The following is a 72089-nucleotide window of genomic DNA, read 5'->3' as shown; positions in this document are numbered from 1 at the left end:
TCACACCTCACCACCTGTGCACTTGACTCCATCCCTTCACACCTGCTCCCCAACCTCACTAACATGACCATTCCAGCCCTAACCCATCTCTTCAACTTATCCCTATCTTCTGGTACCTTCCCCTCTGCCTTTAAACATGCCACCATAACACCCATCCTCAAAAAATCAAACCTTGACCCAACTGCTATGCCCAGCTATCGCCCCATATCACTGCTCCCGTTTGCTTCCAAACTCCTTGAACAGCATGTCCATTCTCAACTTTCCTCCCACCTCTCATCTAACTCCCTCCTTGACATCCTGCAATCTGGCTTCTGCCTCCACCACTCCACTGAAACTGCCCTGACCAAAATTAATAACGACTTACTCACAGCCAAAGCTAACAGACAGTTCTGCATCCTCCTCCTTCACGATCTGTCCTCTGCATTCGACACAGTCGACCACTGCCTACTGCTACAGATTCTTTCTTCCCTTGGCATCAAAGACCTTGCCCTGTCCTGGATTGCCTCATACCTTTCTGACCGCACATTCAGCGTTTCCCACTCCCACAGTACCTCCTCATCCTGCCCTCTCTCTGTTGGAGTCCCCCAAGGCTCTGTCCTGGGGCCCCTTCTTTTTTCCATCTATACTCTTGGCCTACGACAGCTCAAAGTCCCATGGCTTCCAGTACCACCTGTATGCAGACGACACTCAGTTCTACCTCTCTGGCCCAGATGTCACCTCTCTACTGTCCAGAACCCCTGAGTGTCTATCAGCCATATCCTCCTTTTTCACCTCTCGCTTCCTAAAGCTCAATGTACACAAAACTGAGCTCATCATCTTTCCTCCATCTCACATATCTTCCCTACCCGATCTATCTATTATGGTAAACGGCATCACGCTCTCTCCCGTACTTGAAATCCGGTGCCTCGGAGAAACTCTCGACTCTGCCCTGTCCTTCAAACCACACGTCCAAACTCTTGCCACCTCCTGTCGCCTCCAACTCAAAAATATTTCCAGAATCTGTCCCTTCTTCAGCCCTCAATTTACTAAAACTCTTGTACATGCCCTCATCATCTCCCGCCTTGACTACTGAAACACTCTGCTCTGTGACCTCCCTGCTAGCTCTCTTGCGCCACTCCAGTCTGTCCTCAACTCTGCTGCCCGACTAATCCACCTCTCTCCTCGCTACTCCCCTGTGTCTCCCCTCTGCAAATCCCTCCACTGGCTCCCAATTCACCAACGAATCCAGTTCAAACTATTAACACTGACCTACAAAGCTATCCACAACCTTTCCCCTCCCTATATCTCTGAACTAATCTCCCAATATCTTCCCTCATGTAATCTTCGATCCTCCCAAGACCTCCTACTCTCCTCCACACTTATTCGGTCCTCACACAACCGCCTCCAAGATTTCTCCCGAATATCCCCTATCCTCTGGAATTCCATGCCTCAACACGTCCGATTATCCACCACCCTCAGATCCTTCAAACAGAACCTGAAAACCCATCTTTTCAGGAAAACTTACAGCCTGCAATGACCATTCTGCCGCCTCACCACCGCCTGAGCCGCCGCCTCAAAACCACCAGAGAGGCTGCACCCCCGACCTTCTGTCTCTTCCCCACTATCCCATAGAATGTAAGTCCACAAGGACAGGGTCCCCTCCCCTCTGTACCAGTCTGTCATTGTAAATTTGTTTACTGTTAGCGATATCTATAACTTTGCATGTAACCCCCCCTTCTCATGTACAGCACCATGGAACTAATGGCGCTATATAAATAAATAATAATAATAATAATTTGGGAAACCCATAGAGTGGAATAGGATAGGGCATTACTGACTGATTGCTGGTGCTCCAACCTTTGGAAAGATCAGAGAAAGGTGCTGGATAGGGGAATAACATACTGATCGCTGATTGTCCTGGACAGAGCGAGCGGTGAAATAGTGACAACACGAATGAATGCGAATTATGCAAATTGTATCTTCAGAGAGGAAGAGGACTAGAACTATGGTGCCACCTATTGGAACTACAGTTGTGGCCAAAAGTATTGACACCCCTGCAATTCTGTCAGATAATACTCAGTTTCTTCCTGAAAATGATTGCAAACACAAATTCTTTGGTATTATTATCTTCATTTAATTTGTCTTAAATGAAAAAACACAAAAGAGAATGAAGCAAAAAGCAAAACATTGATCATTTCACACAAAACTCCAAAAATGGGCCAGACAAAAGTATTGGCACCCTCAGCCTAATACTTGGTTGCACAACCTTTAGCCAAAATAACTGCGACCAACCGCTTCCGGTAACCATCAATGAGTTTCTTACAATGCTCTGCTGGAATTTTAGACCATTCTTCTCTGGCAAACTGCTCCAGGTCCCTGATATTTGAAGGGTGCCTTCTCCAAACTGCCATTTTTAGATCTCTCCACAGGTGTTCTATGGGATTCAGGTCTGGACTCATTGCTGGCCACCTTAGAAGTCTCCAGTGCTTTCTCTCAAACCATTTTCTAGTGCTTTTAGAATTTTTTTGTTTCATTGTCCTGCTGGAAGACCCATGACCTCTGAGGGAGACCCAGCTTTCTCACACTGGGCCCTACATTATGCTGCAAAATTTGTTGGTAGTCTTCAGACTTCATAATGCCATGCACACGGTCAAGCAGTCCAGTGCCAGAGGCAGCAAAGCAACCTCAAAGCATCAGGGAACCTCCGCCATGTTTGACTGTAGGGACCGTGTTCTTTTCTTTGAATGACTCTTTTTTTCTCCTGTAAACTCTATGTTGATGCCTTTGCCCAAAAAGCTCTACTTTTGTCTCATCTGACCAGAGAACATTCTTCCAAAGCGTTTTAGGCTTTTTCAGGTAAGTTTTGGCAAACTCCAGCCTGGCTTTTTTATGTCTCGGGGTAAGAAGTGCTATCTTCCTGGGTCTCCTACCATACAGTCCCTTTTCATTCAGACGCCGACAGATAGTACGGGCTGACACTGTTGTACCCTCGGACTGCAGGGCAGCTTGAACTTGTTTGGATGTTAGTCGAGGTTCTTTATCCAACATCCGCACAATCTTGCATTGAAATCTCTTGTCAATTTTTCTTTTCTGTCCACATCTAGGGAGGTTAGCCACAGTGCCATGGGCTTTACACTTCTTGATGACACTGTGCACGGTAGACACAGGAACATTCTGGTCTTTGGAGATGGACTTGTAGCCTTGAGATTGCTCATGCTTCCTCACAATTTGGTTTCTCAAGTCCTCAGACAGTTCTTTGGTCTTCTTTCTTTTCTCCATGCTCAATGTGGTACACACAAGGACACAGGACAGAGGATGAGTCAACTTTAATCCATGTCAACTGGCTGCAAGTGTGATTTAGTTATTGCCAACACCTGTTAGGTGCCACAGGTAAGTTACAGGTGCTGTTAATTACACAAATTACAGAAGCATCACATGATTTTTCGAACAGTGCCAATACTTTTGTCCACCCTCTTTTTTATGTTTGGTGTGGAATTATATCCAATTTGGCTTTAGGACAATTCTTTTTGTGTTTTTTCATTTAAGACAAATTAAATGAAGATAATAATACCAAAGAATTTGTGTTTGCAATCATTTTCAGGAAGAAACTGAGCATTATCTGACAGAATTGCAGGGGTGTCAATACTTTTGGCCACAACTGTAGCAATCCTAAAAGTCAATGTCAACCCTTTAACGAGCCTTGTTACATGACTTTTTATCCTAAGTAACAAGGCTTGTTAAAGGGTCGACATTAACTTTTAGGATCACTACTTCCAATAGGTGGTATTAGAGTTCTAGTCCTCTTCCTCTCTGAAGAGACAATTTCCATAATTAGCATATTTCCCAGAGGAGCATTGTGGCTTTAAGTCTCCTCATCTCGACATGCTTAGCATGTCATTCTCCGCAAGGAGAAATGATACTTCTTGGATAACAGGAATGAAGTCACACTATTGTCCCATTACTGCAATGAAACACAGCCTATAAATAAATACAGTGCTGTGACGTCATCACTACAGAGCGCAGCTTAGAAAAAAAATATTAACCAATTGTGACATTATAACAAAAAAAAACACAGCTTGTAAATAGTTTCAACCCCTTATTTAATGGAATCGCCTCTATCTATTTTAAAATATGACCAGCAGCACATTTTCCCAACAGTGTCCTCTACAGGGGAAATGCAGTATCACATAGTGACTATAGATTAGCAAAGCATGTTAGAAGTGATCAAATTAATTACAAATTTCCCAAATTTTCAAATTCTGGAAAATCAAAAAATTGTTTGAGATTTGATTTGAAAAATGCCAGCCAGCTTGGATACCATTTTTTAATTCAACATTTTCTGTCCTCTCTTGAGGGTCAGAGAGGTGTTAAATAATGCCAACCATTACATTGTCACCCGTCATAGGTTTTGCCATTTACCTACTGCAGCTCCTGTCGGTCTTTGTGTCTTCCGGTTTCTCGGGGGACCGAGAGATGCGGTGGTGTAAGGACAGGTGAGAATACAATGGTTATTATTTTTTTAATCCTGACCTTTGTTCATTTGATTCCGCCCTGACGAGTGTCCTCGGAAGACCATAGACATCATTTCAGGACACTTTTTATTTGGACCAATTTTATTAGGATCAAACAAAATCTGCCGGCTGAATCAGAATCAGCCAAAATTGCCCTAAAATAATTTGTGGAAATTTTCACATCTCCACTGAACACACTACCATGTAATGCAAGGCCCGGATGAGTTCATTAATCGGGAGCTGCTTTTATACCCGTCCAATAGAAGAGGGTTCCGGAGTATCTGACCCCTCATTTATAGGTTGTGATGGTGATAAAGCCCCTTTAAATCTTCTTTTTGTGTCAATTTCGCTCCCGCTTTCCCTTCGTCCTTCGGAACACTTATCTGCCAGGTTTGGATTTTAGACTTAAAGGATTAGACAAAGTGCGATGAATATTTTATAAGAATCCTGCTTATTCTCAGAAGAGTTTTAAGCGACGGCTCCAATAGACGACGTAGAAGGCAATGCTTAAAGAACAAGTTAAGGAGCCATAATTCTCTAGGCTCCATGTACTGCCGCGACAGCGTTGCTTCCATCTTTTATGTCAGCTCAAATGATTAACATTTTGTATAGGAAAACAGCATTAATTCCATGTTGCGGCACATGTGAAGAGGGTTTGCATATGTATGTAAACGCTCGGACTGCGCCCATAGGGGAAAAGGGGAATCCCCCGGAGGGCCCCTCAAGGTCAATGTTAGTGGTGGGCCCTTGGCACCCCAGTCCGACACTGAGTACGAGAACCAAACTAATGGTGACAGGTACAAAGGGAGAGAGGACCCTGCCATCATAGGCTTATGAGCAACAGGATTTTAGAAAAATAGAAGGTTAGGCGGTTGGAACAGCTCCAGTGGTAGTGAGGCGGCAGCGCAGGAGGTTTTCCTGAAAATAAAGGTTTTCACGTTGTATCTGAAGGTTTCAATTGTGGAGGACAATCTCATGTGCTGATATTTTATGGAGGACATTCGAGAGAAATCTTGGAGACAGTTGATTGCAAAACATTAAAGGGTAGACGAGAGAAGAACGTCTTGTGAAGACCAGAGATTACGTGTCAGGACGTATCGGGATATTTGTTTGGAGATGTATCGAGGAGACAGATTATGGACTGCTCTGTGGGCCAATATTAAGATTCTAAACTGAATTTTCTGGGGAATTGGAAGTCGGTAAAGGGATTTGAAGAGAGGTGCAGCTGAGGTTGGACTAGAGAGGTACAAGAGTGTTAGATGCAAGGCCAAAAAGGAGGATGTTATAGACGTGGAAAAGATGAGAACGTGAACTAACATTTTGTTGACTCAAGTATTATAGTAGTTATATTATATTGTACATAGGGGCAGTATTATAGTAGTTATATTCTTGTACATAGGGGCAGTATTATAGTAGTTATATTCTTGTACATAGGGGGCAGTATTATAGTAGTTATATTCTTGTACATAGGGGCAATATTATAGTAGTTATATTCTTGTACATAGTGGGCAGTATTATAGTAGTTATATTCTTGTACATAGGAGCAGTATTATAGTAGTTATATTGTTGTACATAGGGGCAGTATTATAGTAGTTATATTCTTGTACATAGGAGCAGTATTATAGTAGTTATATTCTTGTACATAGGGGCAGTATTATAGTAGTTATATTCTTGTACATAGTGGGCAGTATTATAGTAGTTACAGTGGGGAAAAAAAGTATTTAGTCAGTCAGCAATAGTGCAAGTTCCACCACTTAAAAAGATGAGAGGCGTCTGTAATTTACATCATAGGTAGACCTCAACTATGGGAGACAAACTGAGAAAAAAAAATCCAGAAAATCACATTGTCTGTTTTTTTTTCATTTTATTTGCATATTATGGTGGAAAATAAGTATTTGGTCAGAAACAAAATTTCATCTCAATACTTTGTGATATATCCTTTGTTGGCAATGACAGAGGTCAAACGTTTTCTGTAAGTCTTCACAAGGTTGCCACACACTGTTGTTGGTATGTTGGCCCATTCCTCCATGCAGATCTCCTCTAGAGCAGTGATATTTTTGGCTTTTCGCTTGGCAACACGGACTTTCAACTCCCTCCAAAGGTTTTCTATAGGGTTGAGATCTGGAGACTGGCTAGGCCACTCCAGGACCTTGAAATGCTTCTTACGAAGCCACTCCTTCGTTGCCCTTGCGGTGTGCTTTGGATCATTGTCATGTTGAAAGACCCAGCCACGTTTCATCTTCAATACCCTTGCTGATGGAAGGAGGTTTGCACTCAAAATCTCACGATACATGGCCCCATTCATTCTTTCATGTACCCGGATCAGTCGTCCTGGCCCCTTTGCAGAGAAACAGCCCCAAAGCATGATGTTTCCACCACCATGCTTTACAGTAGGTATGGTGTTTGATGGATGCAACTCAGTATTCTTTTTCCTCCAAACACGACAAGTTGTGTTTCTACCAAACAGTTCCAGTTTGGTTTCATCAGACCATAGGACATTCTCCCAAAACTCCTCTGGATCATCCAAATGCTCTCTAGCAAACTTCAGATGGGCCCGGACATGTACAGGCTTAAGCAGTGGGACACGTCTGGCACTGCAGGATCTGAGTTCATGGTGGCGTAGTGTGTTACTTATGGTAGGCCTTGTTACATTGGTCCCAGCTCTCTGCAGTTCATTCACTAGGTCCCCCCGCGTGGTTCTGGGATTTTTGCTCACCGTTCTTGTGATCATTCTGACCCCACGGGGTGGGATTTTGCGTGGAGCACCAGATCGAGGGAGATTATCAGTGGTCTTGTATGTCTTCCATTTTCTAATTATTGCTCCCACAGTTGATTTCTTCACTCCAAGCTGGTTGGCTATTGCAGATTCAGTCTTCCCAGCCTGGTGCAGGGCTACAATTTTGTTTCTGGTGTCCTTTGACAGCTCTTTGGTCTTCACCATAGTGGAGTTTGGAGTCAGACTGTTTGAGGGTTTACACAGGTGTCTTTTTATACTGATAACAAGTTTAAACAGGTGCCATTACTACAGGTAATGAGTGGAGGAAAGAGGAGACTCTTAAAGAAGAAGTTACAGGTCTGTGAGAGCCAGAAATCTTGATTGCTTGTTTCTGACCAAATACTTATTTTCCACCATAATATGCAAATAAAATGAAAAAAAAACAGACAATGTGATTTTCTGGATTTTTTTTTCTCAGTTTGTCTCCCATAGTTGAGGTCTACCTATGATGTAAATTACAGACGCCTCTCATCTTTTTAAGTGGTGGAACTTGCACTATTGCTGACTGACTAAATACTTTTTTTCCCCACTGTATATTCTTGTACATAGGGGCAGTATTATAGTAGTTATATTCTTGTACATAGGGGGCAGTATTATAGTAGTTATATTCTTGTACATAGGGGCAATATTATAGTAGTTATATTCTTGTACATAGTGGGCAGTATTATAGTAGTTATATTCTTGTACATAGGAGCAGTATTATAGTAGTTATATTGTTGTACATAGGGGCAGTATTATAGTAGTTATATTCTTGTACATAGGAGCAGTATTATAGTAGTTATATTCTTGTACATAGGGGCAGTATTATAGTAGTTATATTCTTGTACATAGTGGGCAGTATTATAGTAGTTATATTCTTGTACATAGGGGGCAGTATTATAGTAGTTATATTCTTGTATATAGGGGCAGTATTATAGTAGTTATATTCTTGTACATAGGAGCAGTATTATAGTAGTTATATTCTTGTACATAGGAGCAGTATTATAGTAGTTATATTGTTGTACATAGGGGCAGTATTATAGTAGTTATATTCTTGTACATAGGGGGCAGTATTATAGTAGTTATATTCTTGTACATAGGAGCAGTATTATAGTAGTTATATTCTTGTACATAGGGGCAGTATTATAGTAGTTATATTCTTGTACATAGGAGCAGTATTATAGTAGTTATATTCTTGTACATAGGGGCAGTATTATAGTAGTTATATTCTTGTACATAGGGGGCAGTATTATAGTAGTTATATTCTTGTACATAGGGGCAGTATTATAGTAGTTATATTCTTGTACATAGGAGCAGTATTATAGTAGTTATATTGTTGTATATAGGGGCAGTATTATAGTAGTTATATTCTTGTACATAGGGGCAGTATTATAGTAGTTATATTCTTGTACATAGGGGGCAGTATTATAGTAGTTATATTCTTGTATATAGGGGCAGTATTATAGTAGTTATATTCTTGTACATAGGGGCAGTATTATAGTAGTTATATTCTTGTACATAGGAGCAGTATTATAGTAGTTATATTCTTGTACATAGGGGCAGTATTATAGTAGTTATATTCTTGTACATAGGAGCAGTATTATAGTAGCTATATTCTTGTACATAGGGGCAGTATTATAGTAGATGAAAGGAAGGAACATCCAGCAAGGGAGCCTCATAAAAATCCCTTCTTAACCCAAATACATAAAAACTCCAGATGCAGAGGCATTTCAGACTAACCGTCCTTCGACACTGCATATGTATATATAGGGGCAGTATTGTAGTAGTTATAGTCTTGCACATAGAAAGCTATTTTAGAGTACTTATTTTTTTGTGCATAGGGATGAATGTGATAAAATATTTTTTTTTCACTCCATGGTTAATTTCCCATATTTTTTATGTTTAGGAATAAAAATTTCGTTTACATTGACTCTGACGAAGGCTCCGCCAAAACGCCGAGCCAGGAGATCCACAGCCCCCTTTGACCATATGACTTGAGGGGGGTTGTGAGATTTTCTTCTGAGGAATGTTAGTGTTCTTGCTATGCCTCAGATGACTCCTATAGAGCTATAGATTCTTTTTGTAATATTGCCTGACCTGTGGTGTTACAAAAACATAGATACCGTCATACATTTACATGGTTGACCACCCCCCACTCAAAAATCCCTCCATAAAGCACCAAAAATGACATTATACAGTGTCAGTGTAGATTGCTATAGTGCCAGTGTGATGACAGCATGGCCAAGGATTGTGGTGACATGGTTGGGAGAAATGTAACCCTATTATATTTCCAAAATAAGTGCCCCTGGAGGGGATGAGATCTGTCGGTGATTCACTATTGTTTTAGGCAGTTTCTCCGGGTGAGTGCCTCTCTATAAAGTCCATGAGCTGAATACAGGAGAGATCGGCGGCTGATCTGACAGAAATGTCACTAAACTGGTCATTCTTCATAGCTACATAAAGTGCGGACAGATATGATCAGAAATATTTTCTTCGGATCCATTAGACCAGAACCGCCATGTCCTGACCCAGAGCTTATGTCATTTTATGGAGTAAGGGTAAGTTAAAAAAAAAAATGCGGATCTACGTCTCACGCCCCCAAATTGTCAGAGCGATAGCTGATATTTCGCGATACCCCTGCTGTCCAATACAGCCGGGGGCCTTTAGGTGGCGGCTGCTGCCATATTGTTAGGCTATGTGCACACGCTGCAGTTTTTGCTGCGGTTCAGCTGCGGTTTTGGCCCTGCGGAATCGCAGCAGTTCCGCAGACATGGTACTTTACTATGTTAGCCTATGGGTTTTCAAAACCGCAGTGCTCACTCTGCATTTTTTTCTGCGCGGTTTTGCTGCGTTTTTTTTTCCGCAGCATGTCAATTGTTTCTGCAGATTCCGCTGCGTTTTCACACCTCATCCATTATGAGGTGTGAAACCGCAGGGCAAATCCGCAGGCCAAACCGCAGCAAAACCGCAGGTCACTTTACCTGCGGTTCCACGGGAAAAAACCCGCAGGTGAATCTGCAGTGTGTGCACATAGCCTTACAGTAAAATATTGGGCGAGTGGAATTAACCGCTCTCCAGAAACGATCAGCACAGGGTGTGGTCACATGTGCCTGTCCCTTTTCACCCTAGCGGGTCCTTTGCCCCTCACCTTCAGTTCTACTGATCCATTGCCCGTCACCTTCAATGCTATTGTCCTTTGTCTAATGTGCCCAACCTGATAAACGTCAGCATTCAGGAGTATTTGGCACAAAGAGAAGTCCAGACAAGAAGGAGAGATGGCACGGTCGCGTTCAGTGTCTGCCTGGCAGCAGAAACCCAAGAGTCAAGAGCGAAGATGGCCGCAGGACACTGACTGTGCTGCACCTTTCACCTGTGTGTATTTATATGTGACAGCTTTCTGCCAAAATACCTTTTTATTGGTGGGGATATATTATACCCGATGAGTCTGGTGTACTTACTTTAAAAATTCATGCCGGAACCAGTGTAGACTTCTCTTCTAAAGTTTAAACACTGCCTCTGCCACCTAACCTGATTGACAGCTCCTCTGTGTCCGTAGTTTCCGCTGCTGAATTTATGCCCATCAAACCTAATTGACATCTTCTCAGTGTTCCTCCTCACCTGCTGTTGCTGAATCTCCACCCACCAATTCTGATTAACAACTCCTCAGTGTCCCTCCTCTCAGCTGCTGCTGATTTCACACCCGTCTAGCGTAAATGACAGCTCCTCAGTGTCCCTCCTCCCTGCTGCTACTGAATCTCCAGTCACATTTCCTGATAGACAGCTCCTCAGTGTCCCTCCTCCCTGCTGCTGCTGAATCTCCAGTCACATTTCCTGATAGACAGCTTCTCAGTGTCCCTCCTCCCTGCTGCTGCTGAATCTCCAGTCACATTTCCTGATAGACAGCTTCTCCGTGTCCCTCCTCCCTGCTGCTGCTGAATCTCCAGTCACATTTCCTGATAGCTTCTCAGTGTCCCTCCTCCCTGCTGCTCCTGATCCTCCAGTCACATTTCCTGATAGACAGCTTCTCAGTGTCACTCCTCCCTGCTGCTGCTGCTGAATCTCCAGTCACATTTACTGATAGACAGCTTCTCAGTGTCCCTCCTCCCTGCTGCTGCTGAATCTCCAGTCACATTTCCTGATAGACAGCTCCTCAGTGTCCCTCCTCCCTGCTGCTGCTGAATCTCCAGTCACATTTCCTGATAAACAGCTCCTCAGTGTCCCTCCTCCCTGCTGCTGAATCTGTCTCCATTGTGGGTGAATATTAGCAAGACTTGGTCACACTGTAGAGCCGGTGATGCGCTGATGTAGAAATCTGAAGAATAAGGATTTGTTGCCAGCAGGTCTTCTATGTATGAAGAAAAGGAAACTTTGTGGATTCTCATTTCATTAAATGTCAGGGATGCTCCAGATATGATCAGCAATTTCACTTTTGCAGGGTTTGCTGGTACACGATGTGACTAGAGATTCTGGCATCCGTATAGACCACAAATTGAACTCCAGTAAATGCAAATAATCTATTGGAAATAAATCAGATTGCAAAAAGTCTAAACACACGGCCGACCTTTACATATCCCAATATGAGGAAACATATGCGGAAGGTCTGTATGTTGTGTTTCATGCTGTAGAATAAGCAGCAATTCCTGACCCTACACCGTGCCCATGTTTATAATACATGTGCCCATTTCTGCCATTTTAATCACAAGGACAATGAATAAAAATCACAAAATATTGGACAATTTTTTGGCTTCCTGCGATGAGCCTTTGGTAAGTTTTAGATGTTGCAGAGTTTCTGCATCATTTCTGCACCCATTATGTAAATTAAGTTATTTGCATTTTTTTTTAAAAATACACAGAGTGAAAAACTTGCCAAAAACTCATCGTGGGAACGTGGCCTTAGAAATTCACTGAACCTGTTAAATTTGTGATTCGCTTTTTTCTTAATCGCCTAAATTGCTTGCAGCGATTTTGCACATTGTGTTATTCAGATAAGGATCTCATGACATCAGGAGGCAGTGGCGTCCCGGCAATGGTGGCAGGCATCGCAACCGCTATAGGGTCTATAAGTCTGAGGGGCACGGTCTCCGCCTCGGCACCACCGCCCCGCCTTTCAATACACATTCAACTGGATGCCGATACAGTTGAAAGTAATGATGAGAGAGGGAGCGTCAGCTTATGCTCCCTTTCCCATCATTCCCTCTGCATCTGACATCTCAGAGCATTAGGCGCAATGATGTCACTACATGGAGCCCGCTGCCCTGAAATGTAAGATACGATAAGATAATCCTTTAATCGTCCCACCATGGGGAAATTCAGAGCATTACAGCAGCAAGGCAGGAACAAGTACAGATACAGATGCATAAAGGCATTACATTGACGGTAGGTAGGTACATATACGGAAAAAAAAAAAAATGTGTGGCGTTTCAGAACGTTGCGACAGAGACCGGAGTAGCAGGGGAATGAGAAGTAAAGGTGAGCATTGTATTTATTGTGGTAGCCATAATACTGTATGGAGGACTATGGGATGCATTATACTATTTGGAGGATTATCGGGAGCATTATACTGTATGGAGGACTATGGGGAGTGCATTATACTGTACTATATGAAGGACTATGGGGAGTGCATTATACTATATGGAGGACTATGGGGAATGCATTATACTATATGGAGGACTATGGGGAGTGCATTATACTTTATGGAGGACTATGGGGAGTGTATTATACAATATGGAGGAATATGGGGAATGCATTATACTATATGCAGGACTATGAGGAGTGCATTAAACTGTATGGAGGACTGTGGGGAGTGCATTAAACTGTATGGAGGACTGAGCAGTGCATTATACTGTTTGGATGACTATGAGGTGTGGAGGACTATGGGAACTGAATTGTGCTATATGGAGGACTATGGAGTACATTGTACTGTATGCAGCACTATGGGCTGCATGATAGAGGACTATGGGGAGTGCATTACACTGTACGGAGGACTATTAGGTGAATTATACTATATGGAGGACTATGGGGTGCATTATGCTTTATGGAGGAATAATGGGATTACATTATACTATGTGGAGGACTATGGGGTGCATTATGCTATATGTAGACCTATGCAGAAGTGCATTACACTTTATGGAGTACTATGGGGTGCATTATACTGTATGGAGGACTATCTATATGGAGGTCTATAGGGCCCATTATACTATATGGAGGGCTATGCTGAGGCTAATATATATTTGGAGGACTATGTGGGGCTATTATAATATTTGAAGGGTTATGTGGGGTCATTATAATATTTGGAGGGCTATGTAGAAACCTTTATACTTTATGGAGGGCTATGTGAGAGCCATTATACTGTATGCAAGCAATGATACAGTGTGAATATTTGTGTGGGGTCCATCATACTGTGGGGAGCCATTATAGTGCTTTTTTTTTGTAGTAGTAATAATACTGTATGGAGGACTATGGGATGCATTATACTATTTGGAGGATTATCGGGAGCATTATACTGTATGGAGGACTATGGGGAGTGCATTATACTGTACTATATGAAGGACTATGGGGAGTGCATTATACTATATGAAGGACTATGGGGAATGCATTATACTATATGGAGGACTATGGGGAATGCATTATACTATATGGAGGACTATGGGGAGTGCATTATACTATATGGAGGACTATGGGGAGTGTATTATACTATATGCAGGACTATGGGGCATGCATTAAACTGTATGGAGGACTGTGGGGAGTGCATTAAACTGGAGGACTGAGCAGTGCATTATACTATTTGGATGACTATGAGGTGTGGAGGACTATGGGAAGTGAATTGTGCTATATGGAGGACTATGGAGTACATTGTACTGTATGCAGCACTATGGGCTGCATGATAGAGGACTATGGGGAGTGCATTACACTGTACGGAGGACTATTAGGTGAATTATACTATATGGAGGACTATGGGGTGCATTATGCTCTATGGAGGACTAATGGGATTACATTATACTATGTGGAGGACTATGGGGTGCATTATGCTATATGTAGACCTATGCAGAAGTGCATTACACTTTATGGAGTACTATGGGGTGCATTATACTGTATGGAGGACTATCTATATGGAGGTCTATAGGGCCCATTATACTATATGGAGGGCTATGCTGAGGCTAATATATATTTGGAGGACTATGTGGGGCTATTATAATATTTGAAGGGTTATGTGGGGTCATTATAATATTTGGAGGGCTATGTAGAAACCTTTATACTTTATGGAGGGCTATGTGAGAACCATTATACTGTATGCAAGCAATGATACAGTGTGAAGATTTGTGTGGGGTCCATCATACTGTGGGGGGGGCATTATAGTGTTTGGAAGGCTAGTGGGGCCATTATACAGTGTGGTGAGGTGTGGAGCCATTATATTGAATGTTGGTCCATTATACTGCATTGGGGGCTGTGTGGGGTTCACAGTTGATGGATCACACTGTGTTGGCGTCACCATACTTTGCCTTGGGAGTTGAGTTAAGGTACAATAGGGTCATCATACTGGAATTCACTGTGGGGGTATTATACTGTGTTTGGGGGACACTTTTGTTGGCATGATACTTTTTGGGTGCAATGAAAGGGAATGTAGGGCTTCAGTATGAGGAAAATTACGTTGTAAGGACTGCAAAGTTTTAAGAAATGCTCTTCTGTGACCCTGTCATATATTAATTATACTGTTTATGTATTTTGTTGGGGACGTGGCAATTAAACTTCTGCTATGGCGCCCCATGATTTCTATGTATGCCCCTGTCAGGTGTCCTTCCCCATAACAAGACGGAGACAAAAAGATTGTGCTGATCTTTCTAACAAGTCTTTTACTTCACCCCAGAGCTGGAATCACAGCTGGAATTCACTGACCCCATCAAACTCAAACAATATGTGATTCGCTATGAGTGAATCACCTAAATTGCTCGCTGTCATTTTGCACCTTGCTCTATCCAGATAAGGATCATTTGACCTTCAGCGGTCTTCCTCATAATAAGAGAGAGACAGAAAGATTGTACTGAGCTTTCTAACAAGTCTTTTACTTCTTCCCAGAGCTGGAATCACAGCTACACCTCTAAGTTCTGCTGTAAATTCCTCCATGCTCCTGTTTCTGTTCGTGTGCTCTATAAGGAATGAAAAATAACATTTTTCTTCATCCGTGTGTGCCATGATGTCGTCGAGAGACATCATAGCAGCTAGTTTGTACCCACTACTAGCTCAGAGTTGCAAATTAAGAGATAGGCCAACAAAGGGCGAAACTGTTGAAAATGCAGGATACATGTTATTCTTCATGTCCACACATACAGGAGAGCTTATTCTGTAGAGTTACTTCAAAGTATAGCTCCCCTTTGAGGTCTTTAATCCTTCGGACTGATGTGAATAATGAAAGTCAGTATTAATGCCGCATTTATAATTATAAATGACTAGCTGAAGAGCCTGGCGCTGCCCGGGCATAGTAACTAACTGTGGTTAGTTATAGCAAATTATAATTATCCTCCATCCCATAGTCCCGTGACCATATACCCATCATACATATCCATGATCCCATAGGCCCGTGCCCATATACCCATCATACATATTCGCCATCCCATAGTCCCATGCCCATATACCCATCACACATCCTCCATCCCATAGTCCCGTGCCCATATACCCGTCATACATATCCTCCATCCCATAGTCCCATGCCCATATACCATCACACATCCTCCATCCCATAATGACGTGCCCATATACCCATCACACATCCTCCATCCCATAGTCCAGTGCCCATATACCCATCACACATCCTCCATCCCATAGTCAACCATTATGACATCATAATGAGCGTCGGGGCTTGCAACCTATGATGACATCAGCATCGCCATGGCAACCATTATGACATCATAATGAGCGTCGGGGCTTGCAACCTATGATGACATCAGCATCGCCATGGCAACCATTATGACATCATAATGAGGGGCGGGGCTTGATACACACACTTTTTCCTCATTATGTAGATACGGGCAAAATTGTTTGATGAATTGGAATGCGCGGGATTAAAATTTTGCCTCACAACATAGCCTAGGACACTCTCGGGGTCCAGACGTGTGACTGTGCCAAATTTTGTGGCTGTAGCTGCGACGGTGCGGATGCCAATCCCGGACATACACACCTACATACATGCACACACATACACATACATACACTCACTGGCCACTTTATTAGGTACACCTGTCCAACTGTGTGTTAAGACTTAATTTCTAATCAGCCAATCACATGGCGGCAACTCAGTGCATTTAGGCATGTAGACATGGTCAAGACAATCTCCTGCAGTTCAAACCGAGCATCAGTATGGGGAAGAAAGGTGATTTGAGTGCCTTTGAACGTGGCATGATTGTTGGTGCCAGAAGGGCTGGTCTGAGAATTTCAGAAACTGCTGATCTACTGGGATTTTCACGCACAACCATCTCTAGGGTTTACAGAGAATGGTCCGAAAAAGAAAAAAAATCCAGTGAGCGGCAGTTCTGTGGCCGGAAATGCCATGTTGATGCCAGAGGTCAGAGGAGAATGGGCAGACTGGTTCGAGCTGATAGAAAGGCAACAGTGACTCAAATTGCCACCCGTTACAACCAAGGTAGGCAGAAGAGCATCTCTGAACGCACAGTGCGTCGAACTTTGAGGCAGATGGGCTACATCAGCAGAAGACCACACTGGGTACCACTCCTCTCAGCTAAGAACAGGAAACTGAGGCTACAATTTGCACAAGCTCATCGAAATTGGACAGTAGAAGATTGGAAAAACGTTGCCTGGTCTGATGAGTCTCGATTTCTGCTGCGACATTCGGATGGTAGGGTCAGAATTTGGCGTAAACAACATGAAAGCATGGATCCATCCTGCCTTGTATCAACGGTTCAGGCTGGTGGTGGTGGTGTCATGGTGTGGGGAATTTTTTCTGGGCACTCTTTGGGCCCCTTGGTACCAATTGAGCATCGTTGCAACGCCACAGCCTACCTGAGTATTGTTGCTGACCATGTCCATCCCTTTATGACCACAATGTACCCAACATCTGATGGCTACTTTCAGCAGGATAATGCGCCATGTCATAAAGCTCGAATCATCTCAGATTGGTTTCTTGAACATGACAATGAGTTCACTGTACTCAAATGGCCTCCTCAGTCACCAGATCGCAATCCAATAGAGCATCTTTGGGATGTGGTGGAACGGGAGATTCGCATCAGGGATGTGCAGCCGACAAATCTGCGCCAACTGTGTGATGCCATCATGTCAATATGGTCCAAAATCTCTGAGGAATGCTTCCAGCACCTTGTTGAATCTCTGCCACGAAGAATTGAGGCAGTTCTGAAGGCAAAAGGGGGTCCAACCCCTTACTAGCATGGTGTACCTAATAAAGTGGCCAGTGAGTGTACATACACACATTGAGCTTTATATATTAGATTATTTCTTCCGTACGAGAATATTACGGACAATCTGGGTCGAACTTCTGCTGTATTTTTGTCCAAGTAGCTTTTGCTGCTGCTTGCCACTATTTATTAAAATCACAGACTCGTGGTAATTCCACATGGTTTGCTGTGGATGTCGAGCTTGTTATTTCCAGACCAGCGAGCGCGCAGAGCGGAGAGCAGTCAGCACAGATACGGGTTTAACCTGAATCTTCAGTGAAATTACTGGCACCAAATGCTACATGTGTGTATCTAGCGGGAGGAGCAAGGAGTACACAAGATTCAATACAACCCTCTGTTCTCCCTGCAGAACTTTGGCCGTAGTCTCATTAGATGTAAATCATTGTATCCAGGACTAGTTGTAGATTGACACTTTACCCCAAGTGGGTACAAACTAACATCAGGTTTAATAACCAAGACACAAAGCAAATCAGAGAATTAGAAGAAAAGGTCATTTTTTTTCTCAAGAAATAGCACCCCCTCCTATCAATGAACTGAGTCTGGTATTGCAGCTCGGCCCCATTCAGTCAAATAGAACTGATAAATTTTAATACCAAACATAACCGATGGGCAGAAGTAGCGCTATAACTGAACATCAAACAGTATTCTCAAAAAATTTGGTATGAACATACAGTTGTGGCCAAAAGTATTGACACCCCTGCAATTCTGTCAGATAATACTCAGTTTCTTCCTGAAAATGATTGCAAACACAAATTCTTTGGTATTATTATCTTCATTTAATTTGTCTTAAATGAAAAAACACAAAAGAGAATGAAGCAAAAAGCAAAACATTGATCATTTCACACAAAACTCCAAAAATGGGCCAGACAAAAGTATTGGCACCCTCAGCCTAATACTTGGTTGCACAACCTTTAGCCAAAATAACTGCGACCAACCGCTTCCGGTAACAATCAATGAGTTTCTTACAATGCTCTGCTGGAATTTTAGACCATTCTTCTTTGGCAAACTGCTCCAGGTCCCTGATATTTGAAGGGTGCCTTCTCCAAACTGCCATTTTTAGATCTCTCCACAGGTGTTCTATGGGATTCAGGTCTGGACTCATTGCTGGCCACCTTAGAAGTCTCCAGTGCTTTCTCTCAAACCATTTTCTAGTGCTTTTTGAAGTGTGTTTTGGGGTATTGTCCTGCTGGAAGACCCATGACCTCTGAGGGAGACCCAGCTTTCTCACACTGGGCCCTACATTATGTTGCAAAATTTGTTGGTAGTCTTCAGACTTCATAATGCCATGCACACGAACAAGCAGTCCAGTGCCAGAGGCAGCAAAGCAACCCCAAAACATCAGGGAACCTCCGCCATGTTTGACTGTAGGGACCGTGTTCTTTTCTTTGAATGCCTCTTTTTTTCCCCTGTAAACTCTATGTTGATGCCTTTGCCCAAAAAGCTCTACTTTTGTCTCATCTGACCAGAGAACATTCTTCCAAAACGTTTTTGGCTTTTTCAGGTAAGTTTTGGCAAACTCCAGCCTGGCTTTTTTATGTCTCGGGGTAAGAAGTGGGGTCTTCCTGGGTCTCCTACCATACAGTCCCTTTTCATTCAGACGCCGACGGATAGTACGGGTTGACACTGTTGTACCCTCAGACTGCAGGGCAGCTTGATCTTGTTTGGATGTTAGTCGAGGTTCTTTATCCAACATCCGCACAATCTTGCGTTGAAATCTCTTGTCAATTTTTCTTTTCCGTCCACATCTAGGGAGGTTAGCCACAGTGCCATGGGCTTTAAACTTCTTGATGACACTGCGCACGGTAGACACAGGAACATTCAGGTCTTTGGAGATGGACTTGTAGCCTTGAGATTGCTCATGCTTCCTCACAATTTGGTTTCTCAAGTCCTCAGACAGTTCTTTGGTCTTCTTTCTTTTCTCCATGCTCAATGTGGTACACACAAGGACACAGGACAGAGGTTGAGTCAACTTTAATCCATGTCAGCTGGCTGCAAGTGTGATTTAGTTATTGCCAACACCTGTTAGGTGCCACAGGTAAGTTACAGGTGCTGTTAATTACACAAATTAGAGAAGCATCACATGATTTTTTGAACAGTGCCAATACTTTTGTCCACTCTCTTTTTTATGTTTGGTGTGGAATTATATCCAATTTGGCTTTAGGACAATTCTTTTTGTGTTTTTTCATTTAAGACAAATTAAATGAAGATATTAATACCAAAGAATTTGTATTTGCAATCATTTTCAGGAAGAAACGGAGTATTATCTGACAGAATTGCAGGGGTGTCAATACTTTTGGCCACAACTGTAGCAGTAAACTCTACTAAGAGGGTTTAACCGTTAGTCAAAATGGTTAGTCTTCTTAGGGGTTCAAATCTGTGCCTATAGTGAAAACTTAAGCATGAAGTGTAACTGCCTAAAAAATGTAATTTCCCCCCAAATTTTGGGTTCTAATAGATCATAAAGATACCCAGGGTATAATGGGGCACTGGTAATGGGTTTCAGTGCAGAAACAACTGAATGTAGTGGGCATTTGTGCAAACAGGCATGTGGTACCGGGGCATATGTTTCTGTGTTAGGGGCTACAAGGCCAACAGTTTTTCTGCCAAATAATTCAAAGACGCGGGGGTAAAACAGCAACTTAGATTTTAGCTATTTTATGTTGTTGGCAAAAATGATATGTGCCAAAAAAGCGGAAACCTTTCGAATGAGTTGGCCATTCTTCCATTTTCCTTTCCAATCTTCGCTGCTCCCTGATGGTTTCCTGTGCATGGTGCCTTGGATGTCTTGTCAACGGAATGAGTTTTGGTGTCCAGAGGCACCAACAGGGGGCAGGATTGTGGTAGTGGCTGTAAAAAGGAGTTGTGGCTAAAGAAAAATTTTGGCAAATTCCGGCAAGACCAATACAAGGAGATGGCAAGTATGAGAAAATGGAGCATACGTGATTGGTTTCCTCCAGTTATTCAAAGCCCCCAAAACATTCCGGTTTAATTGGCTTCCAATTTTTAGCCGGCCCCCGAGGGATATTATTGGCCCGTGTAGATCGCTATACAGTCTACAACATTTACAGCACCGCTCAACCAGATTCTTGCAAACAAAACGGTGAAGTCATTTTGGAAAACCCGACAGGGCGGAGTGATCTAATTATAGTAGACAAAGGCAGAAGCTCGAGAAATGTCAATGGCGGATATTAGAGGAATGTGGAAAGAACAAATTTAGATATTGAAAAGAAAAAGTAATTTTCTGCGCGGCCTCGGGCATCGCCGGGGGTGGAATGTGCCAGGAGAACGGAGTTAAACTCGACGCGTCTGAGAATGATTTCAAATGGTTCTAACTGGGACACTAAGAAGCTCCAGAAAAGATGGCATATATAAGTACGCCTCCGACGAGAGGAGCATGCATTATAAAAGGACGGCAATCATATCAGACGGCTCAGACAGAAAAGTTTTCTTACAGTTTAGGAAGCGCTCGACTTCAATTTTGTTTTTGATTTTATTCCTTACATGTTTCTGGTATTTTAATGGGGTTTAACGAGATTAGAATTTTTTGTTTTTCGAGAAGAGCGCCACTCTTGTTCATAGGTCGTGTCTGGTATTGCAATCATCAAGCGTCATGTCTGGGATACAAAAAAAATACTATAAAATGATTGCATTTTTTCTGGGTCGTAATACCTTCCCCCCCCCCCCAAAAAAAAAAAATGCAATAAAAAGACAAAAAAACACAAGAAGACACGAAAATAAACCAGCTCGCGAGAGTTAAATAAAGTTACTGGTCTCAGAAAAAGTGACACGTTTCAAATTTTGTTCATTTTTTTTTTTTGCAATTTTTTTTTTTAAATCACTAACCTATAAATGTTTGTTATCGCTGTCATCGCACAGATGTGGAGAATCGTATGTCGAGATCGTTTGGCTGCGTTCATTGTGCAGTAAAAGCAAGAAAACTGAGCTGGACTATAGGAGCATGTTCACACTGTGGACATTTTACCAGCAAAACCCAAGAAAAAAACAAAAAACAAAATGAGCAAATACCCTGCAGCAAGTAAATAAGTAAATAGTAATAGTACATGTAAATGACATAGTCAAATTTATATTGGATAAAAGTATATACAAAGATGGACACAATCTATGAAGAACAGATGTGAGTATCCGAAACCTGATAGTAAGGACTCATGCAGTCGCACGTGGACCAATGTTATTCAGTGGGGCCGTGCACATGTCCTCAGACAGAGCCTGTGGTGAGTTCATTTTCGCCTTCACTACTGAGGCCCGAGGAACTCCCTCTTCTGGTAGAGAAAGGTAGTGAGCCTGATTATCAAACACCTGAGTTTGATGATGATGACTGGCTGAGTGGAGTTACTGACTGGATATAAGGCTGCCGACGCCCTTCTGCCCTGCGGGTGATTTCTCTGTTGGATCCTTGGAGACCAGTCTGAATTCCTGCTCTTCTAAAGCTAAGTTTTCTGCTCGGCTTTTTGCATTGGTGCCTTGACTTTGTTTTGCTTTGTTTTTCTGGATTTCTGCCATTCCCTGCTGGGGTGAGCTGAATTCCTTTAGCTCTGTCTTCTGAAAATACCTGAGTGCTGATTCAGTTTTTGAAGCCTAGCTGCTTCAGGGTCTATTTCCATATCGGCTGTTGGCTTATGTCTTTGATAGGGTTTTGGCAGATTGCAGACAGCAACCTTCCTTTCCTTTTCTGTTTGGTTAGCTTGGGCCCCATCGTTTGCTCAGCCTATCTTTCTATCTGTGTGAGTGTTTTTTCACCTTGCTTCACCGTCATTATATGTTGGGGGCTGCCTTTTACTTTGGGGTCTGCTCTGGGGCAGTTTAGATTTCCTTTTCTGTCTTTAGGCTATTTAGTGCTCCGGCTGTGATCGAGGGGTCTAGGGCATCGTAGGAACCCCCCACGGCTACTGCTAGTTGTGTTGATAGGTTCAGGGGTCTGCAATCTGATAGTTGCCAACTTCTCTGGTTTTCTGGACGTAGCTTCTATTTTTGTGTCTGCCTCCTACGGTGACTCAATCATATCAGAATCACCCGCCATACCGCAGATCCTAGGGTACTCAATAGCAGGAAAGAATTGTAAAAAAAAAAAAAAAAAAAAAAGTGTATATTTTTTCCTCTATATCTCTGAGGCCGTAGGGGGAATTTTTTTTTTCTCTCAATGGAGATAAAGCAATTGTCTGATCGTGTGGAGCAGCTCGCTGCGGAAGTGCAGGGAATTTCCACCTACCTTGCTCATTCACATGCTGCTGAACCAAAGATTCCTACACCTGATGTATTTTTTGGGGATCAGTCTAAATTTTTGAATTTCAAAAATAATTGTAAATTATTTTTTGCCTTGAAGCCTAACTCGTCAGGGAGCTCCGCGCAGCAGGTTAAAATTGTCATCTCTTTGCTGCGTGGCGATCCCCAGGATTGGGCGTTTTCTTTGAAACCAGATGATCCTATTCTGACTAATGTGAACGCATTTTTTCAGGCTTTGGGGTTGTTGTATGACGAACCTAATGCCATTGAACAGGCTGAAAAGACCCTGCTGGCATTGAACCAGGGTCATGATTCTGCAGAATTGTACTGTCAAAAATTCCGAAAGTGGGCAGTACTTACTACCTGGAATGATAATGCCTTGGCTGCTCTCTTTCGGAAGGGGTTGTCAGAAGCCGTAAAAGATACTATGGTGGGATTTCCTGTTCCCTCTGGTCTTGACGATTCTATGTCATTAGCCATTCAGGTTGATCGGCGTTTGCGCGAACGCAAAGCTGCACGAGAGGTGTTGCCACCTGTTGAACAAATGTCTGAACCTATGCAATGTGATAGAGTTTTTTCCAGAGAGCAGCGTCAGGAGTTCAGAAGGCGTAATAAGTTGTGTTTTTTATGTGGAGATGCCTCGCATATTATTTCTGTCTGTCCTAAACGAGAGAAATGCTTTGCACACACGTTTTCTGTTGGTGGTGTTCAACCTAAGTTTCTTCTGGCTATTACTCTGATCTGCTCCCTGTCCACATTTTCCGCCAAGGCTTTTGTGGATTCGGGAGCAGCCCTAAACCTAATGGACTTGGATTTTGCTAAACGTTTTGGATTTCCAATGACACCTCTGCAGACGCCTATCCCTTTGAGGGGGATTGATGCTACTCCTTTGGCTAAAAATAAACCTCAGTTTTGGACCCAGGTGGTAATGCGGGTCGCCCCAGACCATCAAGAAAATTGCAGATTTTTGGTGTTGCATAATCTGCATGATACTATTGTTCTGGGGTTTCCCTGGTTACAAATTAATAATCCAGTTTTGGATTGGAAATCTGTGTCTGTGGTGAGTTGGGGTTGTCGGTGTGCCTTTAGTGAGGCTCCGGTGTTTTCCACCTCTCCTCAGTCGCATGATGTTCCTGATTATTTGGCGGACTTTTATGATGTATTTAGTGAGAATGAGTCTGCGTCTCTGCCTCCTCATAGGAGTTATGACTGTGCAATTGAACTGAGCCCGGGGTGTAAATTTCCCAAGGGTCGCCTCTTCAATTTATCTGTACCCGAGCACGAGGCTATGCGATCCTATATTAAGGAGACGTTGGAGAAGGGTCATATTAGACCATCCTCGTCACCCTTAGGTGCCGGGTTTTTTTTGTAGCCAAAAAGGATGGATCATTAAAACCTTGTATTGATTATCGTGCCCTCAACAAAATTACTGTTAAATATCAGTATCCGTTACCCCTGATTTCTGATCTATTCTCCAGAGTTAAAGGTGCTTCCTGGTTTACCAAGCTTGACCTCAGGGGGGCGTATAATCTTATGCGCATTAAGCATGGGGATGAATTGAAGACGGCGTTTAATGCTCTGGAGGGACATTTTGAGTACCTGGTGATGCCTTTTGGGCTCACTAATGCCCCTCCTGTCTTCCAGTGCTTCATGAACGACATTTTCCGAGATTTTGTCGATAAATTTTTGATTATCTATCTGGATGATATTTTGATCTTCTCCAAGGATTGGGATTCTCATGTGGAACATGTTCGGACTGTGTTCCGGATCTTCAGGGAGAATTCCCTGTATGTCAAAAGATCTAAATGCCTTTTTGGAGTACAGAGGATTTCTTTTTTGGGATTTATTTTGTCCCCGTCTACTATTGAAATGGACCCGGCCAAGGTACAGGCCATTTACGATTGGGTTCAGCCCACTTCTTTGAAGGCCCTCCAGAAGTTTTTGGGTTTTGCTAATTTTTATCGGAAATTTATAGCAAAATTTTCTAGTATTGCCAAGCCATTGACTGATTTGACTAAGAAGGGTGCTGATGTGTTAAATTGGTCTCCGGAGGCTGTTTCTTCCTTTCAGGAGCTGAAGCGAAGATTCACCTCCGCCCCGGTTTTGCGACAACCTGATGTCTCACTTCCGTTCCAGGTAGAGGTGGATGCTTCTGAGATTGGGGCGGGAGCTGTTTTGTCCCAAAAGGATCCTGTAACATCTAAAATGAATCCCTGTGCTTTCTTTTCCCGAAAGTTCTCTCCATCTGAACGTAACTATGATGTGGGGAATCGGGAACTGTTGGCCATGAAATAGGCATTTGAGGAGTGGAGACATTGGTTGGAGGGAGCTAAGCATCAAGTCGTGGTCCTCACTGACCACAAGAAATTGATTTACCTAGAGTCGGCTAAGCGCTTGAACCCTAGACAGGTTAGGTGGGCCTTGTTTTTTTACACGTTTTGATTTTGTGGTTTCTTTTCTTCCCGAAACTAAGAATGTCAAGGCAGACGCCCTCTCTAGGAGCTTCGTTGCTGATTCTCCTGTGGTGACCAAGCCTGCTACCATCTTAGGCGAAGGGGTGGTTCTTTCTGCCATCTCGCCCGATTTGAGACGTGCTCTGGAAGAGTTCCAGGAGGACAAACCTGAGCGTTGTCCCAGTGGAAAGTTGTATGTTCCTGACCAGTGGAAGAAGAGAGTGATGTCTGAAGTCCATTGCTCTGCTTTGGCTGGTCATCCAGGTATTTTTGGTACTAGAGATCTGGTGAGTCGGTCTTTTTGGTGGCCCTCCTTGTCTCGTGATGTCAGGAATTTTGTGCAGTCCTGTGGGACGTGCTCCCGGTCTAAATCGTGTTCTCGCTCTAGTGGGTTGTTGATGCCTTTGCCTGTCCCCAAGAGGCCATGGACCCATATTTCAATGGATTTCATCTCTGATATGCCGGTCTCTCAGAGAATGACTGTTATTTGGGTGATTTGTGATAGGTTCTCTAAGATGGTTCATCTTGTACCACTCCCTAAGTTGCCATCTTCCTCTGAGTTGGTGCCCCTGTTTTTACAACAGGTGGTTCGCTTGCACGGGATTCCTGAGAACATTGTATCTGACAGAGGAGTCCAGTTTGTGTCTAGATTTTGGAGAACTTTCTGTTCCAAGCTGGGAATTCAGTTGTCCTTCTCCTCTGCTTTTCACCCTCAGACCAATGGGCAGACAGAGAGAACAAACCAGACCTTGGAGTCATATTTGAGATGTTTTATTTCTGCTGATCAGGATGATTGGGTTTCATTTTTGCTCTTGGCCGAATTTGCTTTAAATAATAGAGCTAGTTCTGCCACCTTGATGTCACCTTTTTCTTGTAACTTTGGGCTTCATCCTCGATTTTCTTCAGGGCAGGTGGAGCCTTCTGCCTGCCCAGGTGTTGACACGGTGGTGGAGAGAATGCACCAGATCTGGGACCAAGTGGTGGATAAGTTCTCTCTCTCCCAGGAAAAGGCCCAGCGGTTTTCCAACCGACATAGGACCATTGGTCCCCAGTTTAACGTTGGTGATATGGTGTGGTTATCATCAAAAAATATTGCTATGAAGGTGGCTTCTCCTAAGTTTAAGCCTAGATTCATTGGACCTTACAAGATTTTGGAGATTATTAATCCGGTCTCTTTTCGTTTGGCTCTTCCTGTCACATTTAAAATCCATAATGTGTTCCATAAATCTTTGTTGAAGAGGTTTGTTGAACCTGTTGTTCCGGGGGTGGCACCTCCAGACCCCGTATTGGTTGAAGGTAACATGGAATATGAGGTAGAGAAAGTACTGGATTCCCGTCTGGCTAGACGGAGACTTCAGTATTTGGTTAAGTGGAAGGGTTATGGTCAGGAGGATAATTCCTGGGTCTCTGCCTCTGATATTCATGCCAAAAGATTGGTGCGTGCCTTTCATCGGGCTCACCCTGATCGCCCTGGTGGCGTGGTTGAGGGTTCGGTGACCCCTCCTCAAGGGGGAGGTACTGTTGTGAGTTCATTTTCCCCTTCACTACTGAGGCCCGAGGAACTCCCTCTTCTGGTAGAGAAAGGTAGTGAGCCTGATTATCAAACACCTGAGTTTGATGATGATGACTGGCTGAGTGGAGTTACTGACTGGATATAAGGCTGCCGACGCCCTTCTGCCCTGCGGGTGATTTCTCTGTGGGATCCTTGGAGACCAGTCTGAATTCCTGCTCTTCTAAAGCTAAGTTTTCTGCTCGGCTTTTTGCATTGGTGCCTTGACTTTGTTTTGCTTTGTTTTTCTGGATTTCTGCCATTCCCTGCTGGGGTGAGCTGAATTCCTTTAGCTCTTTCTTCTGAAAATACCTGAGTGCTGATTTAGTTTTTGAAGCCTAGCTGCTTCAGGGTCTTTTTCCATATCAGCCTGTTGGCTTATGTCTTTGATAGTGTTTTGGCAGATTGCAGACAGCAACCTTCCTTTCCTTTTCTGTTTAGTTAGCTTGGGCCTCATCGTTTGCTCAGCCTATCTTTCTATCTGTGTGAGTATTTTTTCATCTTGCTTCACCGTCATTATATGTTGGGGGCTGCCTTTTACTTTGTGGTCTGCTCTGGGGCAGTTTAGATTTCCTTTTCTGTCTAGGCTATTTAGCGCTCCGGCTGTGATCGAGGGGTCTAGGGCATCGTAGGATCCCCCCACGGCTACTGCTAGTTGTGTTGATAAGTTCAGGGGTCTGCAATCTGATAGTTGCCAACTTCTCTGGTTTTCTGGACGTAGCTTCTATTTTTGTGTCTGCCTCCTACGGTGACTCAATCATAACAGAGCCAGTCCGGAGTTTGATTTCATATTTGGATCCCACTTGACCATGCAAGTCAACGAGTCCGTGGAAAGCGTCGGGCTGCACTTTGATGACATCTGAGCGCTGCCCGATTTCCACAGATTGACAGAATGGGGAAGATGGAGAATTTTTTTCCGTCATCTGGGAGAATGGGATCACACTCTGATCAGACTGTCATTTGCACCTATAGAGCATTTGTAGCCGATGAGTAATATCACGATTTGTTCTGAGGCATTCGCGTTGTAGTTTGATCCCAGAGCAATATCTACACGTCCTGCGTTCTTGCGGTTTACTTTCACGCTCCTAAACCGATGCTGAGGCCGAGTTCTCACAAGGTGGAAGAAGAAGAACTCCTCGTTTGCTGGTGAAAAATAATAACTTTTTGCTGTTTAGCTCAATGTGTCTTCTCCGGAGGATTTCCTACCTATAGATCCCTATGACTCCTAATTCCACTCCTGATTTATGGGGATTTTTTGTTTTGTTTTGTTTGTTTGTTTTCTTGTTTACACTTCATCTTTAATGAAGAACTATAAATTTTAAAAAAAACCTATTCTCCTTTTTGGCGATAGATCGAACCCTCCCATAACTTCCCAGGATGTACTAGGTGACTCGTTCCTTTAGCCCTAACATTTTCTCATGGTGATAGAAGCCACCTCGTACATTGGATGGTCGGCAATTCGGAACACTTTAATGTATATTAGGGCCATAAGTCTTTAATGTACAGTATATTAGGGCCATTAAATCATTTTTGTAATTGGGTTTCATTACAAATTTCGCACCGTTTGCCTTCTATAACCTTCTGAATCGCATTGATTATTGCTGGCTGTAGAAGGAGTTAACTGAGAATCTGTCAGTGAGCTCATTCTGATGGGAGAGTCGTTTTTGTATTTTTCTAAGCCCCCTGAGATCTGATTCAGGACGACAGACCACATCGAAACAGGGAAACAAAAAAGCCAAACAGTGCAAATTTCTTGATGAAACCCAATGAATTTTAGACCCCAAATAAATGCGCTCAATTTACTGCCTTGGACGAGGCCATGCGAGTGTTGTCTCCTGCCGCTGATATAAAACCTGGAAAGTAAAATTCTGCTTCCGAGCTGGATTACGGAAGCTTGAGCTGCTCAGCGACACACATGGAGCGGGAGCCATAAATGACAGAATCCCAGGGCAGCACTTTACCTGCGCACACTAATAAAAAACACTGACATTTTTATAACAAGCCATAACCGGGCAGAACTGTGCGGACATTCAGAATCTGGTGCATTCATTCCGAGCAGACACACGGGGAATTGTGAGAAAAAGAAAAAAAGCAATTGAACCGACAGACGTTATCCAGTTATTCTACGAGCTTTGCTCCTCCGAAGCTTCCCTATCTCTGCCATCACGTAAGATATTATTCATAGAGGAATCGTCCTTTATTGTTACTTTTCCCAATGTGAAAAGCATCTACAGATTTCAGTAAGACAAGCCGAGATGAGCCAATCTCCCGAAATTCAAATTCAAGAGATTCTCTCAAATTTCGTCAGGGAAATTAGTTGTTTTTCCAATTGACGAAAATTTAGAATGTGATGAAATTTGCAGCAAATTCTATTCACCCCGAATCCTGTTTTCACCTTCCTGACCGGGCCAATTTTTTACAATTCTGACCACTGTCCCTTTAATGAGGTCATAACTCTGGAACGCTTCAGATTCTGAGACTGTTTTCTCGCAACATACTGTACTTCGTGACAGTGGTAAAATTTCTCCAACATGACTTGCGTTTATTTGTGGAAAAAAAAAAATTTGACCAAAATTTTGAAAATTTCGCAATTTTCAAACTTTTCATTTTTATGCCCTTAAATCAGAGAGTCGTATCGTACAAAATAGTTAATAAATAACATTTCCCACATGTATACTTTACATCAGCACAATTTAGGAAACATAATTTTTTTTATTAGGAAGTTATAAGGGTTAAAAAATTTTGACCAGTGATTTCTAATTTTTACAACAAAATTTGCAAAACCATTTTTTTAGGGACCACCTCACATTTGAAGTGACTTTGAGAGGCCTATATGACAGAAAATATCCAAAGGTGACACCATTCTAAAAGCTGCACCCCTCAAGGTGCGCAAAACCACATTCAAGAAGTTTATTAACCCTTCAGATGCTTCACAGGAATTTTTGGAATATGGAAGGAAAAAATAAACATTTACTTTTTTTTTGCAAAAATTTTACTTTAGACCTAATTTTTTTTACTTTCGCAAGGGTAAAAGGAAAAAATGGACCATACAATTTGTTGTGCAATTTCTCCTGAGCATGTCGATACCCCATATGTGGGGGGAATCTACTGTTTGGGCACACAGTAGGGCTTGGAAGGAAAGGAGCGCCATTTCACTTTTTGAATGTAAGATTTGCTGGCATAATTAGCGGAACACCATGTCATGTTTGGAGAGGCCCTGATGTGCCTAAAGTGTGGAAACCCTCCACAAGTGACCACATTTTGGAAACTAGATCCCTTTGGGACCTTATCTAGATCTGTATTGAACACCTTGAACCCCCAGGTGCTTCATCACAGAAGTTTATAATGTTAAGCAGTGAAAATAAAAAAAAAAAAATCACATTTTTCCCGTAAAAATCTTTTTTAGCTACAAACTTTGCATTTTCGCAAGGGTAACAGGAGAAAATGGACCCCAAAATCTGCTGTGCAATTTCTCCTACGTTCTCCGATACCCCATGTGTCATCAAAAACTACTTTTGAGGCACAGTGCGAAGCTCAGAAGGGAAGAAATGTCATATTACAGTGCAGATTTTGCTGTACTTGTTAGAGGGTGCCATGTTACATAGGCAGAGCCCCTGTGGTGCTAGAACAGCAGAATGCCCCATAAGTGACCACATTTTACAAACTAAACCTCTCAATGAATTAATCTAGGGGTGCAGTGATTATATTGACACCGCAGGTGTGTCACAGACTTTTATACCATTGGGCAGTGAAGCTAAAATAATTTACATTTTTAGTACCAAGATTATGTGTTAGCCCCAAGTTTAATATTTTCATACTGGGAAATGTGTGAAAATGGCATCACAATTTGTCCCACAATTTCTACTGAATGTGGCAATATCCCATATGTGGCTGTACAGTACTACTTAGCCATACGGAGTGACTTAGGAGGGACGGAGCTCTATTTGCCTCCTGGAATACAGATTTTCCTAGAAAAGTTTGTGGATTCCATATAAAGAGCCCCCAAGTGCTAGAAATGCAGAATCCCCCCTCAAGTGACCCCATTTTGGATATTATAACCCTTTGGAAATTTATCTACTTATGTAGTTACGATTTTTACTCTATGGGTGTTTTCCAGAAACAAGCAGCAGTGGATGTTGCTGAGTGAAAATTGCAATCTGCCGTTGTGACCAGTACGCTGTTGTGACCAGTACGTTGTAGTGACCAGTACGCTGTAATGACCAGTACATTATGCCCAGCCCATGCTTCTGAAGACATGCACCTGTAATTAGGCCGGCTTTCATCTCTACAGAAATGCCAAACATGTGGGTGCTAAATGTTGTTTAGGCACACTGGGGCTCAGAAGGAGAGGGAAGACATTTGGATTAGTTAGCGGAGAATTTGCTGAATTTCTTTTGGGGGGGGGAAGAGCTATTTTGCTTTTCCAGAGCCTTTGTGCTACCACTAAAATGGAATCCCTCTATATTTCTGTTAACAGATGACAGATCTGAGTGGGGACTTGCTGTTTTTGGGAATTGAGTTGAAGTTTATATTAAGAACATTTTACATAACATTTTTTATTACATTTATCCGACCCTCTACGATGAGCACTTACTTTGTGGTTTCCATCGAAATCTCCGAGTGACGTGACAGATGAAACCTCAGATGGATCCATTCACTATAATGAGGCAGCAGAGTTACTCTGGACTCTGTCTGGCCTCTGTTCAGCGATGTCCTTCTTTTCAGACGTGCACAAAACTGTGGCCGATGGCACTTTTACGCAGTTCTAAAAAGACAGACACCGCCAGATCACAGGTCAAACGGTGTCCACAGTGCCTCCATCTGCCTCATTATAGGGAATCTTCAGCCAGAGGTTACATCTGAATCACGTATTTCAGAGATTTACATGGAAACCCCAGTGTAAGCGCTCAGCGTAGAGCGCAGGATAAATGTGTGCTGAGCCTTACTGCAATCTTTGGGAGGCAAAATGAAAAAATCAACAGCATGTGAAGAATTAGTTTTATTTATTTTTCATGCCGTTCCTCGTGCGGTATAAGTGATGAGGTGACTTTATTCTTCAGGTCAGTGCAATTACAGAGATACCAGATTTATATGTCAGGTTTTTATGTTTGGCAGCTGTGACACACTAAAATACACTTTTTATTGTGAAAACTAGTTTTTGTATCACCATATTTTGAAAGCTACAATTTTTCCATATTTCGGCTGATAGAGCTATGTGAGGTCTTGTTTTTTGCGGGACAAGTTGACGTTTTTATTGGTACCATTTTTCGGGCACATGACATTTTTTGATCGCTTTCTATTCCGATTTTTGGGAGACACAATGAACAAAAACCAGCAACTCAGGAATTGCTTTTTGTGTATTTTTATACCGTTCCGCATGTGGTAAAATTGATAAGGCAGCTTTATTCTTCGGGTCAGTACGATTACAGCGATACCCAATTTACGGTATATAGATTTTTTTATGGTTTGGCGCGTTTACACAATGAAAACTATTTTATAAAAAAAAATTATTTTTGCAACACTTTATTCTGTGAGCTATAACTTTTTTATTTTTCTGAGGATGGAGCTGTTTGATGGCTTGTTTTTTGCAGAACAAGATGATGTTTTTAGCGGTACCACTTTTATTTACATTTGTCTTTTTGATAGCATTTTATTGCTTTCACAAAGAGCTGACACCTGCACCCGATCGCCGCAATGATCAGCGTGAGGCTGCACGATCCCGGCGTCGTACATATACTGCTGTTTGTGGGAACGCAGCTCAAGCAGAGCTGTATATGTACGGTGCATGTTGGGAAGAGGTTAAAGTAACTTGTTTCTTCTTAGATTTAAAATGGTAACAAAATGTACGAAAAAAAATTTAAAGAACTTCTCTTGAGCTGCCCCATTTCTCTAGAATGCTCTTTATTGCTCCTTTGAATCTAAAGGGCGGTAAAGTATAAAGAGACAACTTTTCATTACTCACCCAATTTAGAGGTGATGGAAACCTAAACTTATTTCAAAGTCATGCTCACATAGGCTGTGGCAGCAGTCATGTGAGTGTAGCCTTACTAAGACTTACCACACGTTCGGATGTACCCATTCATGACTTAAGCATAGCACACTGCCTTCTTCCTCAAAAGATCTTCCTACAATTGGCATGGCAGTGGTAAGGATTGCTAAACATTGTTTTGCACCTGTCCCGGATCTGGGTTTTGCTCTCCTCACCCTGGACCACAGAACTCTGTTGTGCTCCACGTCTGGCTTTCCAGATGGCTTTGCGTGCTCCTAAGTGATGGTCTGCCTGGGCCTATATAAGCATATAAAGCCTCCCAAGATGCACGCCAGTGTCTTGGTGTTAAGTCTTTTAGTGTTCCTAGTCCTGTTTTCCTGCAGTCTCCAGTACCTCTTCTACCTGCTTCCCGGAATCCTGTCTGCCTGCAATCTCCAAAGCTTCTACTACCTATTTCCTGTGTGCCTCACCTGCCTGCTGCACCGACATAAAGGAGCAAGTTCAGAGAAGAGCTACCAGGATGGTGAGCCAATGATGACCAATGCCAACTGTTCCTCCTACCATTCCAGTTTTATTTGGTTCCACCGCAGGACTAGTTTCTGGAACCGTGCATGAACAAAGACTAATTTCCAATACACATTGCCAAGAGATCCATGACAAGTGCCACCAGTGGCCAGCCTCTAAGCTTTAGGCTTCAGGACTGGTCTAAAAGAAGTCCAGGTTGGAGCAGAATAGATAGTATAACTTCCAACTTTTAGCTTTTGCCTAGAAGTTTGTGACCCAAAAGCTGAAACCTCTAAGTTATACCACCTAATCTACGCCAACCCAGACATCCTACATGGTTCTTCTTGTAGACCACTCTTGGCGCCGGCTTGATGTATTCATAGTGCTCTCACTGAATGTGTCACCTCGGTCTACAGCTATGTATATGTGTCAGAAATCCCCTCTGTGACTTCATGTTTTTGTCTAAATGTGAGATTTCAGTTTTTATTTAGGGTTTTCACAAAATGATAAAAGGTATTTTTGAACGTTGAAAGCCACTTCCTCCCTGGAAATATCACACAGGAGATGTGGTGGTGGTGGGCTGCTGATCATAAGTTTATATCTAAGATTTTATCAGCGACTTCTGGAAACCCCCCAAAAAAATCTCCCACAGACTTTATGAGTAAGTACATGCGAGTCTCAATCATGTCTGAGAACATAGCGAGAGATCACGAGACCGACCACACGTCTGCTCAACGTCTTCAGACATGAAGAAGCGCACCGAACTCTGCCTCCTCTGAGACTTCTGTACTTTCAGGTCTTCCTCTCATTTATTTTTATCTCTATGCGTTTTCATTTCCTCTTAATTTTCTTGCATAAATTCATATGAAATGCCAGATTATTGTACGACGTGGCCTTAGACGTAGGTGGCCTTAGACTTATCAATTTTCAACTATTAAATTACACCTGCTGCATTAATAAGAGACTCCGTAAAATTCCCATAAAGGGTGGACTTAATGGTCCTCAAAAAAACTTACAAAAAAGTCCAATGGTTGAATATACGGTAAAGAATAAATGGATTCTGAAGGATTTTTTCTAGGTACTGTGTGTTGTCTATGGTGGACCCTGAGGGGGTACAGCATCACACAGGGAATCCAAAGCACAAACATGAAAATGGCATCCAAAAAACTCAACCCACAATGCCCACCCAAAAACAGTGCCTATCACACAAAGCATCCATAACAGTACCAGTTTCAAGGTGCCCCCATAACAGTGCCAGCCAAACAGAGCCTACATAATAGTACCAGATACAAGGTGCCCCCATCACAGTGCCAGCCAAACAGAGCCTACATAATAGTACCAGATACAAGGTGCCCCCATAACAGTGCCAGCCACAAAGTGCCTCCATAAGAGTACCAGCTTCAACGTACTCCCCATAACAGTGTCAGGCACACAGAGCCTCCATAACATTACCAGTAACAAAGTGCCCCCATAACAGTGCCAGCCAAACAGAGCCTACATAATAGTACCAGTTACAAGGTGCTCCCCATAACAGTGCCAGCCAAATAGAGCCTACATAATAGTACCAGTTACAAGGTGCCCCCATAACAGTGCCAGCCACACAGAACCTCCATAACATTACCAGTTACAAGGTGCCCCCATAACAGTGCCAGCCACACATTTGACATATTACAGTACCAAGAATCGGACCTTTCATTACCGGGCTAGTCAGAGTCCAATATAAATTTATAGGAAACAGATCCACCATTTCTCCCTCCTGCTCGCTTCCAAGAGGAAAACATACAAAACATAGTCAACTTTTTTCTATTATTCCACTGTAAAGTTCCTTTCAGGAAGAATCTGAAAGTGAAATTTAAAATACATTGAAACATTACAAAGCTCCATCGCCTGAGCCCTCAAATAAGATTATTTCTGTAAGAGACATTATGTTTTACAGGACGGAGGGAGGCAGCGCGGGAATTCTATTCATTAGTGATGCATGCGGTCTTTAGACATACAAGGCGAATTTTCACTCGCGTAAAGCTATGTCATATTTCTATTCCAAAGAAAAGAGAAGCAGTTGTGTTATCTGGGTAAGCTTTTTCTTTTGAAGTCAAATAATGGAAAACTACCGAGGACAACAGTGCCCCTTATTATAGTAATTCCGAAAAAATCTAAATAAAAATAGGACATGTTTCTACAAGTTGTATTCTTGTATATAGAGGCAGTATTATAGTAGTTATATTCTTGTACATAGGAGCAGTATTATAGTAGTTATATTCTTGTACATAGGAGGCAGTATTATAGTAGTTATATTCTTGTACATAGGGGAGTATTATAGTAGTTATATTCTTGTACATAGGAGCAGTATTATAGTAGTTATATTCTTGTACATAGAGGCAGTATTATAGTAGTTATATTCTTGTACATAGAGGCAGTATTATAGTAGTTATATTCTTGTACATAGAGGCAGTATTATAGTAGTTATATTCTTGTACATAGGGGCAATTTTTATTGTATAAAACCAACAAATACAATTAAAATAAACAGAATTCTTCCTTAATACAAAACATAAATTCTCATGAATGCATCAGACAATAATTATAGAACTAAATTAATACATTAGGAATAAAGGTAACTTAGAGTTCACTCCTGTGGAAGGAAGAATATGAAATAAACACTTTTAGTAACATGATCATGTTATTATCCCACAGACACATTCCTCCATAGTTTCTCATTACTCTGACTTTTCTTTATCTCTATCGCTCTTATCCATCTGAGCTCGGACAGTATCTTTGTGGCTGCGGTGACGGGATGGAAGGGCTCGCTGTGGAGGGACACTCGGGTTCTCATGTGCCAGTGGTAATACTTAATGGTGGTAATGATCAGGTACATTGTCCCCCTGTCGATGTTACTGTCAGTGGATGGGACACCGTAGATAATGTCAGGGTAATTCAGGGACAGCAGTCTGGGGATTTTCAGCTTGGTCGATACTTACGTCCATATTTCCCTACCTCCCCAGCAATCACAAATAAAATGCTCCATGGTTTCCTCCTGCTGACAACCAAGGGGACAGTTCCGATCCGAAACACTTAAATATTTTAAGTTCCCCCTCACAAAGAGTTTCCCCATGTAACGACAGCCAAGCAATGTCAAAAAACTTTGCTGGAAGTCGCCTCCCGTTGAGGAATCGGAGACTGTCCTGAAGGGTACTAGTGGCACAATCTCTTAGGGCCAGTGGAGAGTAGAAGAAAGTCCTACATATATGAGCACACAGATCTTTCCTCGTATTACTCTCAATGTAGGACTTCTCCAGTCCCCACTTCCTGACACACTTCAGACCATATTCCAGATACTGGGGGAGGTGGTCACCTGTCCATCTCCTCCTCTTGAGACTTCCGCCTCGCACCCAAGATTCCGCAAAAGGCAATATCCAATACCTGATACTATTCGCCCACAGGGAGCCACTGTTTGAATCCATGCTCCCAAAATTTACTTTCAGAAACAAGGAGTCAAAGAAAACCCTTGGATTCAACATATCCAGCCCGCCCTCACTCCGCTGTAGGTACGTTATTCCCCTCTTTATCAGGTTCATCCTGTTCCCCCACAAGAGCTGGAAGAACAGGCTGAGGAGCCTCGCCGAGAAGGATTCTGGCAAAGGAAAAACGACAGAGACATACAAAAAGACGGGGACCAGGTAAGTCTTCAACATAGCAACCCTTTCTCTGTAAGTCAGCCTCCAGTTCTTCCATCGCTGAACCTTTGCATTTCCGGTCTCCAATTTTTCCTCCCAATTTAGGCTGGCATTATCGTCCCTCCCAAATTTAACCCCTAAGATCTTAATATGGGTGGAGGCCTTAACAAACTGTGGCAGATCAAAGTCTGGGTCAGATTGCAATGTCCACAGAGCTTGACTCTTCTCAAGGTTGACCAGAGACCCGGAGGCCTCTGAGTAACTTCTGATGGCCGCAGACAACATCTGCACCTCATGAGGATTAGATATCACCAGCGTCACATCATCCGCGTAGGCAACCACCTTCAGAGGCAAGCAGTGGGGGACCGGCACCCCCCAAAAGTTACACTCCTGCAGTGACCTCAAAAACGGGTCTATGGCAAAAACATACAGGAGTGGACTCAGCGGGCAGCCCTGTCTCACCCCCGCCTCAACTCCAAAAGTGCCACCCTGCCAACCATTAATCAGAGGAAAGCTCACCGCCTCTCTGTACAAAGTCTTCAGCCAATCCACAAATTGTCCCGGAATACCATACTTTGACAAAGTGGCCCACAGATAGTCATGATCAACTCTGTCAAAGGCTTTAGCCTGGTCCAGACTGACAACATATCTCCCACACCGCAGAGCTTTACATCTCTCAAACATCTCTCGTATCGAGATGACTGCTCCAGAGATGTTCCGCCCTTTTACCGTGCCAAACTGAGAGAATACCAACAGTGCCGGGGACAAAGAGACTAACCTAGAAAACAGGATCTTTGCCAGAATCTTCCTGTCAACATTCAAGAGGGCAATTGGCCTCCAGTTCTTGATGTCGCTCGGCTCCTTACCTTTAGACAGCAGAATTAATGAGGACACTCTCATGGATGGAAGCATCAGGTGATTTTCTAGACAATTTTTGTAAACATCCACAAGAATTGGAGCCAGGAGGTCTTTGAATTTCTTATAAAATTCTGCTGTTATACCATCCGGACCTGGTGCCTTCTTCAGATGTAACTTATCAATGGCCTCCTTAACCTCCTCCACCGTTATTTCTGCTGTCAAAGGAGAAAAGTCCAGATCATTAATATCAGGTGTTGGAGTTGCCTCCAAGAATTGAGTCATTTTATGTTTATCCAAAGCCTTCCTCTGAAACAAGTCAGTATAATAAGATTTCACAACCCCCAGGATACCCTCCCGAGATTCCTGCAATACACCCTGGGAGTCAATGAGACCTGTGACCAATTTATTGGCCACCCGCTCCCGGCAATTCTCAAATGGATCATGTGCCCCCAAGACCCCATAATCCCGTTCGAGAACCAAGGAGGTGTACCTGCTGTACTGATAGTGCCTTATCTCAGATTTCAACCGGTCGATCTTCTCTTTGTTACCCCCGCCCTCCGAATAGAGTGACTACAATTCTTTGCGCAGCCTTAGGTACTGGCTATACTTACTCCTGCCTTTCTTAACTGACAGTCTCTTCAAGAGGTATCTGATATCATCCTTGACGTCCTCCCACCAGTCGGCCATGTTGTCATAGAAGTCCACTCTCTGTAGATGACCCTGCAAAAGGGAATGGACACAACTCTGGACAGAGACATCATGGAGGAGGCTAGAATTGAGTCTCCATAACCCCCAACCAACATCAGCTCGCTTAGTGGCCCCCAGGCAGAAATATAGGGCAAGATGGTCTGAGTATGGGACGACTCTCTCACTCATGGCACCAATGACTTCCATGGGACTTACAAAAGCCAGATCTATTCTACTGCCTCTATTGGAGCAGGAATAGGTTAATTTTGGCTTTCGTCCTCCCCGTTTAAAGACGTCCCCTAATCCGGCCTGCAGGACTATGTTATTCAAGATCCTACCATCCCTCGTCACGGTTCTACCTGAGGAGCTGTCACCTGATGTCAGTATGGCATTAAAGTCCCCCGCCATTATCACTGGAAGAGAGGTGAACAGATAAGGCTTGACATCATTAAATAACTGTATCCTGTCAGTCACTGTCTGTGGCCCATAGATGTTAATAAGCCGGAGACGCCTCCCATGGACAGTGACTTCCAGGACCAGACACCTTCCCATAACCACCTCCGTCATCCTATGTACTGTCACATGCCCGGTGTTAGAATGGCGACCCCGGCGTACGGCTCCATAGCCAGTGACCAAAAAGAGGGACCAGACCACCATTCCCTCTCAGCCTCCCTCATGAGCCCCTGAGTCGTCAGCCGCGTCTCCTGCAGAAAGATGACATCTGCGTCCAGGTATCGGAGATGGTCATAGACAGCGTGCCTCGTCCTCCTCACCTTAATGCTGTTCACATTACTGGATGTTACTTTTAATGAGAAGTCTGCCATCACAATACCACAACAGAGGAGCAGAGATGTAAAAGCCGCCATCATAAGTCTGGGTCACAGATGTTCTGACTACCACTGGTCTCCATGTCAGACTGTATCTCAGTGTCAGCAGGTACAGGCTTCCGTTTTGTAGGTGGAAGATCCACTACGTCCCTGTCATACTCAGTCTCTATTCTTTTTATCTCTTCCTCCAAGTCCCCATCAGACTCAGACAAAACATCAAACTTATTGGACATGACAATCACACCTGCTGAACTCTGGACTTTTTTCCTGCCACCCTGGCTAGTGACATACTCCTCCTCAGGTTTACGGGAGGCCTTGTCCTTTTTTTTCCTTTTAACCTGATTACAGCCACTTTCTTCAGCTAGAGATGGTGATACTGAAGTGGTGGCTACATGTGGCTGCTGGACCTGAGGGATGACCTCCATGCTCCCCTCTGTACAAAGCTGCTCTGATGTTACCTGAGCGGACCCCTGGTGGACCTCTGACCTGGTCAGTACTGTCCCTGACATTAAAGCCTCCTCCTCCTGAGCCTCTGTCCCTGTCACTAACTCCTCATCAGGAAGGAGCTTACATATATTGTGCCAGGCATCAGGACAGTCCCTGTGAGGGTGGCCGACCTCCCCACAGAGGTTGCACTTGATGTTCTGGCAATCTGCCGCTAAGTGGCCGACTTCCCCGCACAGGCTGCACTTTACCACGGTACAGGTGTTTGCCAGGTGACCCACTTTACCACACTTAAAACACTTTCGTGGCTGCCCAGGGTAGAAGCAAACTCCCTTCTCCCTCCCGATAAAGAAGGAGTTGGGTAAGTGAGCCGTGATGTTGTTGTGCTGGCGCAATTTCACAAGCACCTTCCATCCACCGGTCCATATACCGTCCTCATCCCTGTTTTTGGTGAGGTCGGAGACAAGGTCACAATGCCTCCGGAGCCACACCACAATGTCCTGCGGGGGAACAGCCTCATTCCAAAAGATGATGTTAACCGTGGCTGTATCCGGCTTAGATATTGGAATGAAGCTGAACTTATTCCAGCCATCAGCATCCCTGAACTTGGGGAAATTGGCCCAGAATCTGTCCAGATCAGACATAAGCTTAAAGCTGATATCATAGCCCTGTCTGTCTGGCAGATTGATGACCGCCAAGATATTAACCGGCGCAAACCCCATCTGGCGGCACAGAAGCTCCCTGACCACCAGCCTCCTCTCCGGCAGATCCTCCTTGGCACCTCTGTGCCTGAACCGCACCACATTCCTCCTTTTGAAAGCCTGCCCGGTGTAATTGGCGCCAGAGGTAAAGGACGGAGCGCCGTGGCTCCAAACATTACTGGGAGGGACCTGTGGGGCCACACTGTGCTGACTGACAGGGCGAGGGTCTGCAGCGGAGGGGCCTGTTGCACCTTGTGTGCTGGAAACCAAAGGGGGGAAATCACAGACATTTTGCACATTATTATTATTACCATCATCAATCTCAATAGCATCATCAGGATGCGCAATGTCCACCACAGTCTCTGTACCCCCTTCAGCCCCCAACCCCACATGAACAGTATCAATATCCCCAGAATTAGTGCTCTCCTGGACACCAACAGTAGATGCAGTCTCATGTCCACTGTCTTGCTGTTGTGCTGGGCATGCTGGGACTTGTGGTACTGCTGGGATCTGAGCCTCTTGCTCCTGCTTGGGGTCTGCCGCAGGTAGTTGCGGCTGCTGGTGTAGTATCTGACCCTCCTTAAAACAGAAGCTAGCAGGCTGCAGCACCGGCCGCACCTGCTGCCGGGTCCCCCCTGGGACAATGTCTGTGCTGGAACCAGCAGAGTCCTGCGCGCAGGACCTCAACCGCTCCTGGTTCCTATATGTCTCTGCCAGGGGCCCCATCCTCACCAGCACACAGTCTATGTCCCGCACCACAGTCGCCAGCTCTACCCCCAGTGCATTCAGTCTCTGGTCATATGCAGAGTGATCCCCAGGATTAGCAGCCTTCACCTTGTAAATGCAGTCTATTTCCATTTGCAGAAGATTCCTCTGCTGCTGCAACTCACCCATCCTCCTGACCAGTCCTGGTATCTCCTCTGCCAGCTGTAGCTCCGGGGCACGCGGCGGCTCCTTCTGGGGTCTTGCTTTAGGGGTAGACACGTTGGTTTTTAATGTCGCTGGTTTTGTGACTCCAGCCTCCACAACACTTTTACCGCTGCCACCAGCCTGCAACCTCGTGCGTCCAGAGCTCGCCATGCTGGTCACCACATGTCCCAGCTGAAGGTTCTCCTGGAGTGTTTGCTTCTCCAGAGATGTCCGTCTCTGTCTGCCTGGAGTGAGCTGCACACCTGAAGCTGATGATGGACTCTGCCTCACCTTCTGTGCAGCCACCTGCCCTCCATCACTCAGGGTCTCAGCAGAAGATGCCTTCTGGGATTTCCTTCCAGGCTCTGGACACTGTTGGCCTTGACTGGCCGACTGTTTAACAGAAACATCCTTGCACACAGACAAAGCTTTCTCCTGTTTCTTTACTGTGCTGAACTTCAACACAGGATCTTTCTCCATGCTGCTGGGACTTCCATTCTGAGGTTTATTTCCTGCAGAGGCAACTCTGGGATTTCCATCCACATGAGAAGGTTGGGAGTTTCCTCCCAGTGTAGGCCTGGAAGCCAGGGCCTTGCTTGGGGAGCTTCCCCACCCAGGGTGGCCCCTCCCTGGGCTTGCTCCAGACATCAGGAGAACCACAGACACACAACCTCACAGCTAGGAGGCAGTATTATAGTAGTTATATTCTTGTACATAGGGGAGTATTATAGTAGTTATATTCTTGTACATAGAGCAGTATTATAGCATTTATATTCTTGTACATAGGGGCAGTATTATAGTAGTTATATTCTTGTACATAGAGGCAGTATTATAGTAGTTATATTCTTGTACATAGGGGAGTATTATAGTAGTTATATTCTTGTACATAGGGGAGTATTATAGTAGTTATATTCTTGTACATAGAGCAGTATTATAGCATTTATATTCTTGTACATAGGGGCAGTATTATAGTAGTTATATTCTTGTACATAGAGGCAGTATTATAGTAGTTATATTCTTGTACATAGGGGCAGTATTATAGTAGTTATATTCTTGTACATAGGGGCAGTATTACAGTAGTTATATTCTTGTACATAGTGTGAGGTAGCGCTGTCATGTAAGTAAGGGGTTCTCGCTTGCAGCGATCGAAAAACACATCCGGCACAGGATTTTCCAACAAATCATAGTCTATGAAGTTTATTCATCCTTCATAAACCTCCAGCAGCAATATACACAGCATTACAGGAGAGCGTCCATTATACAGGCTATTTAGCCCCAGGGTTATCTCACCCACGTCAGGGTTCCCATATGGCTGTTTCTCCAGGCCGCAGAAGTCCACTCACTCCTCAGGGACTCTCAGATACTGGCCGCCATTACACACACAGCCGCTCCACAGGCTGCTGTTAGTGAGGAGATCCTTCTCCTCACGGGACCTTCCAAACTGGACCAATCAGGTCCCAGCATTCGCTCCATGTGACCTAACCTGGCCACATTATATGGTCCATAGCCACGCCCACCGGGTCACATGACTATGACCTCACCACAGGTCCTTCACACAGACGTATATACTTTATAATAGCATTCATAAACATACATATGTCTCTATCTCAAGGTCACCCACCTTGAGATACATAATGGCTCTTCAACCACTCACACTCTTGGGACATCCACACAGCGCCCCCTCGTGGACACAGTGGTCATTACACCACATACCTCCCCCCTATGTTCAAACTTGTGGGGTTGAACACACAACATCACACCAGGGTTTCGAGACCAGGCACGTATTGCACCTTGCCCCACAGGTCGAGAGAACTGTCTCCATTTGTCATACGGCCTCATCTCTACATTAGGCCTCCCCCGCCCCCAGCGGTCACAATACCGGTCATTGTCTTTGACCCTCCAGTCACGGTCTGTCTGCATCATCAGACACTGTTTAGTCACCACACTGTTACAGTGCCCCTTGTCACCTGATCTTTCTCTCATTGACCATCTCTCTCGGTTGGTGCGGTCATAAGTCTTAGTCGATCCTGCTGTCTGGCACGAGTCTGACTCAGTCAACGTCTCACAGGAACTACAGCCCTTCAACCTCGTACGGTCTGTCGAATTGCCACTCGCTGACATTCTTCGGCCATCTGCCATGTCACTTCTTGGCGGTACCCCTGGGGTCCTTACATCTTGGTATGAAGGCGGCCGCCACCTGGTATTCCGCACTTCTTTATTAATCCGCTGGCGGTCCAGCTTCAACTGTTCAATCTCTTGCAGGTACCCCACTCTATACTCCAAGAGCAATTGAAAGTTCCTCAGGCTTTCCATGGAGCCAACCACCATCATGGGAATCCTTCCCACTTCACCAGACACCTGGTCTTCGTCATCAGGAGGGATCCTCACCCTCACCACACCGGAGACATTCACAAGGTCCTGCATCACCTTCCCGGACCTTCCAATGATTCTCCCAATAAGAGCTTTGGGTACCGGAACCACATCTTTCCTCAAACCCAACCGATCCATAGCCTCTCTTGCTATCTCTAGGCGTCGAGCAGCCTTCATATTACTCCGCCTAACCAATTGTTTGACACGTAGACACTGCAAATGCATCTCTTTCAGGACAGCTACTCGGTTTGATGTGTTTTCCCTAGCTGATACTATCACCAACTGCCGAGTCTCAGGTGCCCAGTGCACCTTACACGCTTTGATCGCCTCTTTGAAAGCCTCATGCACACCTTCCTCAGCACAGGCTTCTTGCATGTCTTCTGGTACATCAATTACAACCTTGAAGGTCGTGGACTTGCTCTCATCCTGGACAGATGGCTCTGGGTTCCCCACGGACACTTCCCTTAAGATATCTGTCATGACCGGATGACTGTCTTGTGCAGCTCTTGGCTCACCATCTTCCTGAAATTTACAGTCTTCAGGACCCTTTTCCAAGATGGGCTTTGTCAGTTCTGCCTTGCTATCAGTCGGGGACGGCCGCTGTACGTCTTCGCCCATCCACTTCTTCTCCCACAGAAGACCTTTTACTACTCCACTGAGTTCTTGCAGAACTTTATCTCGCTCCTCTGCCAGGTAGCGACGCTCATCCTCTCTCCTGAGAATCTCCTGTTGATGCTTCTCTTGGGCCTCTCTGAGCACCTCCATATCCTTCACTATAGCTTTGTTCATAGTTTGACACGCTGACAGGTGACCCCTGAGCTCAGAGACTTCCTTCTCCAGCTCATCCACTCTGTGCTCAGCTGTTTGTCTCAGGCCTCTTTCTTGTTTGACACATTCATCCACCTCCTCTCTGAGGGCCTTATTCAGTCCTTGCCACGTTACCATGTGGCCTTTGAGCTCAGAGACTTCTTTCTCTAGCCCTTCTATTCTGTGCTCCCTTTCTTTCTCAGAGCCACAGTCACCCCCAGAGATTAAGTCATCCCTCCAGTTACTCACTAACCGTGTGACTACTTCCGCCGTCTTACCCACCAGGTCAGCGTCAGTTTTGTCACGAGATGTCAGGTCCGTCCGTTGGGCTGACATACCCCTTTTCCCAGTCACTTCCACCTCTGACCTTTCCCCGTCAGGAACCATCACCGTCTTAATATCTGTTAGCCCAACTATAGGAACGTCTCCCTCCTCGTACCATAGGTCATCCAACATGACAAAGTCCCGGCCGCCCTCCAAGGTATACACCAAGTCTGGTGGTATCCCGCCACCTTGGCACTCACTGCCTCCAGGCCCCTCAAACACCACTCTGTCTAGCATATAGTTCACCGTGACCCCATGTTTACAGCGAACCTGGGCCATTTTCTCGGTCAGACAGAAAGTGAGAGGAGTTCCTATCAGAGTCACCTGACTCTTGGAGTCCAACCGTCCCGAGATTCCTTCCCGGTGCAGCATCACTGTACACACTTGCGGCCCGTCATGCTCCGGAAAGTATATCCCACATTCTGGAAACGACCTGCACATACACTGCGGTACTCCAGACATACCTACTGAGTCACCCAGTGCTGTCACTTCTTCACACTTGGCCACTTTCTGGACCACCACCCCACTTTGGGTTGCCACTCCAATTTGGGTCACCGCCCCCTTTTGGGACCCCACCCCTTTTTGGGTTACCACTCCAATTTGGGTCACCGCCCCTTTTGTGGCTCCACCCCTTTTTGGGTTACCACTCCAATTTGTGTCACCGCCCCCTTTTGGGTTACCACTCCAATTTGGGTCACCGCCCCCTTTTGGGTCACTGCCCCCTTTTGGGATTTCCCCATGTCCATCCTGCAGAACCTCTTAGGCCACAGTTCACACAGTACAGTTTGTCTTTTAACGATACCACACAAGTCTTTGCTGGCACCACCACAGCTCCTGCTGTCACTGATCACCGGCACCTCCGGCTGCTGTTCACACACACACAGCGGCTGGTGTCACTGCAGCTCCTGCTGCGCCATCTTCGTGGACCCGCCGATCCACCGGAAGCCGCTTGTCACCTTCGTGACCCCACTGAGCCACATCAAGCCGCTTGTCACCTTCTTGACTCCCACTGAGCCACCGCAGGCTGAGTCGAGAAAAAAAGAAAAAAAACACACCACAAAAAAACTCACGTGTCCTGACTGTGCGCTATTCAGGACGCTCCTGTCTCCACCTGAGACCGTCCAACACACAGGGCGCACCGGGTGAGATTCAGGGAGCGACCCTCCTCCCAGGGTCTCCCCACACACCGGCCTCACCAGGTCCAGGGGCTCAGCGGGTGCTATTCAGGACATCCGTCTCGGCCTGAGACTGCCCAACACTTAAGCCTCACCAGGTCCAAGGTCCTACCATGTGCTCCAGGGCTCTTCCCAACACTGACCCTCCAGGACCTTGCTCACTGAACCCTCCAGGAACACAGTCTTTACCACTGACCCAGGTCAGTAAAACACTTTTTTTTTTTTTTTTCTTCTTTCCCGACCGGCACCTGCTGGCCGCGCAGGTTCTCGGACCTCTCTACCGCAGAGGTATCCTATAAGTCTTTGCCACTGACTCCTGTCAGCACATCATATGGCTTTAAGACCGTCAGCCCTCCTGGCTCAGAGTTGCCCCCAGCAACCGAATCTGCAGTCCTTTTCCGTTGCCCCTAGCAACAAGGCTACAATATTGCCCTTTGCTTTCTCCACCATATGTGAGGTAGCGCTGTCATGTAAGTAAGGGGTTCTCTCTTGCAGCGATCGAAAAACACATCCGGCACAGGATTTTCCAACAAATCATAGTCTATGAGGTTTATTCATCCTTCATAAACCTCCAGCAGCAATATACACAGCATTACAGGAGAGCGTCCATTATACAGGCTATTTAGCCCCAGGGTTATCTCACCCACGTCAGGGTTCCCATATGGCTGTTTCTCCAGGCCGCAGAAGTCCACTCACTCCTCAGGGACTCTCAGATACTGGCCGCCATTACACACACAGCAGCTCCACAGGCTGCTGTTAGTGAGGAGATCCTTCTCCTCACGGGACCTTCCAAACTGGACCAATCAGGTCCCAGCATTCGCTCCATGTGACCTAACCTGGCCACATTATATGGTCCATAGCCACGCCCACCGGGTCACATGACTATGACCTCACCACAGGTCCTTCACACAGACATATATACTTTATAATAGCATTCATAAACATACATATGTCTCTATCTCAAGGTCACCCACCTTGAGATACATAATGGCTCTTCAACCACTCACACTCTTGGGACATCCACACAGCGCCCCCTCGTGGACACAGTGGTCATTACACCACATTAGGATCAGTATTATAGTAGTTATATTCTTGTACAAAGGGGCAGTATTATAGTAGTTATATTCTTGTACATAGGGGGCAGCATTATAGTAGTTATATTCTTGTACATAGGGGCAGTATTATAGTAGATATATTCTTGTACATAGGGGCAGTATTATAGTAGTTATATTCTTGTACATAGGGGCAGTATTATAGTAGTTATATTCTTGTACATAGGGGAGTATTATAGTAGTTATATTCTTGTACATAGGGGCAGTATTATAGTAGTTATATTCTTGTACATAGGGGAGTATTATAGTAGTTATATTCTTGTACATAGAGCAGTATTATAGCATTTATATTCTTGTACATAGGGGAGTATTATAGTAGTTATATTCTTGTACATAGAGCAGTATTATAGCATTTATATTCTTGTACATAGGGGCAGTATTATAGTAGATATATTCTTGTACATAGGGGCAGTATTATAGTAGTTATATTCTTGTACATAGGGGGCAGTAGTATAGTAGTTATATTCTTGTACATAGGGGAGTATTATAGTAGTTATATTCTTGTACATAGAGCAGTATTATAGCATTTATATTCTTGTACATAGGGGAGTATTATAGTAGTTATATTCTTGTACATAGGGGCAGTATTATAGTAGTTATATTCTTGTACATAGGAGGCAGTATTATAGTAGTTATATTCTTGTACATAGAGGCAGTATTATAGTAGTTATATTCTTGTACATAGGGGCAGTATTATAGTAGTTATATTCTTGTACATAGGGGCAGTATTACAGTAGTTATATTCTTGTACATAGGGGGCAGTATTATAGTAGTTATATTATTGAACATAGGGGCAGTATTATAGTAGTTATATTCTTGTACATAGGGAGCAGTATTATAGTAGTTATATTCTTGTACATAGGGGCAGTATTATAGTAGTTATATTCTTGTACAGAGGGAAGTATTATAGTAGCTATATTCTTGCACATAGGGGCAGTATTATAGTAGTTATATTATTGAACATAGGGGCAGTATTATAGTAGTTATATTCATGTACATAGGGGCAGTATTATAGTAGTTATATTCTTGTACATAGGGGCAGTATTATAGTAGTTATATTCTTGTACATAGGGGCTGTATTATAGTAGTTATATTCTTGTACATATGGGGCAGTATTATAGTAGTTATATTCTTGTACATAGGGGCAGTATTATAGTAGTTATATTCTTGTACATAGGAGCAGTATTATAGTAGTTATATTCTTGTACATAGGGGCAGTATTATAGTAGTTATATTCTTATACATAGTGGGCAGCATTATAGTAGTTATATTCTTGTACATAGGGGCAGTATTATAGTAGTTATATTCTTGTACATAGGGAGCAGTATTATAGTAGTTATATTCTTGTAAATAGGGGCAGTATTATAGTAGATATATTCTTGTACATAGGGGCAGTATTATAGTAGTTATATTCTTGTACATAGGGGGCAGCATTATAGTAGATATATTCTTGTACATAGGGGCAGTATTATAGTAGTTATATTCTTGTACATAGGGAGCAGTATTATAGTAGTTATATTCTTGTAAATAGGGGCAGTATTATAGTAGATATATTCTTGTACATAGGGGCAGTATTATAGTAGTTATATTCTTGTACATAGGGGGCAGCATTATAGTAGATATATTCTTGTACATAGGGGCAGTATTATAGAAGTTATATTCTTGTACATAGGGAGCAGTATTATTGTAGTTATATTCTTGTAAATAGGGGCAGTATTATAGTAGTTATATTCATGTACATAGGAGCAGTATTATAGTAGTTATATTCTTGTACATAGGGGCAGTATTATAGTAGTTATATTCTTGTACATAGGGAAGTATTATAGTAGTTATATTCTTGTATATAGGAGCAGTATTATAGTAGTTATATTCTTGTATATAGGAGCAGTATTATAGTAGTTATATTCTTGTACATAGGGGCAGTATTATAGTAGTTATATTCTTGTATATAGGAGCAGTATTATAGTAGTTATATTCTTGTATATAGGAGCAGTATTATAGTAGTTATATTCTTGTACATAGGGGCAGTATTATAGTAGTTATATTCTTGTATATAGGAGCAGTATTATAGTAGTTATATTCTTGTATATAGGGGCAATATTGTAGTAGTTATATTCTTGTACATAGGAGCAGTATTATAGTAGTTATATTCTTGTACATAGGGGCAGTATTATAGTAGTTATATTCTTGTACATAGGAGCAGTATTATAGTAGTTACAGTTAGGTCCATATATATTTGGACAGAGACAACATTTTTTTAATTTTGGTTCTAGACATTACCACAATGAATTTTAAACAAAACAATTCAGATGCAGTTGAAGTTCAGACTTTCAGCTTTCATTTGAGGGTATCCACATTAAAATTGGATGAAGGGTTTAGGAGTTTCAGCTCCTTAACATGTGCCACCCTGTTTTTAAAGGGACCAAAAGTAATTGGACAATTGACTCCAAGGCTATGTCATGGACAGGTGTGGGCAATCCCTCCATTATGTAATTCTCAATTAAGCAGATAAAAGGCCTGGAGTTGATTTGAGGTGTGGTGCTTGCATATGGAAGGTTTTGCTGTGAAGGAAACATGCGGTCAAAGGAGCTCTCCATGCAGGTGAAACAAGCCATCCTTAAGCTGCAAAAACAGAAAAAACCCATCCGAGAAATTGCTACAACATTAGGAGTGGCAAAATCTACAGTTTGGTACATCCTGAGAAAGAAAGAAAGAAACCACTGGTGAACTCATCAATGCAAAAAGACCTGGGCGCCCACGGAAGACAACAGTGGTGGATGATCGCAGAATAATCTCCATGGTGAAGAGAAACCCCTTCACAACAGCCAACCAAGTGACCAACACTCTCCAGGAGGTAGGCGTATCAATATCCAAATCTACCATAAAGAGAAGACTGCATGAAAGTAAATACAGAGGATTCACTGCCCGGTGCAAGCCACTCACAAGCATCAAGAATCAACATGCCCGCTGTCTTGGGGTCATACTTGATTCCGAGCTTTCCTTTGCCCCCCACATTCGATCACTGGCTCGCTCTTGTCATCTGCACCTCAAAAACATTTCTAGAATTCGACCTTTTCTTACTTTTGACTCTGCAAAAACTCTTACTGTTTCTCTTATTCATTCTTGTCTCGACTATTGTAACTCTCTTCTAATCGGTCTCCCTCTTACAAAACTCTCCCCTCTCCAATCTGTCTTGAATGCTGCAGCCAGGATCATATTCCTCACCAATCGTTACACCGATGCCTCTACCTTGTGCCAGTCATTACACTGGCTACCCATCCACTCCAGAATTCAGTATAAACTTATTACCCTCACCCACAAAGCCCTCCATGGCTCAGCACCACCCTACATCTCCTCCCTTGTTTCAGTATACCACCCTACCCACGCCCTCCGTTCTGCTGATGACCTGAGGTTAGTATCCTCAATAGTCAGAACCTCCCACTCCCGTCTCCAAGACTTTACACGTGCCGCGCCAATTCTTTGGAATGCACTTCCCAGGTCAATACGATTAGTCCCCAATCCCCACAATTTTAAGCGTGTCCTGAAAACGCATTTATTCAGACTGGCCTATCACCTCAACACATTAACCTAACTATCCCTGTGTGGCACAGCCAAAAGTTTTACCATAACCAGGTTCCCAGCATCATGTTCCCACATGCTTTATGCATCCATTAGCCCTCTGTGTCTGTACTGTTACACACTTAACATTATGGCTGGTCCATACAATCAGGGCAACTGTTACCACCCACCTTTCGTGTCTACCTCTTTCCTCATAGACTGTAAGCTTGCGAGCAGGGCCCTCACTCCTCTTGGTATTTGTTATAATCTACTGTATGTGATTATTGTTATGCTGTAATGTCTATTGTCTGTACAAATCCCCTCTGAAATGTAAAGTGCTGCGGAATATGTTGGCGCTATAAAAATAAAATTTATTATTATTATTATTATTATTATTAAAAGGCCAGACTGGACTCTGCTAAAAAAACATCTAAAAAAGCCGGCACAGTTCTGGAAGAACATTCTTTGGACAGATGAAACCAAGATCAACCTCTACCAGAATGATGGAAAGAGAAAAGTATGGTGAAGGCGTGGTACAGCTCATGATCCAAAGCATACCACATCATCTGTAAAACACGGTGGAGGCAGTGTGATGGCTTGGGCATGCATGGCTGCCAGTGGCACTGGGTCACTAGTGTTTATTGACGATGTGACACAGGACAGAAGCAGCCGAATGAATTCTGAGGTATTCAGAGCCATACTGTGTGCTCAGATCCAGCCAAATGCAGCCAAACTGATTGGTCGTCGTTTCATACTACAGATGGACAATGACCCGAAACATAAAGCCAAAGCAACCCAGGAGTTTATCAAAGCAAAGACGTGGAATATTCTTGAATGGCCAAGTCAGTCACCTGATCTCAACCCAATTGAGCATGCATTTCATTTGTTAAAGACTAAACTTCAGACAGAAAGGTCCACAACCAAACAGCAACTGGAAACCACCGCAGTGAAGGCCTGGCAGAGCATCAAAAAGGAGGAAACACAGCGTCTGGTGATGTCCATGAGTCCAAGACATCAGGCAGTCATTGCCAACAAAGGGTTTTCAACCAAGTACTAGAAATGAACATTTTATTTACAATTATTTAATCTGTCCAATTACTTTTGGTCCTTTTAAAAACAGGGTGGCACATGTTAAGGAGCTGAAACTCCTAAACCCTTCAACCAATTTTAATGTGGATACCCTCAAATGAAAGCTGAAAGTCTGAACTTCATCTGCATCTGAATTGTTTTGTTTAAAATTCATTGTGGTAATGTCTAGAACCAAAATTAGAAAAATGTTGTCTCTGTCCAAATATATATGGAACTAAGTGTATATTCCTGTACATAGGGGCAGTATTATAGTAGTTATATTCTTGTACATAGGGGGCAGTATTATAGTAGTTATATTATTGAACATAGGGGCAGTATTATAGTAGTTATATTCTTGTACATAGGGAGCAGTATTATAGTAGTTATATTCTTGTACATAGGGGCAGTATTATAGTAGTTATATTCTTGTACAGAGGGAAGTATTATAGTAGCTATATTCTTGCACATAGGGGCAGTATTATAGTAGTTATATTATTGAACATAGGGGCAGTATTATAGTAGTTATATTCTTGTACATAGGAGCAGTATTATAGTATTTATATTCTTGCGCATAGGGAGCAGTATTATAGTAGTTATATTCTTGTACATAGAGGCAGTATTATAGTAGTTATATTCTTGTACATAGAGGGCAGTATTATAGTAGTTCTATTCTTGTACATAGGAGTAATATTATAGTAGTTATATTCTTGTACATAGGGGCAGTATTACAGTAATTGTATTCTTGTACATAGGGGGCAGTATTATAGCAGTTATTTTCTTGTATATAGGAGCAGTATTATAGTAGTTATATTCATGTACATAGGGGACAGTATTATAGTAGTTATATTCTTGTACATAGGAGCAGTATTATAGTAGTTATATTCTTTTACATAGGGGGCAGTATTATAGTAATTATATTATCGTACATAGGGGCAGTATTATAGTAGTTATACTATTGTACACAGGGGCAGTATTATAGTAGTTATATTCTTGTACATAGGAGCAGTATTATAGTATTTATATTCTTGTGCATAGGGAGCAGTATTATAGTAGTTATATTCTTGAACATAGAGGGCACTATTATAGTAGTTATATTCTTGTACATAGGGGCAGTATTATAGTAGTTATAATCTTGTACATAGGGGCAGTATTATAGTAGTTATATTCTTCAACATAGTGGGCACTATTATAGTAGTTATATTCTTGTACATAGGAGCAGTATTATAGTAGTTATAATCTTGTACATAGGGGCAGTATTATAGTAGTTATATTCTTGTACATAGGGGGAAGTATTACAGTAGTTATATTCTTGTACATAGGGGCAGTATTATAGTAGTTATAATCTTGTACATAGGGGCAGTATTATAGTAGTTATATTCTTGTACATAGGGAGCAGTATTATAGTAGTTATATTCTTGTACACAGGGGCAGTATTATAGTAGTAATAATCTTGTACATAGGGAGCAGTATTATAGTAGTTATATTCTTGTACATAGGGGGCAGTATTATAGTAGTTATATTCTTGTACATAGGAGCAGTATTATAGTAGTTATAATCTTGTACATAGGGGCAGTATTATAGTAGTTATAATCTTCTACATAGGGGGCAGTATTACAGTAGTTATATTCTTGTACATAGGGGCAGTATTATAGTAGTTATATTCTTGTACATAGGAGCAGTATTATAGTAGTTATATTCTTGTACACAGGGGGCAGTATTATAGTAATAATAATCTTGTACATAGGGGGCAGTATTATAGTAGTTATTTTCTTGTACATAGGGGCAATATTATAGTAGTTATAATCTTGTACATAGGGGCAGTATTATAGTAGTTATAAACTTGTACATAGGGGCAGTATTATAGTAGTTATATTCTTGTACATAGGAGCAGTATTATAGTAGTTATATTCTTGTACATAGGGGCAGTATTATAGTAGTAATAATCTTGTACATAGGGGGCAGTATTATAGTAGTTATATTCTTGTACATAGGAGCAGTATTATAGTAGTTATATTCTTGTACATAGGGGCAGTATTATAGTCGTAATAATCTTGTACATAGGGGACAGTATTATAGTAGTTATATTCTTGTACATAGGAGGCAGTATTATAGTAGTTATATTCTTGTACATAGAGGGCAGTATTATAGTAGTTATATTCTTGTACATAGGGGACAGTATTATAGTAGTTATATTCTTGTACATAGAGGACAGTATTATAGTAGTTATATTCTTGTACATAGGGGCAGTATTATAGTAGTTATTTTCTTGTACATAGGGGGCAGTATTATAGTAGTTATATTCTTGTACATAGGAGCAGTATTTTAGTAGTTATATTCTTTTACATAGGGGGCAGTATTATAGTAATTATATTATTGTACATAGGGGCAGTATTATAGTAGTTATATTCTTGTACATAGAAGGCAGTATTATAGTAGTTATATTCTTGTACATAGGGGAAGTATTATAGTAGTTATATTCTTGTACATAGGGGCAGTATTATAGTAGTTATATTCTTGTACATAGGGGGCAGTATTATAGTAGTTATATTCTTGTACATAGGGGCAGTATTATAGTAGTTATACTATTGTACACAGGGGCAGTATTATAGTAGCTATATTGAGATTGTCAAAGAGGTGAAAATTAAAAATTGATATTCAACTTGTCCCGCCGCCACACCCCCATGTCCGGTCCTCAGCGTAGCTTCCTCTGGCCTCTTCTTTACCTTTCCACAGCATACTAGATCCTTTTCTGCATTGTTTCTCTGCTCCTTGGGGAAAAGCACTGCACAGAGTAAAGATGGATGAAGAGAAGACAACACTGGTTGCTGTAAAGAAGGGGCCGAGGGAGGAATTGTGCGGAGGACCGGACAAGCAACTTTGGCGGTTCTGCTGAGCAGAGAGGACAGAAGAGAGTTTTATTATTTTACTGTTTTCACATTACAGTTTATTATTTTCCGGGGTCTGGAGGGACATAATAAGGTACATTAGGGTTGTATTGAATAAAGTTCACAAAAATCTAATTTCCTGTCCAAGTTCGAGCAAGTGTTCCGAATTTGATGATAAGGGGCGCATGCTGACACCTCCACTTTCACCCTCTCTTCTCTACATATATAGAAGTAACCTCTGGCATTGTCTATTAGACCTGTACCAGGCTCTCACGCAGGAAAACGATGAAGAAATACATCAGGATAAGACTTTGCCAACAAACAGCAACCTTGTACGCCTTCAGAGTCCTCCTGGATGGAGAAAGAAAAATGTTGTGAAGAAGAAACGGAGAGTGGTGGTCATGGGGGATTCCCTGCTGAGAGGAACAGAAGCCGCTATCTGCAGACCGGATATAACTACAAGAGAAATGTGCTGTCTTCCAGGTGCAAAAATTAAAGATGTGTCTGACAGGATATCAGGACTCTTCAGACCTACAGATGACTACCCATTCCTGCTACTACATGTGGGGACAAATGACACCGCAAGAAACGACCTGGAAATCATCTGCAGAGACTTTGAAGACTTAGGCAAGAAAGTGAAAGAACTGGGAGCGCAGGTGGTCTTCTCTTCCATCCTCCCAGTGGATGGCCATGGAACAAGGAGGTGGAATAAGATTCTGCAGGTGAACAACTGGCTACGTCGATGGTGCCGTCAGCAACGATTTGGATTTCTGGATCACGGAGTGAACTACTTATACGATGGACTACTTGCTAGAGATGGGGTGCACCTTACGAAGACTGGAAAGCAGGTATTTGGAAGTCGCCTTGCTACACTTGTAAGGAGAGCTTTAAACTAGAACAACATGGGAAGAGAAGCAAAAGACCAGAAAAAGCCATACACCTGACAAATGCTATTGAGAACTCTGCTATTAGAAGTGGAAAGGAAGAACAAAGACGAAAGAATCTAATTAATAAAAATATTGGAGAAAGAGAAACCAATCACAAACTAAAATGTTTCTATACTAATGCACAAAGCATGGGCAACAAACAAGGAGAATTGGAACTACTAACACAGGAACAGAAATATGATGTAATTGGAATCACTGAAACTTGGTGGGACAATACACATGATTGGAATACAAGACTAGAAGGATACAACTTATTTGCAAGAAACAGACTTGATAAACGAGGAGGGGGTGTCGCATTGTATGTTCGAAACGCGTATATCTGCACAGAGATTGAAGCTTCAGAGACTGGGAGTTCTGTGGAAACTGTTTGGGTAAGAATACAAGGACAGAACAATGGAAAGGACACCATTGTAGGCATTTACTACAGGCCGCCTGTGCAAGCCGAAGATATAGATGAACTCTTTATGCATCAGATGGCCAAGTTCTCCAAAAAATATGACATAGTTGTCATGGGAGATTTCAACTATCCAGACATTTGTTGGGAATCTCTCTCAGGCAAAACTAACAGGTCAAGGAAATTCTTATCCTCTCTTGCTGACAACTTTATCTTCCAAAAGGTAAGGGAGAAAACAAGGGGAACTGCTACCTTGGATCTAATCCTTATAAACAGGGAGGAAATGGTTGAGGAGGTAAAAGTGGCTGGGACCCTAGGAGGTAGCGACCATGCTATTTTAGAATTTTGGATAACTAGAGGTGGAAGACCTGTGAAGACTCAGACGTCAAGGTTAGATTTCAGAAAGGCAGATTTTAAGGGATTCAGAAAGAGAATTGGAGGGATCCAATGGCTGGATATCCTTAAAGACAAAAATGTCCAGGAAGGATGGGAAATCTTGAAAAATGAAATTCTCAAAGCACAGTTGTTAACAATTCCGAAAAGAGGGAAGAATAGGAAGCATTTAAGGAAACCAGGATGGATGAACACAGAACTTAAGCACATGCTAAAAAGGAAGAAAAAAATGTTTATAAAATGGAAAGAGGGAGGCATATCTAAAGAAGAATATAATGCTGTCTGCAGAACCTGCAGGGCACAAATCAGATTATCTAAAGCTGAAAATGAACTGAGGCTTGCAAGAGATGTCAAAAGCAATAATAAAGGATTTTGGGGATATGTCAAAAGTAAAAGAAAAGTCAAAGATGCTATAGGATTTTTACAGGATGAAAATGATGAAATGGTAAGACAGGATGTTGAGAAGGCTGAACTTTTAAATTCCTATTTTGCATCTGTTTTCTCTCAGAAAGGAAATGCAACATCAACTGTTATTCACTGTCCTATTAAGGGAATAGAAGAATCCAGGATATCTATAAACAGAAAGATAGTGAGGAAACACTTAGCTAACCTAAATGAATTCAAGTCTCCAGGTCCAGATGAATTACACCCCAGAGTACTGAAGGAGATAGCAGAAGAAATTTTTGAACCCCTCTCCATAATCTTTGAAAATTCTTGGAGAACAGGAGAAGTGCCAGAAGACTGGAGAAGAGCAAATGTTGTTCCTATCTTCAAAAAGGGGAAGAAGGTGGACCCAGGCAACTATAGGCCGGTGAGTCTGACTTCTATACCAGGAAAGATCTTTGAACAAATTATTAAACAACTTGTATGTCGATACCTGGATAAGAATGAAGTGATTAAACAGAGTCAGCATGGGTTTCTAACTAATAAGTCATGTCAGACTAACTTAATTTCCTTCTATGACGGTATCACTGATTGGGTGGATCAAGGAAATGCTGTAGATATAGTATATCTTGACTTCAGCAAAGCATTTGACAAAGTCTCTCATACAATCCTTATTGAAAAAATGACTAAGTATGGAATGGACAAGGCAACTGTTAGGTGGATTCATAACTGGCTTAGTGATCGGACCCAAAGAGTGGTCGTAAATGGCTGCACATCCAGTTGGAAGAATGTCTCAAGTGGGGTACCACAGGGCTCTGTCCTGGGCCCTGTATTGTTCAACATCTTTATCAACGATTTAGATGAAGGAATTGAGGGTAAACTGATTAAATTTGCTGATGACACAAAGCTAGGAGGGATAGCTAATACTAGAGAAGAGAGAGAGAGGATTCAAAAAGATTTAAATAAACTGGAGAAGTGGGCAGCAACTAACAGAATGGTTTTTAACAGGGAGAAATGCAAAGTACTACATCTGGGCAATAAAAATGAAAAAAGCATATATAGAATGGGAGGAATAGGGCTAAGTGACAGCACATGTGAAAAAGACTTGGGTATACTAATAGATCACAGACTGAATATGAGTCAACAGTGTGATGCAGCAGCAAAAAAGGCAAATGCAATTCTAGGATGTATTAACAGAAGCATACAGTCTAGATCACGTGAAGTCATTATTTCCCTCTACTCCTCTTTGGTCAGACCTCATCTGGAATATTGTGTCCAGTTTTGGGCACCACATTTTAAAAAAGACATCAACAAACTGGAGCAAGTTCAGAAAAGAGCGACCAGAATGGTGACCGGTCTGCAAACCCTGTCTTATGAGGAAAGGTTGCAGGATTTGGGAATGTTTAGTTTGCAAAAGAGAAGACTGAGAGGAGACTTAATAGCTGTCTACAAATATCTAAAGGGCTGTCACTTTGTAGAAGGATCAACTTTATTCTCATTTGCACAAGGAAAGACTAGAAGCAATGGGATGAAACTGAATGGGAAGAGACACAGATTAGATATTAGAAAAAACTTTTTGACAGTTAGAGTGATCAATGAGTGGAACAGGCTGCCACGAGAAGTGGTGAGTTCTCCTTCAATGGAAGTCTTCAAACAGAGGCTGGACAGACATCTGACTGGGATGATTTAGCGAATCCTGCTTTGAGCAGGGGGTTGGACCAGATGGCCCAGGAGGTCCCTTCCAACTCTACGATTCTATGATTCTAAATGTTTTTCTACACGGAGGGGGGTGGAATGTCGGCAGGTTCCCTTTAAGCTCGACTTTGGAAGTATATTCATATCTGCTGAAAAGGAAAGAATCAAAATGACTGGTGCGCTGTGTGTCATGTAGATTAATATGAGCGTTTCAAGGTTTTTGTCTCCTACAGAGAACATCTGTCACGAAATGTGAGTCAAAAACACCTTGCGCTGGAGTCAGACAAGCCAAGGATCCCGGTCGACAGTCTTTCATTACATTGCTTACTCTGCAGCTCGTCTTTTAGCTGAGGTCTCTCAGGAATTTATAGAATCTGTAGGATCGCTGACGAACAGGAGAATTTAAAGGGTTATTTCAATCTTCATTAAAGGGTATTGTTGGATAGTGCTCAGAAAAACAAGCACTTTCGCAATTTACTGCTTATTGAAATTTTCAGCCATTGTTGAGATATTAACACTTTTGTTTTGCTTACATCTCGTTACCTTGGAGACCGACCACCGCTGCTAGAGAGCAGAACGTGCACAGTGCTTACAAGCTCTTTTCTTTTTAGTTTGTAAACGCTCTTTTTAGAAGCTGGTCAGGATCGCTTTTTACTTCTTAATCCAGACAGCTTTAGCACAGCGCTTACATGTTAAACAGCAGGAGTGGTCGGTCTCCTAGGCAACAAGCTTTATACAAAAGAAAAGTGTCAATATCTCATATTTAACTCCAGGGACTTTAAGTTCCGCCTCTGCAGAGCGGTCTTTATAAAGATGCCACAGAATTTGGGGTTTAGGACCAGTATGAGAAGTTTAAGTTTTCCGCATGAGTCACAACCTAAATACATTCACGTTGCCACATTCTGTATCCTACGTAATCTGTAATATATACTGTTCTTTGTAGGATCAGACCCCGCAGTACATTTACACTTGTCGTATTTGTGTCATTAAGCGTAATATTACAAGTGTCTGAGGATGTATTTTGCTTCCCCGCATTGCTGGAATATGGCGTAGGCAATTTTAGGTGATTAAGTTCTTAATTATCATGTGGTTTCTGCCACTTTCAGCCGAACCTCCAGCTGTTAATATTCAATACAGGATGTTGTAATGTCGTACGGCGTCACCTGCCATAGAAAACACATACAGTCTTCACCCACACAGTCAGCACTTAGCGGGCGAACAGCAGAAGAAAAACTTTAAGACTCCACTTACTACTTTGGGATGATTTATTTACTGTGCCCTTTTCTTCCGGGGACTGATTCCAATATGAAAGTGCTGATACGACATGCATATACTGTACTTCAGAAATACATATGGGCCATTGCGCCCCCTAGAGTCTTTGATGATACTGTATGTATAGGGGTACTGTCAGGATGTGACTAGCCCTGTGTGATGCAACCCAACGGTCGGTCGGTCAAAAAAACTACCAAGACAGACAAGGGGACACCGGGGACACAATTATAACAGTAGGCCCTGCAATAGGGAACGGGGAAAGGGACACCTCCTGCACTCTCCTGAGGCTGTGTCCTGGACTATCCTGATGTCTCTATATGGCTCCTCACTTGCCCTCCACCTATCCCTCACTAGGGAATTGGCTAGTGCGGACACTGGTCCCACCACTGCACTAATACAACACCAAGGAAAATAAGAGACAGGGAAAAACAAACAACTTAGCTTCCTCTGCTGCCATGCATCGGACAGCAGAGTAAGGCACCCGAACTCAGCTTTCAACAGAAACACCACTGCTCCAGATAAGCAGCAAAAAGCACTGCTCCAGATAGCTCCTTTCTTCTCAAAGGTTGGTTTGCAAAGGACCTGCTATTACCAACAGTCAGCTGCTGTACCAGGTGACCTTAAATAGTAAGGTGGGAGTGGTCACCACCTGCATCTACGGACTCACAAAACATGCAGTAACACCAGAGGCCACCGGGGGCAAAAACTGATATTAACCCCCGATGGCCTGAAAGGAAAAAAGTTTATATCAGAAGCCCAAACTGACACAGATCCATAAATGGTTCGGGACAGGTACATGCAACGTCTCGAGGGGTTATTTACTGTATACAGTGCTCTTAATGTGCATGTGAGGAGAGCAGATATTCAGAGCAGGTACAGGAGTTGAGCCTGCTCCGTACACTGTGAGTGCCTGCTGTGTTATATAACCAGCGACTGCCTCTAAAAATTAAGCTGTTTAATCGCTGTGACTGCAGCATTGCAGTAAATGGAGCAAGCAAACAAAACGATCACCGGTTCAAGTCCAGCAAGGAGACTGAAAAGTAAAAATCAGAAAAAACGAAAGAAAAAAAAAGGTTTTGGCCGCTGCATCTCGTGTCAAAATTGCAATAAAAAGCTATAAAAATGGAACCTAGGATAGAAAAAATGAGCAAATTTTCATAGCAATAGTAATTGTACGTGTAAATAACATAGGGGACTTAGCTTATACAATTTTGATAAAAAAGGGTAAAAACCGTCCAACCACGACAAGGTGACCCAATCAGGATGGACTCGAACGATTGTTGTTCGCCTCGCTATGTGTCAGCAGAACTCAAAATAGATGGATGGGGGGCAGAGCAGGACCAAGACCTGACTGTTTTTAACCTGCCCTTGAAAAGCTACGGTGCATAGACAAGATGTGCAACAAAGCTATAAAAATAATGATGCAAAATCCAATTTAAAAAAACAAGTTTCGATTTTTTTTTTGCGGAACTAAAATAATAAAAATATTAGAAAAAAATAATAGAAAAACTCAACAAAATTTGATGTAACGGTAATGACCTAAAGAATCACTCTGGCATTTTTACCGCACAATGAACACCATGAAATCAGAACTCAAATATAAATGGCGGAATTGCAGGCGTCTTTATTTCACTGTTTCATCCCATTTACAGAATTTTTTTCTGTTTTTTCAGTACATTATATGGTAAAGTGATGTAAATCAAAACTACAACTCGCCCTACAAAAATCGAGTCCTTGTGCCGCCATGTCGACGAAAGACTAAAAAAAGGTGATGGCTCTTGAAAAATTAAATGGCAAAAATGGTAAAAATGGTAAATTGAGGGGTTGGGAAGATCTCTCCTAGGACTATTCAGGAACTCAAAAATGACGAGAAATGACCCAAAAACTGACACTTTTGGTTGAAGCTTTTATAAACCAAAGGATTGTCCTGGCAAAATTAGGAGAGTTGGCATTTATGTTATAGGGCAGTAGAAGCTTGCTCTATGTTCCGGGGCCTGTGGGGGCCCAAAGGTCTCTGACACATAAGACACCAAAAAAGCAGAAGTTACCAGGACATTTGGTAGCGACAAAAAGGAAATAAGGGGATCACCACTTTCATATAAGTACTGAAAGTCCCATTTTTATTGGACTGTCCAACAAAGAAGATCACAACATAAAATGGCATTTGAGACCTTCTTTTCAGCAGAAACTGGAGAAGTTTATAGGGAATATTTTACCTTTATTTTTTAAACTATTTAAAACAAGACCAGGTTCTTTTCTCCTAATCTGATTTTTCCTTTCTTTCCTTTTTTTTTATTCTACTTTGTCCATGATTATGGGGGCAGCCATCTTGCTCTAGCTGCTGTGAATAGCAGTGTAGAAAATTGTTTTACAGCAGGAATCTGTGGACTAGAGATGGTCATTCACTTCTATAGGGAAGCGTTGTGGACATGCTCTGTGATCTGTGCAGAGGTTACTCTGTAGAAAGGGAAGGGATGATGATCATCCCTGTTGATCGTTGATTGCTGATGATCATCACTGATGATTGCTAATGGCTAATGATCATCATTGTTGATTGTTGTTTATTGACGATCATCACTGTTGATCATTGACTGCTGATGATCATCCCTGTTTATCACTGATTGCTGATGATCATCACTGTTGATCATTGTTTGTTGATGATCATCACTGATGATTGCTAATAGCTAATCATCATCATTGTTGATCGTTGTTTGTTGATGATCAACACTTTTGATCATTGATTGCTGATAATCATCACTGTTGATCACTGATTGCTGATGATCACTATTGTTGATCATTGTTTGTTGATGATCATCACTGTTGATCGTTGATTCCTGATGATCATCACTGATGATTGCTAATGGCTAATGATCATCATTGTTGATTGTTGTTTGTTGATGATCATCATTGTTGATCATTGATTGCTGATGATCGTCACTGATGATCATTGATTGCTGATGATCATCACTGATGATTGCTAATGGCTAATGATCATCATTGTTGATTGTTGTTTGTTGATGATCATTACTGTTGATCATTGATTGCTGATGATCATCACTGTTGATCATTGATTGCTGATGATCATCACTGATGATTGCTAATGGCTAATGATCATCATTGTTGATTGTTGTTTGCTGATGATCATCACTGTGGATCATTGCTGATGATCGTCACTGTTGATCATTGATTGCTGATGATCATCACTGATGATTGCTAATGGCTAATGATCATCATTGTTGATCATTGTTTGCTGATGATTATCACTATTGATCGTTAATCGCTGATGATCCTCATTCTTAATTGCCAATGACGATCGTCACTATGGATTGTTCATCACTGATGATGATCATCACTTTTTCTCAAAGGAAAATGGGACCACGGTATATGTCAGCAGCAATAATGTGGACATTACCATATACCATTAATGGTACGCCTATGGTCAATTTTGGCTATGATCGCATATTGCGTGTTTGTATGCCTGAAAGGGGGACTCCCCACTTCAAATATCCAAAGTTGTGAGAATCAGTAAAAAAAAATGGTCAGCCATTAATAAATGGGAAATATTTGACCTGCGGGAGATCTTTACTGAAAACAGCTGCAACCAGCTTCAAAAGATGACTCCCGTAATGTTACTACAAATACAAAAAAAAATTGTGATTAATATGTCAAAAATGACCTCAGGTGAAAAATAAAAATACTTGTTGTTTTTGTATGTATTATGGATACGAAGACGTATTCTTCCGCCATCCAGCACTGAGAGCACTGGGTGAGAAGAAATCATTCTGCGAAGTTTTCATTTCCTGCCTCCACGCGGAGAAAGCCCTCGCCACAGAGCTGGAGAGTTCTCCAAGTGATGAGTAACTACATTTCTTGGACGGCACAATGATAATATTGTGCTACTTGAATCGATTCCATACATAACAGCAGAAATGTGAAAAGAATCTGCAGGCGCGAGCGTCTGATATTATTACTGGGGTAGAGGACAGAAACTGGTTTCTGTGGTGAAACCTGAGAATAAGTGGAAGTACTTATCTGGCTAAAGAGTGAATCTATCATCATGTCTAATTGCGAAGGATTAAAGGGGATGTCCACAATTAGATAAACATGGCTGCTTTCTTTCAGACTTACCTGCAGTACCACACACAACATGTGAACAAGTGTAACACTGTTTTTTGGAAGAACACCACCATGTTTTTCTAATCCTTGATGAGAGACAGCACTCAAAAGAAATTATCTTTAACAGGGATAAGCGAACCTACAGTATGTCCGCGTTACTGTTGGGGTTCGGCAACCTGATAAAACTTGTTGAAAGGCTGCAGAGGAACCAATTAAGTTTTAAGGCTGTGGGACACTTCCGGCTCCTTCACAGCCATGCCAAGTATTGGCATTGGCTGTGATTGGCCAGCGCATCACCTGACCTGGCCTGACAGTGTAAAATAAATAAAATTTAAATAAACACCTGATATGGGGTTCCCTGTATTTTTATAACCAGCTAAGGGAAAGAAGACAGCTGTGAGCTGGTCTAATTATGCTGGGAAGGGGACAATATCCATGGAGCTTCCCAGCCAATTGCTATCAGCCCTCAGATGTCTGCTTTGCCTTTGTTAGTTATTATAAATAGGGGGACTCTAAAGTAATTATGTGGAGACCCCCCTATTTTAAATAACCAGCAAAGGTAAAACAGATGGCTGGAGGCTAATATTAATAGGCTGGAAAGGTCCATAGATATTTGTGCATTGGCTATCGGCATCATAGGATTGTAGCGTTGATGTCAGCTGTGTAATGTCCACTGACATCAAGCCCACTGATTAGTAATGGAGAGGTGTCAATCAGACACCATCATTACTAACCCTGTAAGTAAAAAGAGTAAAAAAACACACAGAAAAAAAATTGATTTGAAAAAAAAACCCACACCGGTCCACCGTAATCCAATTGGAGGTCCCACGACGATCCCCGTCTTCTTCATTCATCAGATGAAGCTCCATTCTGAGGCTTCTATTGGTCGGCTCATCCCTAGTCTTTAACACACAAATCCAAAGTTCTTTGCTGAATAATGTCTTAATTTATCTTTACATCACTTGTAGCTCAGAGTTTATAGCATATAGCTCAGAAATATCTTGTAAAGACCTAGATTGAGATAACATGCTAAACTACCTTCCACCACCACTTGGTGAAACACCTGGAACTGAAAGTAATTAAAGAACCTATATGTCTGTTCATCCCTTGTGACTATTTTGATTCTGGATATTTTCATTACTGCCACCATAGCTGTTGTATGCTTTGAAACCAGCAGTGGGTCAAGCATAGTTTAAGTTTTCGAATTTCACCCAGACCGTTTATTGCATAGAAATCCTAAAAGACTTAGTAATTGATGCAGAAGGAGCAATATCCAGTATCTAACTAGTATCTTCTTTAAAGGCAAAGCATATGTTGTTTACTAAAATCTTTTTCACATTTTGGTATGTTTCCATATCCTTGAGCGCATACTTGTCAAGCATAAGGTGTTCCTTAGTGGTGCCCCTCTTTCAACTTTGATGCTAGAAAAATGTAGGTTACTGGAAGTTTAAATTATGAGATCATAGGCCTCATTCAAGACCTACTTCGGTTTTAGAAAAAAGGCACCGTAATGGGGACCAATTGACCCCCAAATATAAAACCATAGATATGTGTCAACAGATAGATAAATTAGTAAAGTAATTATTGCAATTAGGTATCTGACAGCTGCAGTATGTCTTATTTAACATGTACTAAAGGCATACTAATTTTAGACTTCACAATGAGAAATACGTGAAGAATTCCGTATGCACCTCACACAGGTTCTTCAACATTTTTATCGATCAAATAGTTATATCATACCACAACCCAGACAAAACTTTTTATTTTTTTGTGCTTCTCAATGATTAATATGTTTGTTAGGTGATCCTTCTTTGCCAAGTCCAGTTATGGTTGTATGCTTGCATGCAAAAAACAAATCTTGCACCATCTTGGACCTGATATGTTCCAAAACCTTGGTATGAAAGCATGCAAGTGATGCATAATATTGAGCTGTGTCAGTCCCTCCCAGCTGTTTGCATGGGCCAAGAGAGTTCACACAGTCATTGGGGCTTGGCTAGGTTCAGTAGCATGCATTGTGAAAACTAAGGATGAGGAATCGGTTGTTGGGTGCAATATACACAGATTGTAAATAGCTTTAACAACACTGCATATATATTGGACTTGTTGTCCAAAAACATCAATAATGTCACAGTTTGCCCCCAAATTTCCTAAATTGGCATTATAATATTAAAAAGCAATGGCTTACCACTAGGATATTCCATCATTCAATGATCAATGTAGGTATAACTCATTAGACAAGTGTAGAGTTGTATTCCCATCATTTTTAGGTGGATCACCATTCTGACCAAAAAATATACACTGACAAACAAAAAGGTAGCAGTATTTTGAACTTTTGTCTTTCAGGCCCCATATCTCACCATTCACTACTGCTTCCAACGTGACACTACCATCATTTTATAGACAATCATCTTATCTATCTCATACATAAACTTGCCTTGCAATTATTTAGCTTATAATTAGTTATGCAGATTCTTGTCATGTCATTGCATTGTTACTGTTTTGCTACTAAAAAAAAAAATCTAAATTTTAACCCCTTTATGCCCAAGGGTGGTTTGCACGTTATTGACCGGGCCAATTTTTACAATTCTGACCATTGTCCCTTTATGAGGTAATAACTCTGGAATGCTTCTATGGATCCCAGGGATTCTGACATTGTTTTCTCGTGACATATTGTACTTCATGTTAGTAGCAAAATTTCATTGATAGAACTTGCGTTTATTTGTGAAAAAAAACAGAAATTTGGAGAAAAATTTGAAAATTTCGCAATTTTCCAACTTTGATTTTTTATGCCCTTAAATCACAAAGATATCACACACAAAAAACTTAATAAATAACATTTCCCATATGTTTACTTTACATCTGCACAATTTTGGAACCAAATTTTTTTTTGCTAGGAAGTTATAAGGGTTAAAAGTTGACCAGCGATTTCTCATTTTTTCAACACCATTTTTTTTAGGGACCACATCACATTTGAAGTCACTTTGAGGGGTCTATATGATAGAAAATACCCAAAGTGACACCATTCTAAAAACTGCACCTCTGGCGGTACTCAAAACCACATTCAAGAAGTTTATTAACCCTTCAGGTGCTTCACAGGAATTTTTTGAATGTTTAAAAAAAAAAAAAATTTAACTTTTTTTCACAACAAATTACTTCAGGTCCAATTTTTTTTATTTTACCAAGGGTAACAGGAGAACTTAGACTGCAAAAGTTATTGTGCAATTTGTCCTGAGTACACTGATACCTGATATGTGGGGGGGAACCACTGTTTTTCGCGAATGGCAGAGCTTGGAAGGGAAGGAGCGCCGTTTGACTTTTTCAATGCAAAATTGGCTGAAATTGAGATCGGGCGCCATGTCACGTTTGGAGAGCCCATGATGTGCCTAAACAGTGGAAACCCCCAACTAATTACACCATTTTGGAAAATAGACCCCCAAGGAACTTATCTAGATGTTTGGTGAGAACTTTGAATCTCAATGGGCTTCACATAAGTTTATAACGTACAGCCGTAAAATTAAAAAAATCATATTTTTTTCCACAAAAATGATCTTTTCACCCCCAATATTTATTTTTCCAAGGGAAAAAGGACCCCAAAAGTTATTGTGCAATTTGTCCTGAGTACACTGATAACCTATATGTGGGGGTAAACCACTGTTTGGGCGCATGCCAGAGCTCGAAAGCGAATGAGAGCTGTTTGACTTTTTTAACGCAGAATTGGCTTGATGCCATATCGCATTTGGAGAGCCCCTGATGTGCCTAAACAGTGGAAACTCCCCAAAAATGACACCATTTTGGAAACTAGAGCCCCCACGGAACTTATCTAGATGTGTGGTGGGAACTATGAACCCCCACGGGCTTCAAATAAGTTTATAACGTACAGCCATAAAATTAAAAAATCATATTTTTTCTACAAAAATGATCTTTTCACCCCCAATTTTTATTTTCCCAAGGGAAACAGGACCACAAAAGTTAGTGTACAATTTGTCCTGAGTATGCTAATACCCTTATGTGGGGGTAAACCACTGTTTGGGCACATGGCAGAGCTCAGAAGCGAAGGAGCTCCGTTTGACGCAAAATTGGCTGGAATTGAGATTGGGCGCCATGTTGCATTTGGAGAGCCCCTGATGTGCCTAAACAGTGGAAACCCCCCCACACGTGACCCCATGTTGGAAACTAGACCCCCCAAGGAACTTATCTAGATGTGTGGTGAGCACTTTGAACCCCCAAGTGCTTCACAGAAGTTTATAATGCCCGAGCGTGAAAATAAAAAAATCATATTTTTTCCACAAACATGACCTTTTAGTCCTCAATTTTTTTATTTTCCCAAGGGTAACAGGAGAACTTGGACCCCAAATATTGTTGTCCAATTTGTCCTGAGTACGCTGATACCCCATATGTGGGAGAAAACTACTGTATGGGGACACGTCGGGGCTCGGAAGGGAAGTAGTGACGTTTTGGAATGCATACTTTGATGGAATGGTTTGTGGGTGTCATGTCGCGTTAGGAGATCCCCTGATGGGCCTAAACTGTAGAAACCCCCCACAAGTGACCCCATTTTGAAAATTAGACCCCCCAAGGAACTTATCTAGGTGTGTGGTGAGCACTTTGAACCCCCAAGTGCTTCACAGAAGTTTATAACGTAGAGCCATAAAAATAAAAAATCATATTTTTTTCCATAAAAATGAAATTTTTGCCCCCAATTTTTTATTTTCCCAAGGGTAAGAGGAGAAATTCGACCCCAAAAGTTGTTTTGCAATTTGTCCTGAGTAGGCTGATTCCCCATATGTGGAGGTAAACCACTGTTTGGGCGCATGGCAGACCTTGGAAGGGAAGGAGCACCGTTTGACTTTTTCAACGTAGAATTGGCTGGTATTGAGATCAGATGCCATGTTGCATTTGGAGAGCCCCTGATGTGCCCAAACAGTGGAAACCCCCCAATTCTAACTCCAACCCTAACCCTAGCACATCCCTAACCCTAATCTCAGCCCTAACCCTAGCGCTAATGGGAAAATGGAAATAAATACTTTTTTTAAATTTTATTATTTTTCCCTAACTTAGGGGTTATAAAGGGGGGGTTGATTTACTATTTATGGCGGTTTTTATGTTTGGCAGCTGTCACATGTTTAAAGACGCTTCTTATTGTAAAAATAGTTTTTGCATCACCACATTTTGAGAGCTATAATTTTTCCATATTGTGAACCACAGAGTCATGTGAGGTCTTATTTTTTGCGGGACGAATTGACGTTTTTATTGGTACCATTTTCGGGCACGTGACTTTTTTGATTGCTTTTTATTCCGATTTTTTGGGATGCAGAATGAACAAAAAACAGCATTTCATGAATTTCTTTTGGGGGGCGTTTACACCGTTCCATGTGTGGGAAATTTGATAAAGTGGTTTTATTCGTCGGGTCAGTACGATTACAGCGATATCTCATTTACATCTGTTTTTTATATTTTGTCGCTTTTATACAATAAAAACTATTTTATATAAAAAATAGTTATTTTTGCATCTCTTTATTCTGCGAGCTTAAACTTTTTTATTTTTTTGCTGATGACGCTGTATGGTGGCTCGTTTTCTGTGGGACAAGATGACGTTTTCAGCGGTACCATGTTTATTTATATACGTCTTTTTTATCGCGTGCTATTGCACTTTTTGATCTGCGGTATGATGATAAAGCAATGTTTTTTGCCATGTTTGTTTTTTTAAGGGGATAACTAGTGGGACAGTTTTATAGGGCAGATCGTTTCGGATGCAGCAATACTAAATATGTGCATTTTTATTGTTTTTTTATTTACAAATAAAAGAATTTATTAGGGAATTTTGTTTTTATTTAGGAATTTTTTAAAAATTATTTTTACACTTTTTTTTTTCTTTCCTATATTGTGCCAGCGATCTGACAGGCACTGCAGTAGGCTTTCTCAGCACCTGCTCTCAGCAGTAGGCGCTGAGAAAGCCGCCTCCCTGCAGAACCCCGAAGACTCCCGTGGCCATATTGGATCTGGGGGCCTGCAGAGAGGAGGCCCTCAGAGCAACGCGAGCACAACGCGTTGCTCCGAAGGTCTCAGGGAAGCAAGCAGGGAGCCCCCTCCCTGTGTGATTCTTCCCTATGCCCCCGGTATAGGGAAGTATAGTGTGCCAGGGGTTAATGTGCCGGGGGCGGACCATGACCGCTCCTGGCAAATAGTGCTGGGTGTCAGCGGTGATAATCATCTGACACTCGGCCGCGATCAGCTGCGATCCCCCTGTGAGCGCAGCTGATCGCGGTGACATACTATCCCTTCCACGGTCATACGGGCCCGGGTCCCGTGGACGAGATAGTACGTCAATTGTCAGAAAGGGGTTAATATTTATTATTTTGTTAGTATTTTGCAAGTCTTCCTTTGACTTTCAACATTACCTCAACACTTCTAGGCTGCTCTCGATCAGATTCAAGCATGTTTGACCGAAATCTGATCCCAGACCTCTTCTACACGTTCCCAAAGTTAGTGCATACTGGTCGACTCACTTGAGTATGTATACAGGTTTTTCTTCAACCCTACTCACAGGTGTTCATTTGGGTTGAGGTCTGCGGATTGTCGGGGCCAATCCAGCCCCTCTACTTCATTGCCATTGAACCATTTATTTTCCAATCTTGACGTATGCTTCCGGTCGTTGTCCTACTGGAACACTATGTCATCCTTTTCATACCCTTAGTACTCGAGTGTACGAAGTAGCTCATCTTGTAGGATACTCACAGATAGCTCAGCATTGAGACCACCATCGATCCTGGTCAAGTATGCAAGGCCCTTGTCTGTGAAACAACCTCATATCATCAGACTTCCTCCACCAAACTTAACAGTTCCTTCAATTTCTCAATCCTTTAGCCTTTTTCCCTTGTCTCGTCCCGACTCGTTTGCACCCATAAGAGCCTAGTCTATTGATTTTCATCTCATCACTCCAAATCACTTGCTTCCAATCTTTCATTGTCTACTTTTCAAACTTTTTGAAAACTCGAGCCAACGCTTGTTATGACGATATTGAAGTCAAGATTTCTTCACCTTTTTTCGGGCCACCATTCCTGACTTGTGTGACGTTGCGTGCATGGACGTCTGTGATGGATGAATGGACTTCATTTCTTATTCTTCCAACTGTCACGGCGCTCACATGATGCAGTTTGGCAATTTTCTTTGCCGAGAGACCGCTATCGATGATCTGGATGATGCTGTTTCTCTTTTCTTGGGAAATCTTCTTCATGGCTCCTCCTCTATTAGAACCAGTTACTTTTCATTTGGCAATCAACCTAATAACACACTGAGCTATTAGGGAATATGAGAACAGGTTGTAATTTATAGTATACAGGAAGAAAAAGATTTTTCCACCCCCAGGAGCAAAACAGTAACAATGCAGTGACATGACAAGAATCTGCATAACTAATCATATGCTAAATAGCTGCAAGTCAAATTTATGTATGAGATAGCTAAGATGATTGTCTATAAAATGGTGGTAGTCTCACGATCAAAGCCGTAAAGCCGTAATGGATGGTGAGATATGGAGCCTGAAAGTCAAAAGTAAAACATTGCTATCCTTTTGCTCTTCAGTGTAATATTGGAATGCCCCTTTACATATTTATTTTATCAGTCATAACCAACTATACTACATAGTATTCAAACTAATGTGAATTTTACTTTGGAATCTCATAATTTTTCTTTGTATTCAAGTTATTGATTATGACTGATTTTGATTGATTGTGGTGCCATGAAAGGCTTGAATCAGCAATGATGTTCATCAACTAGTCAGCCGGCAAGAAAAGAAGTCCCTCTTGGCAGCAAGGGTAGAACATTTCTACTATGTATGCCAATTGGGGTTTCTCGAGGGGTTCCTCTTTAGGCTATGTGCCCACGTAGCGTTTTAAAACGCTCACTAAAAACCGGACTCCTTCCCAGAAATCGCGCGTTTTTTTCCGCGCGACTTCACCGCGATTTTACCGCGATTATGATCGCGATTTTGCCGCGATTTTCGCGTGCGATATTCAAGCACTTTCCAAGCGACTTGAAGCATCGCTTGGAAAGTGATTGACAGGTTGGTCACACTCGTCAAACATAGTGTTT

Source organism: Dendrobates tinctorius, unplaced genomic scaffold, assembly GCF_039654945.1.
Source record: "Dendrobates tinctorius isolate UK_male_01 unplaced genomic scaffold, ASM3965494v1 ptg000239l, whole genome shotgun sequence".
Classification (NCBI taxonomy): domain Eukaryota; kingdom Metazoa; phylum Chordata; class Amphibia; order Anura; family Dendrobatidae; genus Dendrobates; species Dendrobates tinctorius.
This window is presented reverse-complemented; position numbering follows the sequence as displayed.